The sequence below is a fragment of the Bufo gargarizans genome, chromosome 6 (assembly GCF_014858855.1).
Source record: "Bufo gargarizans isolate SCDJY-AF-19 chromosome 6, ASM1485885v1, whole genome shotgun sequence".
Lineage (NCBI taxonomy): Eukaryota > Metazoa > Chordata > Amphibia > Anura > Bufonidae > Bufo > Bufo gargarizans.
This window is the reverse complement of record NC_058085.1, coordinates 59,145,291-59,203,948: the sequence shown is the minus strand read 5'-3', so window position 1 is coordinate 59,203,948 and position 58,658 is coordinate 59,145,291. Positions and strand designations below refer to the sequence as shown.

At 43.5% G+C, this 58,658-nt stretch overlaps 2 protein-coding genes across 2 annotated transcripts; both read left to right on the top strand.

The window, feature by feature from the left end:
* Window positions 1-10,517: 10,517 nt before the first annotated feature.
* CBX2 (chromobox 2) lies at window positions 10,518-21,225 on the top strand. The gene is made up of 5 exons (XM_044298119.1): window positions 10,518-10,729; window positions 10,814-10,857; window positions 14,905-14,970; window positions 15,318-15,387; window positions 16,976-21,225. Exons 1-5 carry the CDS (start codon window positions 10,658-10,660, stop codon window positions 18,185-18,187), a joined length of 1,464 nt encoding a protein of 487 aa, XP_044154054.1. The 5' UTR covers window positions 10,518-10,657; the 3' UTR covers window positions 18,188-21,225.
* Window positions 21,226-28,869: 7,644 nt separating this feature from the next.
* LOC122940881 (interleukin-27 subunit beta-like) lies at window positions 28,870-53,071 on the top strand. Its single transcript, XM_044297759.1, has 6 exons — window positions 28,870-29,096; window positions 34,923-35,168; window positions 41,886-42,003; window positions 43,684-43,862; window positions 45,787-45,950; window positions 52,605-53,071. Exons 1-6 carry the CDS (start codon window positions 29,030-29,032, stop codon window positions 52,776-52,778), a joined length of 948 nt encoding a protein of 315 aa, XP_044153694.1. The 5' UTR covers window positions 28,870-29,029; the 3' UTR covers window positions 52,779-53,071.
* Window positions 53,072-58,658: the final 5,587 nt, after the last annotated feature.

Genomic DNA, 58,658 nt, shown 5'->3' with positions numbered 1-58,658 from the left:
AAGTGCCCTTTCCACCCCTAAAATGTTCGTACGGGTGCACTTTCCGAAATGGGGTCACTTCTTTGGGTTTTTTATTTCTGGGGACCTCAGGAAATATATTTAATGTGACATGGCTGTAGCTGGCCAGCTAAGACCTGTCCTAGGTTGCTAGTATAGCTTATATGTGTATACAGCTAGACCTGCCAATAGCCTTAATACAGTTTCTATGTTTATGTGTTAAAGACAAAAGCAGAGTTATTTACTGTGACTTCATGTTATGATGTCATATAACTGTTATATATTGTGTTCGCAGAAGCAGAAAAGATAATATGCCTTTAAGATTCATTTTGTAATGTAAGCTCAATGACACAGCAGAAACAGATAGCATAGTGTTAATCTGTTGTTGCTGGGCAGAAGTCTAGACCAATCACAGCCAGCTTCTCACAAAGCCTGTCTGGAAATTGCCCCAGCTCCTGCTGCTAAAATCATTATTCACCAGAGACAGGAGCTGAAGAGACATTCACTACCCTGAGAGCTGTGTTTTTATGGGAACAAGAGGCCAAAATAGGTATTTAAAACAGTTATATAATGCTCTTATTGTTAGTACTGTGTTTAGAACTGTATACTGAACTGGATATATATGTGTTTACTTACAGTTCAACTAATTGCAAACTACAAATAGCATGCAAATAGTAATCCATACAAATTGTATACAGATCAGTAGAACCATCAGTGAAATCTTAGATATACCGTACCTCTCAGAGAGATCATAAAGTGCTTAAATAACTTAAAGTGACAGTACAGATACTGAAGAGAGAAATAAATCCACCATTTTATGTTGAATGACAAGATTAAACAGTTGAATCATACCGCCATTTTGTGATAGCTTTTCAACACGTGTTTTTTACATGGACTATCTGCTGCGGAGGCAGCAGTGTTATATGAAGAAAAGTTGAAGTTAATAAAGAAGTTATTTGAAGCATATGGTGTGCTCTTTAAACCTGTTTCCATAGAACAGCGCTAGAGGAATTACAGAGTAACAGACAGACAGTCTGTTTAGACAAAGTCAGAGAGATATCAAAATTCTTCTAATGCCACAGTGCAAAAGGCACTTCATAGTGCTGAACCTACCACAGTGGCACCTAAAATCCATGTCTGTTTATTGAGGCCTGCAAAAAACTGTTTTTGCACTTTGCCTATAGAGACCTGCTGTGTGCCAATACAGCAGGCTACAAGCATACAATTGCAAGAAAAAGTATGTAAACCCTTTGGAATGATATGGATTTCTGCACAAATTGGTCATAAAATGTGATCTGATCATCTAAGTCACAACAATAGACAATCACAGTCTGCTTAAACTAATAACACACAAAGAATTAAATGTTACCATGTTTTTATTGAACACACCATGTAAACATTCACAGTGCAGGTGGAAAAAGTATGTGAACCCCTAGACTAATGACATCTCCAAGAGCTAATTGGAGTGAGGTGTCAGCCAACTGGAGTCCAATCAATGAGATGAGATTGGAGATTGTTTGTTACAGCTGCCCTGCCCTATAAAAAACACACACCAGTGCTGGGTTTGCTTTTCACAAGAAGCATTGCCTGATGTGAATGATGCCTCGCACAAAAGAGCTCTCAGAAGACCTAAGATTAACCCCTTAAGGACTCAGGGCGTACCGGTACGTCCCAAGTTCAAAACTAGATTGGGGCGCTGCGGTGATGGGAACAGGATGCCCGTTAAAATCATTCAGCGGGCATCCTGTCAATGCGGTGGGGGGGGGGGGGGTCGGAGGTGCCATCGGGTCCCCATGCAGCTGTAGTGGGGACCCAATGGCATGGAAGGCAGCGCGATGCCTTCCTTAGGCATCTGCGCTGCCTTCCGGTGACGAGCCTGTGAGATCCAGCCCCCTGGATCTCACAGGCCGGAAGCTGTATGAGTAATACTCACAGTATTACTCATACGGCCAATGCATTCCAATACAGAAGTATTGGAATGCATTGTAAAAGGGATTAGACCCCCAAAAGTTGAAGACCCAAAGTGGGACAAAAAAAAAAAAAGTAAAAAAAAAAAGTTTCAAGTAAAAATAAACAAAAACGTCATTTTCCCCAAATAAAGTTAAAAAAATGTGTAGACATATTAGGTATCGCCGCGTCCGTATCGACCGGCTCTATAAACATATAACATGACCTAACCCCTCAGATGAACACCATAAAAAATAAAAACTGTGCTAAACAAACAATTTTTTTTGTCACCTTACATCACAAAAAGTACAACAGCAAGCGATCAAAAAGGCGTTTGCCCACCAGAATAGTACCAATCTAACCGGGACCTCATCCCGCAAAAAATGAGCCCCTACCTGAGACAATCGCCCAAAAAATAAAAAAAAATATGGCTCAGAATATGGAGACACTAAAACATAATTTTTTGTTTCAAAAATGATATTATTGTGTAGAACTTACATAAAAAAAGTATACATATTAGGTATCGCAGCGTCCGTAATAACTTGCTGTATAAAAATATTACATGACCTAACCCCTCAGATAAATACCGTAAACAAAAAAAACTGTAAAAAAAGCCATTTTTGTCATCTTACATCACAAAAAGTGTAATAGCAAGCGATCAAAAAGTCACACGAACCCCAAAATAGTGCCAATAAAACAGTCATCTCATCCCGCAAAAATCATACCCTACCTAAGGTAATCTCCCAAAAACTGAAAAAATTATGGCTATGGAAACACTAAAAACATAATTTTTTTGTTAAAAAAAAAGAAATCATTGTGTAAAACTTACATAAACAAAAAAAAATGTATACATATTAGGTATCACCGCATCCATGACAACCTGGTCTGTAAAAATATCACATGATCAGATGAATGTTGTAAATAACAAAAAATAAAAACTGTGCCAAAACAGCTATTTCTTGTTACCTTGCCTCACAAAAAGTGTAATATAGAGCAACCAAAAATCATATGTACCCTAAACTAGTACCAACAATACTGCCACCCTATCCCGTAGTTTCTAAAATGGGGTCACTTTTTTGGAGTTTCTACTCTAGGGGTGCATCAGGGGGGCTTCAAATGGGACATGGTGTCAAAAAAAAACAAAAAAACAGTCCAGCAAAATCTGCCTTCCAAAAACCGTATGGCACTCCTTTCCTTCTGCGCCCTGCCGTGTGCCCGTACTGCAGTTTACGACCACATATGGGGTGTTTCTGTATACTACAGAATCAGGGCCATAAATATTGGAGTTTTGTTTGGCTGGTAACCCTTGCTTTGTAACTGGAAAAAAATTATTAAAATGGAAAATCTGCCAAAAAAGTGAAATTTTGAAATTGTATCTCTATTTTCCATAAATTCTTGTGGAACACCTAAAGGGTTAACGACGTTTGTAAAAATCAGTTTTGAATACCTTGAGGGGTGTCGTTTCTTAGATGGGGACACTTTTGGGTGGTTTCTATTATGTAAGCCTCGCAAAGTGACTTCAGACCTGAACTAGTCCCTAAAAAGTGGGTTTTTGAAAATTTATGAAAAATTTCAAAGATTTGCTTCTAAACTTCTAAGCCTCGTACCATCCCCAAAAAATAAAATATCATTCCCAAAATGATCCAAACATGAAGTAGACATATGGGGAATGTAAAGTAATAACTATTTTTGGAGGTATTACTATGTATTATAGAAGTAGAGAAATTGAAACTTGGAAATTTGCAATTTTTTTCCCAAATGTTTTGTACATTTTGCATTTTTTTATATATAAAAATGATTTTTTTTGTCTTCATTTTCCCAGTGTCATGAAGTACAATATGTGACGAAAAAACAATCTCAGAATGGCCTGAATAAGGCAAAGTGTTTTAAAGTTATCAGCACTTAAACTGACACTGGTCAGATTTGCAAAAAATGGCCAAGTCCTTAAGGTGAAATAGGGGTCCTTAAGGGGTTAAGAATTATTGACTTGCATAAAGCTGGAAAGGGTTATAAAAGTATCTCCAAAAGCCTTGCTGTTCATCAGTCCACTGTAAGACAAATTGTCTATAAATGGAGAAAGTTCAGCACTGCTGCCACTCTCCCTAGGAGTGGCCATCCTGTAAAGAGGACTGCAAGAGCACAGCGCAGACTGCTCAATGAGGTGAAGAAGAATCCTAGATTGTCAGCTAAAGACTTACAAAAGTCTCTGGCATATGCTAACATCCCTGTTAACGAATCTACGATACGTAAAACACTAAAGAATGGATTTCATGGGAGGATACCACAGAGGAAGCCACTGCTGTCCAAAAAAACATTGCTGCACATTTACAGTTTGTACAAGAGTACCTGAATTTTCCACAGCAGTACTGGCAAAATATTCCGTGGACAGATGAAACCAAAGTTGGAGTTGTTTGGAAGAAACACACAACACTATGTTTGGAGAAAAAGAGGCACAGCACACCAACGTCAAAACATTATCCCAACTGTAAAGTATGATGGTGGGGGCATCATGGTTTGGGTCTGCTTTGCTGCGTCAGGTCCTGGACTGATTGCTATCATAGAAGGAAAAATGAATTCCCAAGTTTATCAAGACATTTTGCAGGAGAACTTAAGGCCATCTGTCCACCAGCTGAAGCTCAACAGAAGATGGGTGTTGCAACAGGACAACAACCCAAAGTATAGAAGTAAATCAACAGAATGGCTTAAACAGAAGAAAATACGCCTTCTGGAGTGGCCCAGTCAAAGTCCTGACCTCAACCAGATTGAGATGCTGTGGCATGACCTCAAGAAAGCGATTCACTCCAGACATCCCAAGAATATTGCTGAACTGAAACAGTTACTGTTACAGTTCACAATTACTCCTGACAGTTATGCACGTCTGATCTGCAACTACAAAACGTTTGGTTGAAGTTATTGCTGCCAAAAGGAGGTTCAACCAGTTATTAAATCCAAGGGTTCACATACTTTTTCCACCAGCACAGTGAATGTTTACATGGTGTGTTCAATAAAAACATGGTAACATTTAATTCTGTGTGTTATTAGTTTAAGCAGACTGTGATTGTCTATTGTTGCGACTTAGATGAAGATCAGATCACATTTTATGACCAATTTGTGCAGAAATCCATATCATTCCAAAGGGCTCACATACTTTTTCTTGCAACTGTATATGTGGTGTTTGCAAAAAGGGGAGAAAATGGCGAACATATACTGGGGTGCATTTTCTACTTTAACCCCTTGTAAAAGTGAAAAATTGGGGTCTGCTAGTAATATTTAGTTTTTTTACAAATGTGCGCTTTGAAATCCTTTCTCTAGTATTTCTGCCTTCTGTGAGACACCTGTTTGCTGAAAAGTACCCTTTCCACCACTTAAAATGTTCGTAGGGGGGTGCCCTTTCTAGGGATCTCAGGAATTTATTTAATACAACATAGCACCTACAATCCACATTCATGTCAGCAAAATCCATATTTAGCAGTTTCACTCTAGAGCCTTGCCATGCGCCCATACATCAGTTTTTGAGCACATATGGGGTGTTGGCATATTCGGAGGGAAATGGGGAACAAAATGTGGGGTGCATTTTGTCCCGTTACCCCTTGTGGAAGTGAAAAATGTGGGTGTAAAGGAACTTTTTCTGGCAAAAAATTTAATTTTTCATTTTCACAGCCAAGCGTTTTCTAATTCTGTGAAACATCCGATGGGTCAAAGTGCTCACTACACACCTTGAAATATTCCTTAAGGTGTGTAGTTTCCGGAATGGGGTCACTTTTTGGGGGTTTCCACTGTAGGGGCACCTTAGGGTGTCTTCACATGCAACATAGCTCCCAATTACCATTCCAGCTAAATCCGCTCTCCAAAAGCCATATGGTGCTTCTTCCACTATGAAGCATGCTGTGCGCCCATACATCAGTTTTTGAGCACACATGGGGTGTTTCTGTAAACTCCTGATTCACAGTAATAGATTTTGAGTTTTGTTTGGCTGTTAACCCTTGATGGGTGGTTTCTAATATGTAAGCCCCAGAAAGTGACTTCATAACTGAACTGGTCCTGAAAAAAATAGGGGTTTGGAAATGTTCTTAAAAATTCAAGATTTGCTTCTAAACTTCTAAGCCTTCTAACGTCCCCAAAAAATAAAAGGGCATTCACAAAATAATCCAAATATGAAGTGGACATATGAGGAATGTAAAGTAATAAACTATTTTTGGAAGTATTACTATCTATTATAAAAGTAGAAAAATTGAAATTTGCTAACTTTTCCAATTTTTTTTTATAAATAAAAATTACATTTTTTCACTCAATTTTACCACTGTCATGAAGTACAATATGTGACGAGAAAACAATCTCAGAATGGCCTGGATAAGTAAAAGCGAATGGCCTGGATAAGTAAAAGCGTATTGCCACATAAAGCGACACGTCTGATTTGCTAAAAATGGTCTGGTCCTTAAGGTGAAAAATGGCAGGGTCCTTAAGGGGTTAGGCCTCCTTCACACAACCGTATGGCTTTTTCAGTATTTTGCGGTCCGTAATGACATCGGATGACATCAGTGTGCAATCCATTTTTTGCAGAATGGAACATCTGGCCCCTAATAGAACTGTAATATCCTTTTCCATTATGCGGACAATAATAGGACATGTTCTATCTTTGAACGGAACAGAAATACGGAAACGGAAGGCATACGGAGTACCTTCCGTTTATTTTACGGATTCATTGAAATGAATGGTTCCGTATATGTATTGCAAAAAACAGAACGTAAACGGGGGAAATTTTTTTTAAAGTTTGTGTGCAGGAAGCCTTAAAGGGAACCTGTCACCGGGATTTTGGGTATAGAGCTGAGGACATGGGTTGCTAGATCACCGCTAGCACATCGCAATACCCAGTCCCCATAGCTCTGTGTGCTTTTATTGTGTAAAAAACCCGATTTGATACATATGCAAATTAATCTGAGATGAGTCCTGTATGTGAGATGAGTCAGGGACAGGACTCATCTCAGGTTAATTTGCATATGTATCAAATCGTTTTTTTTACACAATAAAAGCACACAGAGCTATGGGGACTGGGTATTGCGGATGTGCTAGCGGCCATCTAGCAACCCATGTCCTCAGCTCTATACACAAAATCCTGGTGACAGGTTCCCTTTAATAACATGCAATTACAAAAGTATTCAGAGCCAGGTGCTGTTTTGAAAACTAGAATATTTTTTGTGGGACAACCCTTTTAATTGCAATTTAGCGAATGACTCTTTATAACAATCGAGATGTAACAAACTGCCTCAATGAAACCTGAAGCAACAAACTTCATAAAAACCAAAATTTGTGTCTCAAAATAATTTTTGCCCACGACTATTGTATTGGTGGACTACTAACTGGACTATTCACCAGTGGCGTAGCTAGAACTGACGGCTCCACAGAAAATTTTTGAACAGGTCCCCCACACAATCGCAGACAAGAATAGTCATTTCTGTCATAGGGTCAGCCATGTGCAGTCCACAAAATGCGGACCGCAAAACACTACGGTTGTCTACATGAGCCTAAGGGCCACTTCACACAGTTTTTTGTGCTAATTATTATTATTATTTAAGCGCCATTCATTCCATAGCGCTGTACATATGATAAGGGGTGCACATACATAATACAGAAAATTGCACTAATCATAAACAAGATGAGTTACAAACTGGTACTGAAGGAGAGAGGGCCCTGCCCGTGAGGGCTTACAATCTACATGGTATGGGAGAAGGACACAGTAGGTGCAGGTTAAGTTGGTCATGGCGGTATAGTGGCAGCAGGGTCACTGGTTGTAGGCTTGTCTGAAGAGGTGGGTTTTCAGGTTTCTTTTGAAGGATTCCACTGTAGGTGAGAGTCTGATATGTTGGGGTAGCGAGTTCCAAGTATGGGGGATGCACGGGGGAAATCGATTGTGGGAAGAGGCAATAAGAGGAGAGGAGAGAAGGAGGTCTTGTGAGGATCGGAGAGTGCGTGTGGGGGTGTATCAGGAAAGTAGCTCAGAGATGTAGGGAGGGGACAGGTTATGGTCGGCCTTGTATGTATTTGTTAGTAATTGTGGAGTGCTTCTGCCAAAAAAAAAAAAAAAAAAAACACCTCAAAACAACCTCCCATTCATTTCAAAAGGAAGCAAGGTGTAAAAAAAGAAGCAACGCACCCTATTTTGGGGCAGAATCAGCACCGATTCTCCTATTGAAATGAATAGGAAGCAGAGAAAAAAAACCAGCTCCATGAAAGTCCATGTGTACTTTGTGCGTTTTTTGCACAGATTTGCCGTGGGCGACGCTCGTCCCTGTTGCGGCCTGCTATTGGCTGCCCTCCCACACATATTTTGATCCATGCGACGGGGAGATGCAGTGGCAGCCATGCGGGCAACAGGTACGCCGCGGGCGCCAGCTAAGTAAGTATAACTTGTATGAGGTGCCAAGGCATTTTAGGGGATGGATAAGGCTACTTTCACACTTGCGTTCGGGGTTCTGCTTGCGAGTTCCGTTTGAAGGCTCTCACAAGCGGCCCCGAACGGATCCGTATAGCATCCTAATGCATTCTGAGTGGATGCGGATCCGCTCAGAATGCATCAGTATGGCACCGTTTGGCCTCCGTTCCGCTCAGCAGGCGGACACCCGAACGCAGCTTGCAGCATTCGGGTGTCCGCCTGGCCATGCGGAGCCAAACGGATCCGTCCAGACTTACAATGTAAGTCAATGGGGACGGATCCGTTTGAAGTTGACACAATATGGTGCAATTTCAAACGGATCCGTCCCCCATTGACTTTCAATGTAAAGTCTGGACGGATCCGTCTGACTAACTTTCAGACTTAGAATTTTTTCTGAAATATAATGCAGACGGATCCGTTCTGAACGGATCCCATTGTCTGCATTATAGGAGCGGATCCGTCTGTGCAAACACCAGACAGATCCGCTCCGAACACAAGTGTGAAAGTAGCCTAACCCTTTTAAAAAAAAAAACTCAAGCTGAAAAGTCAGCTTTGTATTGAACACTTTTTTGCGATGAGAAAAAAAAAAAAAAGACACGTGTATTAGGCACTGATTTTTTACGTATGAACTGGTCCTTATACTGTTGAGAGGGCCCTAAATATTAGGGATCGACAGATATTGTTTTTTTAGAGCTGATACCGATAATCTGTGAACTTTCAGGCCGATAATTTATACCGATATTTTATATAATATATATTATATTAGTTGGTCACTGAGGTAGTGGAAATTAGCATTTGGCACTAGTACATAATAAATGAATAAAGCCCTTAGACGGTAGTCATAATTTACATTTATAATATACTAGTGCCAAATGCCAATTTCCACACCATCCCCCCCTCCTCACTGACTTAAAGGGGTTCTGCACTTTCATTTAACTGATGATCTATCCTCTGGCTGCCTTCTCAAACAGCTGATCGGCGGGGCTCCCGGGTGTCGGACCCCCGCCGATCAGCTGTTTGAGAAGGCAGCGGCGCTCCAGCAGCACCGCGGCCTTCTCACTGTTTACCGCCGGGCCGCCCGCCCACTGTCGTCACGACTTGTATCAACTAGAGTGGGCGCGGCTAAGCTCTGTTCACTTGAACAGAGTCGTGACGTCAGTGGGCAGGCGGCCCGGCGGTAAACAGTGAGAAGGCCGCGGCGCTGCTGGAGCGCCGCTGCCTTCTCAGCTGATCGGCGGGGATCCCGGGTGTCGGACCCCTGCCGATCAGAAGCTGATGATCTATCCAGAGGATAGATCATCAGTTAAATGAAAGAGCAGAACCTCTTTAATTAACCCCTATCAGACCTCAGATAAGCCCTTTATTAACCCCTATCAGACCTCAGATGTATAAAATAAAAAAACTCCTCACCCCTCCTGCGCCGTGGCTCCTCTTCCTCTCCGGCGTCTTGATCCCCTGTGTTCTCTGGCCCCAGCGTGCAGAGTCACAAGACAGTGCAGCGTGGGCCCCATCAAAGAAGACCAGGGATGGTGTGTATTGGAAGCGCTTCTCCGCTCCCGGCACCTGATGTATACTAGTGCGCGCTTCAATAATGGAAGCGCTCACTAGTACTCGCTATATACGCATTATCAGTATATCGGCAAGGTTAGAATCCGATAATGTACAAAATCCTGAATATCGGCCAATAATATCGGTACTTCCGATATTCGTCTCGATCCCTACTAAAAATAAAATCTTTCAGTCTTTCTCCGAGCCCCCACTTCACCTATAGCTACGTTCACTTTTCAATAGAGTTTCGCCTAAATTCTGCCATTTCGCTTGACTTTTACCTCAGCTTTTGTATAGGATGAACAGTGCCAAATAACTGACACAAAACGAAGCCCCTGTCAACAACCTGCACCCGCCCATAACTCGTCTGTGGAGACTGACGCCGAGTACGCCGCTCTCTGAGGAGACGCTTCTCCTCACCATCCCATCCCGCCATCGCTCGCTCCCCAAGCCCTCACAGCTCGGAGACCGCTACTACTTTCTGGAATGTGGGCGGGTTTATGTAAATGAGGCGCTCAGTCAGCTGCCCTCTCACAAGCAGCGCTGGGCTGCCTCGCTGTATCGCGCTCTCCTATTGGTCGCCGGGGAAGAAGAGGCGCGCGCCTCCGCTCGCTCCCGCACTGGCTTTGTGTCCGTGTGTGTTGTTCGTCGTCAGTCGTGTGGAGAAAGACTAATTAAAAAAAAACAACACACGCAACGAAATCCCGGGGTACGCCGCGCCCACCCGCGGGAGCCATGGAGGAGCTGAGCGCTGTCGGGGAGCAGGTTTTCGCGGCGGAGTGCATCCTGAGCAAGAGGCTGCGGAAGGTAACGTCGTCCACTGTTGTTACCCCCAGTCTGATGCCCCGCCCAATATCAACTAGTGACCCTCAACTTGTGTTTCCCCCGCAGGGCACCTCCGAATACCTGGTGAAGTGGAGGGGCTGGTCCTCCAAGTGAGTACCCACTGCTTTTGTTTGGCACCCATGTTGTTTACCCGCCCAGATATGACTTCTGACCCCGCTTATCGGTCACAGTCGGTGCAATCAGATCGGCACTGAGTTGTCTTTCACTATCAGAGGCCGATCACACCCCCTCTATAGGTGTCTATTCGCCCTGTATACGTAATGTAAATGCATAGACCCTGAGTACACAGGAGCAAAGAGTATGCATGCTGGGAGTTGTAGTTTCGCAACAGCTGATGTACAGCGAGTGAATACAAGGCACTTACTAATGTACTGTGATTGTCCATATAGCCTTCTTTGCTGCCTGGATTCATTTTTTTTTTCCGTCATGACACTTTGCTCGTTTCCATGGTTACGGCCACCGCTGTAGCGCAGATATGAGGTGGCAGTACAGAAGCTGCTGCGCTTGCATGCCTGTGTTTGCGGTCACCACTTTTTCCTATACTGTGCAAGCACGACCACCACTGATGGTTTACATGGTGGTCGTAACGCATGAAAACAAGCAATGTATAATGTGATGGAAAAATGAATGAAGTCAGCAAAGGACCATTTGCTGAAGTTCAACCCCTGGAGACCTCCAGCGTGGCTGGAAACGTTGTAATCTGAGGCTACTTTCACACTTGCGTTCGGAGCGGATCCGTCTGGATTATATTTCAGAAAAAATTCTAAGTGTGAAAGTTGCTCAGACGGAACCGTCCAGACTTTACATTGAAAGTCAATGGGGGACGGATCCGTTTGAAATTGAGCCATATTGTGTCAACTTCAAACGGATCCGTCCCCACTTGACTTACATTGTAAGTCTGGACGGATCCGTTTGGCTCCGCACGGCCAGGTGTCTGCCTGCTGAGCCAAGGCCAAGCGGTGCCAGACTGATGCATTCTGAGCGAATCCGCATCCACTCAGAATGCATTGGGGCCGTACGGATGCGTTCGGGGCCGCTTGTGAGAGCCTTCAAACGGAACTCACAAGCGGAGCCCCGAACGCTAGTGTGAAAGTAGCCTAACTTACCTGATTATCTCAGCTGACTTCTGACTTAGTCAGCTCTGTAGGTCCCGGACTCTCCGCATCAACATCCAGTTTGGTGCAGGTCACATGACCACTGCATCCATTGACTGGCCGCAGTGGTCATGTGCCCCCATTGTCATGTCACTGGGTCATGTGAGTGACTCCTCAACTCTGCAATCAAGTGACCCGGCGTCAAACCGAATGTTGACATGGGGGGGATCTGAGGAACTGGTGAGGATCAGGTAAGTATAATTACTAGGGATGAGCGAATCGATTAGCATAAAACTTTGTTCTAATACTGTACGGAGCAGGTTCCATGAACCGAACCAGAGTTTGGGAAATGTTTTTTACAGTACAAATGATCTTATCTCACGAGACTTCGCAAAGCAATAACTTCAGCTCATCGGAGCCAATACATCCTGTACAGTATTAGAACTGAAGCTTTATGCGAATCGACTTTGGACGTTTCATCCGAAGTCGATTCGCTCATCCCTGATAATTACCCCTGGGGGGGCTATAGAAGAGGTTCCCAGGGGTGAACAATCCCTTCAAATTCCATGTGGATTTCACTCTATGCATTGCGAAGGCTGCAACCTGTATCATTAAATTGGCATGTCGGTGGGTTTTTTAGGCAGCGTGTAGAAGTGATCTGTTTAAATCTCATCCAGGTTATTGGTGCTGTAAAATGCTACAGATCTTTTTGTTTGGAGCAGAAAATCTGCCACCTGGGGGCGTACACTAAACGTCTTAATTGTCGGGTCTGATAGGCTGTGACCCTCGGGAACGCCCCTTTGCCATTCGCTCTCGTTTCCCCCGGTGGAGACTGTGGCAGCTGTTGCATGCATGAGGCCAAAACAGAAAGTAAAGTTGCTGCCAGGTAGCACAGGGCCCGCCATCGTCACGTGTGTGTTTTTCCCCTCCTTGCTGACAAACGAATGGCAGGAGTATTGCAAAAATGAACCCTTTAAGTACCTGGGCGATTTACACTTCAGGACCCTGCTGTGTTTTTTTTCAGTTTTATAGTTTAGGTTTTTAGTCCCCGTGTTCTGAGGGCCAAAGCCTTTTATGTTATTTTTTCTTGACGTTTCTGCTGCATGGTGGCAGTTTATTTTGCAGAACGAGTTACATTTTTCTGTAGTATCATTATTTGGGCACCTGTAACTCCAACTGTGATATCCTCATTTAAGGGTATCCACGCCCCCACACCCAATAGCAGGTATTGGGGAAGCAAAGATCAGAATGACAACATTCATGATCAATGGTTTTCTCAGAATATAGGCCCAGGCCTTAACTTGCATATGTATAGGGGTGTCGGGAGGAATGGCTGACGGCTGTGGAGAGTGTATGGCCAGCTCTTGGCCCCCGGCTGCCATGACAACCCATCAGCACTGGTGGGGTAACGGTGCCCACTGTTTGTGAAAGTCCTTTGATGCCGCAGTCGCTATTGGACAAGGAATCTAAGGGCCTAAAAGTACTGGAATTGTAGATGGTGCTGATATCATTTTCAGCTTTATGTTACAGCTGACACCTCCTGCAGATGGGGGGAGGGGGGCCCAGCCCAGGCAGAAGCATATCTTTACATCGAGGTGTGCAAAGTCAGCCAAAACCTCAGCCTATGGGTACATTGTGGTGTGCGAACATCTATAATAACTGGCAGACAGTACAGCTGGGGTTTTCTGATGATACTATGATCCACACCATCAGAAAACCTGAATGTGGAGACCCAGCCTAAGGCCTCATGCACACGAACGTTGTTTGGGTCCGCATCTGAGCTGCATTTTCTGTGCCTCGAATAGGACCCATTTGCTTCAATGGCTCCGCAAAAGATGCGGACAGGACTCTGTGTGCTGTTCGCATCCGTTGCTCTGTTCCCACAAAAAGAATAGAACATTTTTCGGACAAGAATAGACATTTCTATTATGGGTGGCCCATTCCGCAAATTGTGTAACGCACACACTGACGGCATTCGTATTTTGTGAACCACTAAACACAGTGTGGTCGTGTGCATGAGACCTAAGGGTGTATTAACCAACATGTCCTTTTTCACAGCCCGATAGCCCCCATACAAGTCAAGGGGCCGTTTTATTGTCCATGAAAGTAGCCTTAAACACTTGCGTTCGGAGCGGATTCTATAATGCAAACGATGGTATACGTTTAGACGGAACCGTCTGCATTATATTTTACTAAAAAAGTCTAAGTACAATTTATATTCAGACGGATCCGTCCAGACTTTACATTGAAAGTCAATGGGGAGCAGATCCGTTTGAAAAATGCACCATATTGTGTCACCTTCGAACGGATCCGCCCCCATTGACTTCCATTGTAACTCTGAGCGGAAGCCAAGCAGAGCCATACTGATGCATTCTGAGCGGATCCGCATCCACCCAGAATGCCTTAGGGCTGGACGGATCCGTTTGCCTCCGCACGGCCAGGCGGACCCCTGAACGCTGAAAGCAGCATTCGGGTGTCTGCCTGCTGAGCGGAGCACAGACGGTGCCAGACTGATGCATTGTAAGCGGATCCGCATCCACTCAGAATGCATTAGGGCTGGACGGATCCGTTCGGGGCCGCTTGTGAGAGCCTTCAAACGGAACTCACAAGCGGAGCCCCGAACGCTAGTGTGAAAGTAGCCTCAGAAAGGCATCCATGAACCATGAGAATGGAATGCTTTACAGTTCTTAACGGCCATTTTTCAGCACTGTCATGTGAATATAGCCTGGTCAGTATTTGGCATCCATGTTTGTACTCCAAAACCAGGGGTGGAAAACACATAGAAAATGTATAATGGAAAGGTTTGTAGTTCTGTGTTTTGGACTCTCTCTTGGCTTTGGCTCCGTCTGTGTAAGAGGACCCATGGTCAGTCTTTATGAAAAGACATAAACTTCGGACTGTCTAGATTTATCAAAATTATGTGTAGGCCTCAGTTGTAATGTGACATTTGTGTGGGTTTTAGGCTTGGTATAAGCAGGGTTAACCCCTGAATCTGGTAATCTGGGTTGTATGTAAGCCGTTACATTTGCTTGTTTTGCGCAGACACAATAGTTGGGAACCAGAGGAAAACATTCTTGATCCACGACTTCTTTTGGCATTCCAGAAGAGGTAAGAGACTTTTTTTCAAATTTTTGTACATATTCTGTTACGGCCTTGACAGCTGTAATGCGACCAAAGATCGCAGTGTATCGGTACTGCTATAGAAATGGATAGGGTAGCAGTGATTTTCACGTTTACTGTGATACTTGAATCACAAAAAATCCAACACTACTGGATTTTTTGCAGTTTGTGTGTCACAGTCGCTGCAGAGGTGCTGGTGGCGATGCATCCGCATTCATTCCTATGGTAGCCGCACTACACTGTGATCTTTGGTCACGCAATAGCTGTAGTGGCCAAAATTGCAATGTAGACATACCCTGTTTTTATAACGTCCTTGCAATTTTTCTATTTTCCAGGGAACAGGAAAAAGAGCTGCGAAACCGAAGAAGAGGAAAAAGACCACGGGGGAGACCACGTAAAAATGTTGTGAGTGTCTTTTACAGTATTCATTTTGATATAGAAATGGGACTTAGAAGTTGCTGGCTGTCTAATGTGTATGGGGGTCTCAAGACCCTCCATGTGGGGGGAGGGGGGGGGGAGATTGGACCTGTTGGATTTTTCAATAGGTACAAATATGGGTATCCCACCCATAAAGTTTATTGGGGTCATTTATCAAACTGGTGTAAAGTAGAAATGGCTTAGTTGCCCATAGCAACCAATCAGATTCCACCTTTCATTTTCCAAAGGCGCAGTCAAAAATGAAAGGTGGAATCTGATTGGTTGCTTTGGGAAACTGAACCAGTTCTACTTTACACCAGTTTGATAAATAACCCCAAATGTGCGTATTTGTGGGTCCCAGAGGTTGGTGTACCATAAACCTCTATGGTGGAAATTCCATTTTAACTTCCCTCCACCCTCACCAATTCTCTTTTTATTGTTGGGTCTGGCGGTTCATTCTGTGTGGCCCAGGATGAATATAAGCATTCAGTAGCAGTCTTAGGGTTCCTGCATGCATTGCAGATTTTCGTGTGGAAAAACCTCAGCGTAATACAGTACCAGCAAAGTGTATGAGACTAGACAAATCTCAGGTACACTTTGCTTTTTTTATATTCATGCAGAAATTGACCTGTCGTGTGGATTTAGAAATCCACAGCATATCAACTGTTTGTGCGCATTTCACCCTTTGAGATCTGCAGCAGAACAGCATCAAATCCGCAACAAAAAAAAGTAACACATGCCGAGATTCGGTGCGGAATTTGTTTGTAAACCTACACCCATGTGCAGGTACCCTTAGGTAAGTTCACACAGAGGTTTTTGGGAGGAGGTTTTGAGGCATATTTTCCTGCAAGTTTTTCAGCCGAAATCAGAAGTGGATTTGAAAGCAATCGGAGATATAAAGGAAGGACTTTCTTCCTACTAAATCCACTTCTGGCTTTAGCTGAAAGATCACCTTCAAATAAAGCCTTATTCACACGTCCGTGTTTGGTCAGTGATTTTCCATCCGTGATTTTGAGCCAAAACCAGGATTGGAGCCTACATTGACATAAGGTAGAAGGGAAAGATCTGCATCTGTTCTGTATTTAGAGAAGCACCTAGTATTTGCTCACAATCACTGATGGAAATCACTGACCAACATTGTGTGAATAAGGCCTAGCTCTTTGTGAACCTACCCTTTTCATGTGATTGCATGCAGATTTGCCCCATTGTCTACAGCCTTATAGCTTATATACAGTGCTACTTTTTAACTGCCTATAAGCTATCAAGGGACTGACTGAAAGTTCATTAGTGTATAAAAAACAAAGTATACATCTCCTACTCAATTTTAGTCTTTATAGGCACCATATTGCAGCATACTTGAGTGCCTTTAACTCCGTAATACTACCTTGTGCGGACTACATTTGCCGTCCTCTTGCATTTGTCTTTTCAAATAATAAAATGAATAGGTAAGAAGTAGCCAATAGTTAAGATGTATGTGAAAACGAAGCCCCCATTTAGTAGTAATGTGTCATTCTAAAACTTTTTTTGTTTGTATTTAGCTCATTTTTTAATTACATTTTGAATTTGTTTTCAATAGGAGTCAGAAGTGCCACCCAAACCCAAGTCGAGCAGCTCTTCTTCCTCATCCTCCTCTTCTAATTCATCTTCCTCCTCCTCGTCTTCATCTTCATCTTCCTCCTCCTCAGATGACAGTGATGCAGAAACTCCACACTGTCCGAGACCACGAGATTCCCACCCCGTTCCACAGAAGAAAGCACAAGCCGTGGTAGTAAGGCCAGATTTAAAAGAGCAACTTCGCAAGAAGAGGGGAAGAAAACCATTGCTTCCTGATCAGAAGATCCCTAGAAGGACCAAGGGAGCGAAGCCAGGACCTAAAAGTGCAGCTGAAAAATTACAGGCTGGTCTTAATGCACAAGCATTCTCCACTCTAAAATCCCATTCCAAAGACCTATCTGCTTCCAGCTATAACAGACAGGGTAACTTATCTGCAGAATTGCTTTCCAACATTGCTAAAAATTCTCCTATCCATCCCAATGGGAATTCTTCCAGAAACCTAAGCTGGCAGAGCTCAATTGTGCATTATATGAACCGAATAGCCCAAAACAACCCTCAGGCAGGCAGGAGGCCGATGAATTCTGCATTGCTTTCCAAACGAAGCTGTCAGACTCAAGAATCCAAAAGTGCCTCCAAAATGCAAATTGATCTTGGCCCATCTGCTCTTAAAACTGTAAAACTTAATGATACCGAGGAGCACACAAATCCACCGATCAACCAGTCTGCACCGAGGGCTGGAATATCTAACCGAGAAAGCGCCCAGACTTTGAATCTTCAGAACAAAACTCAAGGTGGACAAAGTGCAGGAGCGCTAAATGTGCACGCGTCTCAGAAAAATAACACTCTTCCACAAAAAAGCCCTAATCCTCCTTCACATGGAATGTCTACAGATAATAAGACAGATAAAATAAGTAGAAAAAGCGGAGGGATAAGTCAAGTAAGGACCGGACTTCCAGTATCCACAAGAGAGGTCTCTACTGTCGAGAGAGGACAGCAGGCAGAGCCTCGCAAGGATCTAGCTGAGCTAAGCACCGGAGATGATAGCAGCCTGGACTCTGACCATGATTCATCACTTTCCAGCCAAGATATGTCTGTCCAAGCTAGCCAAGACTGGAAGCCAGCTCGTAGTCTGCTTGAGCATGTTTTTGTGACCGACGTCACTGCCAATCTCATCACAGTCACCGTAAAGGAGTCTCCCACCAGTGTTGGCTTCTTTAACATGCGGCCTTACTGAAAGGAGAACATGTTTGGCAATATGCAACCAAAAATGTATGAGGTCTGGCTATGAGAGAGGTTTCATCTAGCAGACAGTTTAAAGGTTAATGCTGTCTGTCCCTCGGCAATGCTTAGTATCTTTGTCAATTTTAGTATCTCCGGATCTAAGTTGTAATCTGTAGCTTCTGTAAGGATTATCCTATACTTGACCTCTGAGCTCTGTATGGTGTGTGTTTATGGAGTTAGGGTTGTGGAAAGTGGATGGTGTCTTCAGGAACTAAATGAAAGAGTTGTGACTTGGTTTAAAAAGAGTAGGAGATTGTATACTCAACTATTAGTCGCTTGAGTACTTTTCCTTAGGGTTATATTTCCCAACCCTTTAGATTGCTAGAAGAGTTGTGCAAACCTTATTTGCTGTAATAAGAAGCTGTCGTTCTATCCAGCCCTGCCTTATTCCTTCAGCACTTTTTGTGCCTAAAATGCAAACCAGAGCAATAGACAAAGTACTAGATATTAAGAGGTCTAGCCTTAAAATGATATATCATAGAAAAATACGTTTTTTTTCTTTATTTTTGGACGTTCTAAAGCAGAAGGATTTTTGCCAAAAATCTATGTAATCATCACTTGTAATAGCAGCGTTTGTGGATAGGTAAAACTGGAATATGTGTCGTTGTAATGTTAGTTTAGTTGTCTTAGTGTTAAAGACGCGTGTGGAGTACTTGATGTATTTACTAACTTTTAGTAATCCACCTATTAAAGTGGCGGTTTACGGAAGAGTCACTGAGAGCAATCTGTCAAAGATCATATTCCTTTTTAAAGGAGTATTTGCTTTTTCTTCCACAGCGATACAGGCTCCGTTCTATACAAAATCTTATTTAAGTCACTCTTAAGGCTGCGTTCACATCTCTGACACTGATGGGGCATAAATGGCACAAAGCAACCGATGGACCCCAGTACAGTCAATGGGAATCCGGTAGTAAACTAGAGAATCCTGTAATGCCATATCCGGAGATGCGAGCGCAGCCTAAAAGCCACTTACTTCTAATCTGCACAGTAAAGGTATATCATAGAGGAATGTGGGCTGAGACAATTTCCTCGGGACTTGCCGAGCGTCTATTGTGGATTTCCAATTGCAGACATCAGTAGAAAGAAGAGTCGGCAAGTTGGATTTCATCCCTTCTGTTCCGACAGGCAATAAGCCGTCGCCACCAAGTTCCGTTTTGAAGGTGGTGTTTGATCGAGGGCTGTCCATCTAGATTACAGCATTTTCGGTAGTTTCTGTACATTTAGCGTTTGACTTTTGAAGTGATCTTACGTTTACATAAAATACCACTGGCCTTAACAGTGTTTAATTTCCGTGGCATCGAAACTAGAAAGAAACAATCACAAATATAGTTTAATTTAGAAGATATTGCAGCACATAACCATTTTCTAAATCTTGAATGTGCCTTTATGTTGTGGCCAGATCCAAGGTGTCGTGTTGCTTATTAGAACATGTTGAGAGTTTTGTGCTTGGTGAATGGCAGGGTTATATCGGAAATACATTTGCTAGATGTGAGTGAGTGTGTGTAACTGCTTACCGTGTAATTATAGGTTAAAACGGTGTAAGAAGAGACTTTTATTTTCAGTTCCCTTTTAATTTATTTAATTTTTTTTCAAAAGTGTGACCAGTTGAATTGAGAAGTTGAGTCTTTTCATGTGACCCTATTTCAGCCCGTCAACAAGCGTATCATGTGGCGATCAAGGCTCGTTTAACGGCGTCGTCAAACTTCATATATTTTTGAAATACCTCCCAACCAGTGGAACATGTCGATGGGAAATTGGGGACATGTCACCCCTGCAGCACCGTATGTGTTCTTCCAGAAGTTAGCGGTGCATGAACAGTCCCTGCTCCGGTATTGGAAGTAGAGCCTCTGTGCTTGCGCCGCTACTCGGACCGGGCACTTGATTGTCAGGCGCCAGGCAAGATGTCTGGTACTGTCAATCAAGCGGCAGGGTGGAGCTTCTTCAGCAGTGGGGACAGTCCCTTACAACAAAAGAACTCTCTTTGATTTGCTCATCCTTAGTGAGGACCACAGTGAATACAGTGGTGGACCCAGGAAGTCAGAACAGAGTTTCAGGTAGAAGGTAAGTGAACTTCCCTGGACAGGTCCTGGTGGATGTGTGGGGGTTTGTATAAAAAGAAATGCGTTAAGATGGACCACCCCTTTAAGGACCTTTTAGATAACTGCCAAAACCAATGGCCATATGAGCGATCGAATTGTTTCTGGTTTTGTTCTGGAATTGTTTTTATTTTTGTCAGCAGCTCTTCCCTTGATTACACAGGGTGATGTGCCCTCTACAAAGGATAATTTTTATACTGGCATAAAATATCCAGTTAGCCGACAAATGAGTGTTTGCTTATTGTTGGCTGATTGGCGGGCCTTTAACATGGGCCAGTGATGCGTTCCTTTTGGGGGATCATTAGCCTGTGTAAAAGGCCTCTTACACTGTGTATGTTCATAGCTAGTGAAGCAATGAGTAGACACCCGGGCAAGTTATCAAACCAGGAGATAGCAACTAGTGTTGCGCAAAGCGAGCTTTGGATGCTTCATCCGAAGTTGCTTTGTTCAAAACATCGGAATAATACTGTACAGGGTTCCGTCTCTGCACAGTATTAGAATGTATTGGCTCTGATGAGCCGAAGTAAGTTATTTGCGAAGTCGTGAGTGACTTCATTGAATAAATTCTGTATTTGATTTTTTAAGTGGGAAACCACTTTCAAACTTGAAACCAAACTCTGCTTCAGTTCTGACTAGTACCTCCGAACCAAAGCAGAGTTCAGTTACTTCGGCTCATCGGAGCCAATACATTCTAATATTCGAGTATTATTCTTGAACGAAGCCCTTTGGACGAAGCATCAAAAGCTTGCTTCGCTCAACACTAATAGCAACACAACACACCACACCAACTGGATAGTAAGGGCTAGTTCACACAACTGTGACCGGCCCGGGAAACGCGGTCTGTGTGTCAGTTGCATTTTCCGGGCTAACCACGACTCCCCTGACCCAAACTGACTGCATCACAGTGTTTCATGATAGTTCATATGTGATCACAGATCTGTCGTACTGTGTTCATACCGTCAGCACAGTACAATAGCTCTGCGATCACATATGAACGATCATGAAACACTGTGATGCAGCCACTTCGGGTCAGGGGAGCCGCGGTTGGACCTGAAGATGCAACCGGCACATGGAATGTGTTTCCCGGGCTGACCACATCATGTGAATCAGTCCTAAGTAGAATAATTGACACCACAGTGCAGTGGCAGAAATATTGATTCAACCAACTCCATTTACATGGCTAAGAATTTGCAGAAATACTCCCTGATTTTGGAAAATGCAATTTTTGGGGGGTAAAAGCTTACTAATAACCATACATATTTTAGCTGATGTTTATGGAGACTAACCAGAATGCAGCATATAATTTGGATTTCTGCCATAGTTTATCCATAATCATATCTGACACAGACGATCCAGGCTCCCAGAAAAATTGAGGATGACCAAGCATGGTGTGTGACGTGCTTGCTTTCCGAACATCACCATTGCTGGCCATTCGGTGGCCTAAGCAGTGACGTGTGCAGGCACGGCATGTGACTGCGGAGGGGTTCTTCACATACCATACCCAGGAACCAGACAACCACTTTTAAGAGCAAGATAGATCTTTAATATCCGATCAGCAATGGTCTGACACCTTGCAGCCTCCGGCACCTGAACTAGCACTGTGACTGGAACAGGAAGCACAGCCACTACACTTTTTCACTGTGCTTCCTGCCTTATTCAAGGAGGCTGCAAGGTGTTGGACCCTCCGCGATCGGATATCAATGACCTGTCCCGAGGATAGGTCATTCATTTTGGGAGCCTGGAAAACAGTGTTAGGCTACATACACACGACCGTATGTGTTTTGCGGTCCGCAAATTGCGGATCTGCAAAAAAACAAACCGGATGCCATCCGTTTTTGTGGCTACGTTCCGACATACTGATGCAGACAGCACACACTGTGCTGTCCACATTTTTTGCGGACCCGTTGAAATGAGTCTGCATCCTTTCCGCAAAAAAAACCCGGAACGGACACAGAAACAAACAACGTTCGTGTGCATGTAGCCTTAAGCTGTAATCCAAAGGTCACAGCATCACATCAGTAACTCTGGGAACTGTCGCGTACAGTGCTTCTGAAAAGTACTCGCACGTGGCTTCCATTCATTTACGTTTGATTTTACATTCACATAGAAGCTGTTGTCAGCATCCCGCTTGGTTAGTGCATTTTCTTAGGTGAGAAGTGCCTTTTAGTCTCAGCAGATTTCTTGGAATGATTTTTAGGCGCACGGTGAACCCCCCCCCCCCCCCCCCCTTATGATTCGTTTGTTTCGTACGTTTGTGAGGGAGAAAGCATTACCAAAAAGTTGCAGTGCTTGCAATCGTAACGACTTCCTGCCTTCATTTTGTAGTAATCGAGTATCTAAGGTCTTTTCCATTATTATTTTTTTTTTTGTCTGAGCGCGCTAGAGAAGTAATTCACTTTAGATGTATGTCTCAGCAGCTTGCAGACTGCAATTTGTATAGCCATCTATATTCCCCAATTTTAGTAAACAATCTGCTTCTGGCGTACAGAGAAGCCTCCAGGAAGGAGTTTATTCTATTTTGCCGCTGATTCCGCTCAGAACGGCAGCAGTTGTAATAATGGGAATATATTGGGGAGTTGTCGTGTATGCAATTCCCTGTATGTAGGAACGTACAGCAACTTTCCTTTGAACATAGCCTTTTAAGAAGGCAACAATCACGCCTACAGGATTCTCCTATTCCTTATTTTGGCAAAATATTGCTACCTGCACGTTCAGGTGATCAAGTCTTTACTGTAGGTTAATACAGTCTTTTGGAAACAGGGTTACACAGGTATGGCTTTAATCTCATTTCATACTTTCATATTTTAATGAATCGTGTAAAAATAAAAAAATAATAAAAAAATAAAAAAACTTTATGCAACGGTGAACTTACCATTTAATAAATTTAATAGTTTATAATAAATTGACCGCATTGTAAGGGGGTTGAGTTTCACCTACCTACTCACTACTACCCATGCATTTTCCATGAATAATCATAGGAAAATGTGCCTTTTCATTCATTATCTCACATTTTTATTTGTCTACTGTGCAAAAATAGACGTTTTGACTCGAGTTGTGTTCTGTTTTCACCTTTGCCTTCAAATAGACCTCGTGCAAGTAATATTTTTGAAAATCAATACTTTTCCTAATTTGCAAGTGTTAGAGATAGACTTATATCTCAGTTGCATAGAAATAATCTATTTTTTTAACTGTACTTTTGTAAAATAATGCTCCTGTGCTGACCTTATAAAGATAGACAAACTGTCTATAATGTTAATATTTTTTTTTTTTTTCTTTTCATTGTTTAATACTATTATTTTCTAACGTTTTTACCCTTTTGCTTTTTAGTTGTTTAGGCGCCTGTTTTAATTTATTTCCTGAAATCACTAGAACAGTGGCAGGTAAACAGTTTTGTACACAGGTTTGCATTTTATATTGTGTTGCATATCATTAAAATATTTTTGTAATCTTTTACTAGCAGTTTGTCATTTTATGTATCTGCTATACCGTAAATACTTTCTAAAGCTTTATATTACCATTTACAGTAGTACACTGGTGGTTCAATTTCTCCTTATAGAGCGCGCCTAGTAGGCGTAAGGAGTCCTACAAGCCAGGCAATACTCCGCTGGGAAAAATATATGTAAACTAGCTCTCTTTCTGGGGGGGGGGGGGGGGGGGGGAAATGTTGAATAGTACCTCTGAATCCAGACAGAGGCTTCTCACTTGAAACCGCTGTCTGCAGATAAGGCACCGGCTTAGTGATTATACATGTTAAGCCTCAAGGTCTGTTTAAAAGGTTGAGCATTGCTTTAGATGTCAGATAGCTATCTTACATCTGGTGGCATAGAAGGCTCAGCTTTTTTTTATTTTTTTTTATTTTTTATTAAATAGCTAATTTGCAGAACATACACTCCTAAACCATGAGGGTTAAAGACCTGTCACCAATCCAAAAAAGTGAGCATGGCATATTTTCACTTATGAATTTGCACCCCCCGTTTTTCAGTCCTTGACATTTCTGGCACCACACATGTCAATCTGTGGCCGGCTAGTCACTTCTCTTTTATACCAGGGGAGGTTTCTCCACGCTATGACGTTCTTCATCACACAGCCTCCTGATGCAGCGTGATCGTCCGAGACCACTCTGTACCATAGCTTCCGACGAGACAGCATCAACCAGACCAGTGAGAGATACGAAGAACCCTCTCTGCAGTGGTTGGACTTTTCTCTGCGGCTGAGATGCAGTCCTGTTGGAAGCTGTGGTACTGCGTGCTATCGCGAAACGTCCCAATTCTCGTGAGATAACTTTGCATCAGGAGGCTGTGTGACGGAGATCGTCTGAGAGAAGTGTCCCCTAGCAAAGAAGAGAAGTGACTTAGTACACCTCTGTGGCTAGTCACTTTAAATTAACATGCGGTGCCCAAAAACTTGGTGAAACTTACTGCATAACAGGGGGGTGCATATTCATAAAGTGACTCAGGGAAGCATGGCCAAATGTCCTAAATTTTAATATTTTTTTTTTGGATTGGTGACAGGTCCTGCCCCCTTTTCTGTGGATATAATCTCTCCTTTTCTAGAAAGTGTGTCCTTAGGAATTTGATCCTATTTAGCTAAATGAGCATTTGTGGTTGATTAAGTTCTCTGCAGGCCACCTAAGCTCCTCCACTCCAAACTTACCAAACATTTGGGGGGATTTATTACGCTGGCATCCCATGTGCCAAAATTAAAGGTTTCCTGTTTTCCCCATATTGATGACCTATCCACAGGACAGGTCATCAATATCAGAATCCGTGCATTCTCTGTAATTAAAGCTCCTTCATCTCGTCAACAGCGAGCAGGTAAACTGTAAAGAGAATGCGGCACTCACACAAGTTCTGCGTTCTCTTCATACAGCTGATCAGCAGGGGTGTCGGGAGTCAGGTCCCTGCTGATCTGATATTGATGACCTATCCTTATATGGGGGAAGTGGAAAACCCATTTAAGAGGCAAAGACATCTTCAGGAGCTCTGTGAGCCAGAAAGTGACATCTATGCTAACAACGTTGATGAAATAGGGAAATAGGGGTGTTCCATGAGATCAGTGGCCAGACTGGGGCTGTATTATACAAATCTGCTCCTGCCACAACTACTGGAATTGGAGTTATCAATAACGACTGCAGTATGTACATGGCTTGACAGAGGACATTGGCTCCCCCTGTCACTCCATGTGGTGCAGGAGACCCTGTATCAATGTTATGTGCAGAGCTTTTAGCAGAGCGAGTGGATCTGCATAGCACATAGCTGTTCCCGCCTCTGCCTGTTCCGCTCAAGCCCAGTATAGCGCACTAGATGTGCTATGTCACACTTGAGCAGCGCTTGTATCTGCAGGAGCAACGTTGTGTGCTCCTGCCACTACAGCACTCACTGTGGCTCCTATGCCTGAAGTACAATGGAATCCGTATACCTGTGCAATGCTGACACGTCGGCACATACTTATCCATCATGGAATACGTCTAGCTCCAGATTTAATTCTGCAGCAGAACATCAACCCTAACCAAACAGCCAATATTATTTAGAAGTATCTTTAGCATTAAAAAAAAAAAAGTACAGAGTCCTGGAAGTGGAGATGATATGGCCTCCACAGAGCGCTGGTCTCAACATTGAGTCTGTCTGGGATTACTTGAAGAAAGAGAAGGATCTGAGCAAGCTTACGTCCACAGAAGATCTGTGGCTAGTTCTCCAAGATGTTTGGAAAAGCTCCCTGCCGTGTTCCTTTAAAAACTGTACAAGTGCACCTAGAAGAACAGATGCTGAAGGCAAAGGCTGGTCACACCAAATATTGATAGGATTTCTCTTTTGTTCGTTGACTACATTTTGGTAATTGAAAAAAATAAACTATTAGCACTTCCATTTTTGGAAGCATTCTAACTTTGCAGCGTTTTTTCCACACCTAAAACTTTTGCACAGAACTTTATTCCCAAGGTAAGCCATACACAAACAAGTGTTTATTGCACTGAATTTACTGAAATAATAACTTGAGACAGTTCTGGGCGAGCAGCATGCTATTGCTTTACTTCCTTGTGGCTTTCCTATGTGACTGTACATTACGTAACCACTGAGCAACCGTTCTGGAAAATAACCTGTTCTCTGACCATGACATATCTTAACTTGCAAGTAAATAGCCACTTTGTGGGGAATTTTTGCGCAAGTGGGATTTTGCTAAAAACAAACAAAAACAAAACACTTTTTGGGATTTTCTGACACTCACCACTTGAAATTTCCCAGCACTCTTAACTGGTCAGTATCTTTAGTTATTGCTCTGGTCATCTGGAAAGTGGCTTCTTTACATTGGGCAATGTACAGTAATCTGATGAACATTTTAAATGGTCCCACAACATTATAGAGTCTCAGCTAAACTGTTTAATCCTTGAACAGGATAGGCCATGCATATCTGATCGGTGGGAGTCTAATGCCCCGCAACCTCGCTAATCATTTGTTTCCCCAGAGTTACATAGCTCAGCCTATTGTGTGTAGTGGACTGAGCTGGTTACTGGTCCTAATCACTTCAGTGGGAGTGGGGTTGCAATAACCAGCTCCATCTACGACTTGGGGTCCATTCAAACGTCCACAACTCGGGTCCGGATCTGTTCTGCAATTTTGTGGAACGGGTGCAGACCCATTCATTTTTAACGGGGCCGGAAGAGGTGCGGACAGCACACTGTGCTGCCCGCATGCCCGGATCCTCAATCCCGTTCCAGAAAAAAATAGAACATGTCCTATTGTCCGCAACTGCTGATAAGAAGCATTTTCTATAATAGTGCTGGCTGGAACGCACATTGCCGGTGTCCGTGTTTTGCAGATCTGCAATTTGCGGATCTGCAAAACACCTACGGATGTCTGAATGGACCCTTAATGGATGGAGATACTGCAAAAGAGATGATGAGTGGAGTTGAAGGGAGTCAGACCCCCACCGATCAGATATTGATGGCCTATCCTGAGGCTAGACCATCAACAGTAAAATCCTTGGTTAATATTAATGATCTATAGTCAGGATGGATCATCAGTATCAGATCGGTGGGGATCTGACCTCTGGCACCCCCGACGATCATCTGTTTGAAAAGGTAGCCGGTGCTTGTACAAGCACAACTTCCTTTTCAAAATTACCTGCGCATCATCTCCTTTGTAGAGGCTGCTCAATGTATCCTGATCCTGCTGATGTAATATTGATGACCTGAGGATAGGTCATCTAATAACCCACTACACAACCTCTTTAATACCATAACATATATGTCATTACATTGACCTTATTACACAATGGATACTGTATATACATCAATGGAACACAGCTGTAATGCTACTGCCACCGGTAGGATTGAAGATGTCCTCGTCATGTGAATGGCCGCCATGTAGAAGTACATTTGTCACATTAATGCCTGGCCAGATGTGACTTCCCATGTTGATAATAGCTGATCACCAGGGCTTTGAGAAACTGGACGAATCAGCCGACCATCTGGCTGGTTTTTGTTTTAAAAAAGGGATGTTTTCATGAGACAACCCTCTAAGGCTGTACTGTACCAACAAATCAGTGGATGGTTTTCAGTATTACCATCTCTGGACTGTATAATACAGGCTGTTAAAATCAGTGCTCAGTAATAGTTTATATCTACAGTAGGTAAACTAAACATAAAATTGTGCTCGTAGGTGAACATATGCTTTCAGGTTTAGTAGAACAGGGCTCCAGATGGCGACCAAAATGGTCGCCAATGCGACTTAGAATTTACAAATGGCGACAAGACTTTTTATTCTTGTCACCATTTGCGACTAGACCCGGCGCTGCAGCTCTGCAGTTGAATACAGCGGCGGGGCACAGAAGATGATAGTTCTCTGCCCCGCCGCCGATGTTCTTCTCAGCAGCGATGTTCTCCCTCCCCCCTGTGCTGCTGCCGCCGCCAATACGGAGCGAGAGATAGAGAGACATAAAATATATAAACAATAAATAAACCTATTACATAGCGCTGCGTCTGAAAAGTCCAAACTATTAAAATATCTCCTATGCGGTGAGCGCCGTAACAGACATAAATAAATTTTGTCACCTTGTCACCCCAAAAAATAGGATAGGACTGTTCTATTATGGGCCGAACGTTTCATAAAATGCGAAATGCACGCAGCTTTTTTGGGTGTTTTTTTTTGTTTGTTTTTTTTTAGTATCGCAATACTTTTTTATGGTGACGAAAGCGAATCAAAATTTTGGTATCGAAACAACCCTACGCCGATCTGATTGGCGTAGAGTTGTCACAATACCAAAATTTTGATTCGGTTTCGATTTGGCAACTAAAAATTTAATTTAGCTCCTAAATTTTTCAGTTCAGGAGCCAATGGCTACTAGGTATTTTCTTTAGTCTGGAGCACAGTAGAAAACGGTAGTATTTAGTACTAGCATGGAAGCCTATACGGGATTTCCATGTCAACTAAGTGTCACTAAAGCACATGATTGTAACTGGAACTTCTACAGTAGTTTGAGGTCGTTTTGTTTTGCAATGCTAAAGTTTTGTTCCCCTTTTGAGTTTTATTTTAGCTGTCCTGACTAGTAGGAGGATCTGATGTAGGTCCTCTCAGGCTCCACACATAAAACATTGCTTTTCAACTGGAGTACTCTTACACTTCAGTTTTTAGACTGACATCACATTTTATGTATTCTCATTGAGCTTACATGGTAATTGTTGTCGCTTTGTTCAAGACTCAAGAATGATCTGGATAATCACTTTCACAGCAATACTTCTGCCTCTTTCTTATGAATTTTCGGAGGATAAAGGTAAGACAAAGTTCATCCCTTGGTTGAACTTGATGGACTTATGTTTTTATTCATCTGTATTAATTATGTTACTCTATAGGATGTGTTTATATTTGATTAAACAAAAAAAAAATCCATAAGTCAAATTGTATACGCTGTTTCTTGAATGCTTTCATGCCCAAGATCTTCAGTGTCCAAATATCGATGGGTTCTTGTTGCGGTTAAAACATTACTATATTATATATAGTATATTTATATGAATAAAGATTTTTTAAATACTTGCAATTAGTTCATCACAGGTAGACTTTCAAATATATAAAAAGGTGCCTATGGAAAATATAAAACAATTTTTGGATAATAGAAAAGAAAAAGGGAGTATTTCAAGAAGATATAGACTACTGTTGAAAATAAAAACCGGGTAAGATCAAAATACTGGCTAAAGAGAAATGGAAGAAAGATATTGAAGGGTTATCGGAGGAACAGTGGGAAGATGTATTGAAGAACAGATCTCTGGTCTCAATTAGGGACTCTCATGGGGTCCCAATTCTTCTTCATAGATTGTATCGCTCTCCAATGTTGCTTAAAAGGATGGTTTGAAATCCTCAGATGAATGTCCTAGATGTGGTATGGAACAAGTAGGGCCTTATCATTTAGTCTGGAGATGTCCCAAATTGTTTTGTTATTGGTCAGGGATAGCGGATATTATAAAAAAAAAAAAATGATGGGAGTGCAAATAGAAGGCGATCCAGTGGCTTGTATTTAAGGAGGCACAGTACAATTTTGGGTTTCAAAAATGGACGAGGGTACTTTGTAAACTCCTATTTCAGGCAAGACTTATTATAACAAAAAAATGGATTGAAAAGGACCCACCCTTGTTAACAGATTGGTGGAGAATATGCAGTACGCCGCCCTGCAGGGTGAGGCGAATAGTGAGGTCACAGGGGTAGTTACTAACCAAGGGTGGTTGCAGTACTCAGTCTTTTGTATACCCTGGGCAGACGTACAGCAGTGATGGAGAGGCTGGCACAGGGGACCTCTGGGACACTCTCTGTGTATAGGGACCAGGCCTGATGGTAGATGAGGTGCCCTGGATGTTGCAGGTGTTTGATGTGCCGGGGGCAAGGTCCCTTTAAGATTCGTGGCGCCAGTGCCGGTGGCACACCGATTTATGATAGGAATAATTGAGGAACACGATGTTATGGTGAACCAAAACTTCCTTTACTGGAAACTGTTAACTTTGTACAGTCTTTTGGTTAAAGTTCCATAGGTCAGTAGCAGTCACAAGCAGGCTTATACAAATGGCAGGTACACTGTTCTTGCAAGATACTCAGAGGGTTAAACACTTACAGATCAGGTTGCACTTTTCCTCAGAATCCTGTCTGTCTTTATCCCAAAGCCCGTATGCCCTAATGCTGCCTTTATCCTTGGTAGGGGGAACTTCCTCAGGTGTATATATATCCTTGCTTTCAGTAAAATCCTTCTGCCCTTCAGCCCTCAGGTTGGCTGGAAACACTTTAGCTCTGCTCTGGTTATGGGAACTTCAGGTTTTCTCAGGAGGCAACTTCTTCTGGTGGCTGAAGTGCACACTCTCTTCTGTCTCTACACAGACTCCTGACTCTACACAGACTCCTTTCCCTGAACAGGACCTGACTATATATATTAGGGGTTCCCTAGCTCCCTCTACTGTCTAGGAGGAGGAACTACACCCTAACAGGCCTCACACCCAAAATACAGGAAAATATACATAAAAACATAGCAATATACATTAAAATGGACTGTAAAATACAATGCCACTGTTCTGCAGGAGTGGGAGAACAACGTGGCCCAATTGACCCTTTTGTAGTGCCCACATTTACCTAGTAATAACGGAAAGAAGGATTATTTTGATAAATTTGGGAAATGTTTGTTGAATAATAATGTATAATATAATAGATTATGAGGGGGAAAACGATTAGGATGGTTGCTGGTTTTTTTTTTTTTTTTTCCTCAGGGTTAAGTTGGATGAGGGGAGATAGAGTAGAAACAGAAGAAAGGTAACTGGCTGTTTTATATAAGTATGTATTTTGTGTTTTTTGTATATGAATAAAGATTAAATAAATAAAAATAGATAAAACATAGTCATAGGGGTTAAGGTTTCAGTGAATGTGGAATTGGGAACAGAAACAGTCAGTGAGGTAACTAAGCAATCGAGGAACTTTTAGCATTGACTCAGCAAGTCCATAGTTGAGGTAGCATATAGCTTGTAGTTGTGGAGTAGCAAGACCAAACATGGACCAGATGTGGAGCACTGGCAGGAACATGGACACCAGGAGCTGGAGGGTAAACATGGTCTAGAACAGCGGTCCCCAACCGCCGGGCCGCGGCGATCATGGCAGTCTTTAACTCTGTACTAATGAAGCGCTTCCATTATGGAAGCGCTTCATTAGTACAGAAGGACCAGGAAGCGGTGAAGGATCTGTACTCACCACTTCCTGGTCCACGGTTCGGCTATTGGCTGTGCAGGGCTGCGCACACCGTGAGGTCTCTCTGTGACCTCACGCTGTGCGCCGCTATACACAGCCGACAGCAGAATGAAGAGAATCGCGATGGTGACCAGGAGCAGGAGAGGTAAGAGGTTTTTTTATTTTATTTGCGCTAGGGGCTGACATGAGGGACATGGGGCTGACATGAGGGACATGGGGCTGACATGAGGGACATGGGACTGACATGAGGGGCTAATGGGGGCTGATGGCTGACCTGGGGGACATGGGGCTGACATAAGGGGCTAATGTGGGGCTAATGGCTGACATGAGGGGCTAATGGGGGGCTTATGGCTGACATGAGGGGCTAATGGGGGGCTTATGGCTGACATGAGGGGCTAATGGGGGGCTTATGGCTGACATGAGGGGCTAATGGGGGGCTTATGGCTGACATGAGGGGCTAATGGGGGGCTTATGGCTGACATGAGGGGCTAATGGGGGGCTTATGGCTGACATGAGGGGCTAATGGGGGGCTTATGGCTGACATGAGGGGCTAATGGGGGGCTTATGGCTGACATGAGGGGCTAATGGGGGGCTTATGGCTGACATGAGGGGCTAATGGGGGGCTTATGGCTGACATGAGGGGGCAATGGGGAGCTTATGGCTGACGAGGGGCTAATGGGGGGCTTATGGCTGACATTGGGGGGCTTATGGCTGACATTGGGGGGGTTTATGGCTGACATTGGGGGGGTTTATGGCTGACATTGGGGGATGATAGATAGCTAAAGGTTTAGGGGTTGATCTGAGCCATTGGGGGTCTGATCTGAGGTGTATTGATTTTTTTTTTCTTATTGTTCTCCTCTAAAACTAGGTGCATCTTATAGGGTGAAAAATATGGTACAGTGCAGCAGAGACCAGTGCAGCAGAGACCAGTGCAGCAGAGACCATAGTCAGTTTATATAGTCATTATATAGTGTTATATATTTTAATATGCACCTTGTGTTTTGTTATGTGCGTGAATCAGTCAGCCCCGCCCACCCCCTAAGCCCCGCCCCAGAACCCCGCCCCCTTTCTCCCCCGACCCGGTCCCTGGGAAAATTGTCTCGCATGAAACCGGTCCTTGGTGCAAAAAAGGTTGGGGACCACTGGTCTAGAATACAGACAGGGGTTATCACCAGGACAAGGCAGTAGCATAATCACAGATAGCCAGTAGTCAGGTACTACCACAAATAGCAGGAATACTTTGGAACTAGAATGAAACTTGGAAGGTGGCCTGATGCAAAATTTAACAAAGAAACAAAGGACCAGACTGGCCCTTTTTGGAAAACACTGTGGGGCACATTTACTACGAATGGCTTTTACTTTGGTCTTAGTTCCCCCTTGCACTGCAGTAAGAAATGTCTAATTTATGACAAGGCGTGCGCCTCATCATAAAATGGGGCACATCTATGGCAGTCCTTGCGCCAATTTTAGGGCCCAATCAATAAATAAAACCAACATTGTGTGTCCTACTTTGAGTTGCATGTTTCTAGTGAAGTGAGGTCTGTTCACATTAAGTAATGTCCTAAAGAGAAAACTGCGCTGCTCCTAATTATTCTGAGCGAGTCTTCACAGGGTGGATGCCACATATACTTCAAGATTTTCACGTTAGCATGCAGATTTATTATACTTACAAAATTGGTTAAAAGGTACAAGCATATCAAGATAAAAGACATCAGTTTCCCATCAATCGCCTAACCCGGGTTTCACCATTTGCTTCATCAGGGGCGTGTTGAAGCAGATGGTGAAACCCAGGTTGGGCGATTGACGGGAAACTGATGTCTTTTATATTGATATGCTAGTACATTTTAACATTTCTTAATGTTAGGGCCCCTGACATGTCCTCAATCTGCCCCCTTCCTGCACAACTGCCGAACACGACGTGAAAGAAAAAGAAATGGTATGAAATGAAAAGCTATACATTACTCACCTGTTAAATTGCCTTGTGGACCAGCAGTCACCACTGATCTTGCAGAGATGATGTAATGTACAGTACATGATTCACGTGACTGCTGCATCGAATCACTGGTCTTAGTGATCATGTGCCATGGAGGCAAGAATCACCAGTGATTGGCTGCAGCGGTCAGGTTACTGTTGTACATGACATCATTGCTCTGTGACCAGCAGGGACCATAAGAGCTCAAGTGCTGGACCAACAGTGAATTTAACTGGTAAATAATGGTCTTGGGTGGTATTTCTTTAGGTTGGGGGCTCATTGGAGCTATGGTAGTCAGAGAGTTCTCACAGCTCTGACGGGCTGATGGAACAGGTTTAAAAAAGCACCAGTGGTTGCATGACCCTGAGGGAATACTCTCGATTACTTGGCACTCATTGGCCTTGCCTCTGTCTCTCTCTTAAACACAGCAGCCGGTTCCTTCTTCTGCATTCTATATTTGATTGTTTTGCTACTTGTACTTTATTATTTTGAGAACTGTAATATTATCTTATCATTACTGCTCTTTGGCAAGGCTCCCAGAAGTAGCAAGATAAACAGGTTGAGCGTCTTTATTCCTTAGGCAATGCCCTCCCATGTGAGATTCTCACTGTATTTTAAGCCAAGATCTTCTCACATGTTGCCCTGTCTAGGCCTTTCATGGTTGAGATAGGAAAAACCACTGTAAGAGCCAGAATGGGGTGGTCAAAATTACAGAAACATCCTAACCGCTGATGGAGTGCCGGTCCATCGGCCATTTCTATAACTCCACCTCCCCTGGTTGGCATATACTGTGGGTATTCTCATCTGTGCCATGAAAGGCCAAGACAGAGCAACCCCTTTTAATATGAGTTTTTGCACAAAAAGTGTTACTGAAACCACAGCTTCAGTATATGCTGGTGTCTTCGAAATAGCAGGAATTGAAAGCTGCAATTCACAGCACCTAATTCACACAAGGTCTGCTGACCTCCTCTTTTGCATTGGTACAAATGTCAAACAAAGACCTCAGGGGCCAAGAATGCAGTAATGGCTCCTTTGCACTGGGGCCTTGAGACTCTAAATACATGGATCTATGCGGCTGTGCTTTTAGCATGTAATAATAATGCGACATACAAGCTGGAATATGGGGGGTGGGAGGGGGCACAGAGCTGAACTCCTTCTCTTGCTGACATGAAAAACACAGCATTTTTTAATTTTCATGCAGTTGCTCCTAGGGGAGCTTAGTGCAAAGAGCTTCCATTGCAGTCAATAGTAACGGTATGAATTCCTATGCACTAAACTCCCTCTAGTGGTGGCTGCAGGCAGACAGTTTTGTAATATATTAACTGAAAGGAAGCAGTTTGTTTGACTGAGATCTGTGTATGCCCCTGAAGTGCTGATCAATTTTTTTTTGATGCCTACCTCTCTTCTTTACAGAGGCTATTCCAATTATTCAGCAGTTTGGGCAACTAGGAAAGGAGGTCATACTGCACTGTCATACTTCTTTCCCTTATGTTGAATGGAGATTTACTGGAAGAAAAATTGAGAACAGTGATTACGTAAACTTTAATGGAAGCCGCCATCTAACTCTAACACACCCAAAGAAACACCACAGCGGTAATTACAGTTGTCATTGCCCTCGCAGCAACAAGACTTTATCCCTAACCGAACTGCAACTTGGACGTAAGTCTCATCTTACTATTTCAAATGTTATTAAAAAAAGTAGAAGCTATATGTAAAAAAAACTTTGAAGTCTGGACATTTGCCTCTGTTTCCCTTATGCAAAATCATCAAATCCTTACTTTATTTCACTTTAAATGGTTAACTTGCATTGATGTATACTGTTTAATACTGGGTAAATGCATTTTATATGTATGTAAAATATCATTTACACTGTATTTGCACAGCACTGTGGAAATGGTTAATGAAAACTGAGAGACTTTTGGGACTTTGTAGTTAATAGCAAGAAGCTGGTAATTTCCCACTGCTACCATAAGGTTTAAAGAAAAGCATGTTTTGGAAGGAAAAAGCCAGACTTGTTTACCACCAAAACCAGACAGACTGGCCTTTTGGATGTCTGTTTTAGCTATGTTGTTATGTCTGAAGACTTGTTTTTGTCTGGAAAAATTGCTGTGTCATTGACATTGAGTATCATTAAAGCTGTAATGCAAGTCTATGAGAGACGGGAGTTGTAACATTGTATTTGTTTGTGCTGAGTTTCTCCACTCCCCCCCCCCCCCCCCACTAGAAGGTTCTAGTTTAGCCAGAAACTGTATATAAAGGAGAGCAGTCAGAGAACAGTTAGGTAACAATGCTTAGAAGAGTGAGCAGAAGATGATGCTGAGAAGGGGATACTCTGCTACAGATCACCAGCCTTTGTCCAGGGTACCAGCCTTCTGACAGAGAGAGGGACAGTTAGCTGAGGCTTTTCCTCAGCATCAAACCCTTTTTCTGCCAGGGAGGAGACTGGAGAAGTTAGCCCAATGCCTCACCTGTATTGTTTTGTACCTGAATTCCTGCAGTAAAGAAGCACACTGGTTAATTGCAGACCCTGACTCTGGACTTATTTCCCATTGGGGTGCAACATGTGGTGACACCTCAATGGTGTCTGGGGGACCTAGTGTAGCGTTTGGGCCACCCCACATCCAGCCACTGCACACTCCCTACAGCTACACCCCTGCTCTCCTCTACTATTTTTACCTCCTTACAATCCTGCATACAAGATACTGTTTCTCATTCTCCCTCCTGTGTAATTTCATTAGATGGATCATTTAAATTACTATCAAGAGAATGCCAAGAGTGTGCAAAGCAGTAATCAAAGCAAAAGCTGGCTACTTTGAAGAACCTAGAATATAACATCTTTTCAGTTGTTTCACACTTTTTTGTTATGTATGTAATTCCACATGTGTTAATTCATAGTTTTGATGCCTTCAGTGTGATTCTACAATTTTCATAGTCATGAAAATAAAGAAAACTCATTAAATGAAAAGGTGTGTCCAAACTTTTGGTCTGTACTGTATATATTTATGAGTAGTTTGTGATGCCAATTGCAGCTTGCGCAGGTACTGTAGCAGGGCCCTTTAAGATGTTATAGCTCACGTACCAGGTGAGGAATGCCAGAGGGTGATAATGTCTCTGCATAGCAGATAGGGTAGTGTTAACGGTGTCTCCTACCTTGGTACAGCTGGCAAGACAGGATCGAGCTTCGGCTCCTGGATCCTGGATCCTGGCTCACTTGCAATAAAATGAGTGTTGTTAATAGGCGTAATTGAGGAATTTTGGTAGCAGTAAATGAGATCCAAACAGGTAATATGATCCAACTTGTCTTTACTGAATGGCAGCTTTAAATCCATATAAGTTACAGCAATAGTCTTGGGTCCCAGCAGGTATAGGCAATGTATGGCAGGGATCAGTATCTCTTCTGCTTCTATACTATGTGCCTGGAGAATCTGGCAGGTATTTATCTCCTGCTCTGTCTGTCTTCTGCTTGGTTTGGGCCTGACTAGCTGAGGAGGAATTTGGCTTCTCCTGGACTCTGGATATGTACTCACAGCTTGGCTCACAGGGGATGCTTCTTCCTGGAGGCTGGAGGTGGCTGCTTTTCTTGTCAACCAGCTGAGGCTGATGGCTCAGGCTGGGAAGAGTGATCTTGGCCTCAGCCGAAGCTCGATCCTGTCTTGGGATCCCTGTTTCTGGGAGCTCCTACTAACGCAGCCTACCCCAAGCGGGGGTAGCTGGTACACTAAGGGTCCATTCACACGTCCGTTGTTTCTTTCCTGATCTAAGACATTGTGCTGTCCGATTTTTTTTCAGGACCCATTGAAAATGAACGGGGTCCAGATCTGTTCCGCAAAAAAAGGAACAGATCAGGAAAGAAACAACGGACGTGTGAATGGACCCTTACTGTAACTTTCTTTCCTCCCCATGAGGCAGGATGTGGGAACATTCCACACATCCTGAAAGAGGGGGGAGCTAACTGGAATGAACTATTCCAGTCTAGCAATACTAAACTGGCTATGGGTCCTGCTAAATACATTGCTGCCACCTGCTGGGGTACAGGGAAATTACAGCATAATATATGAAACAGGCCTAGAAATACATAAAACTACGTTAATAACAGAATAATCACACAAGATGACCATTGACATACACCTAACATGTTGTAGCAGGGAAAGAGAGTTTAGTAACATACTCCGGGGTGTTACATTCCCCTTTACTTTAAGTTAAGCCGTCCTCGGCTTACGTTTAGGAGGGTGAAGGAATCAGCTCTGGGTACCCAATAAATACAAAGTGCTGCGTGAATTACATATAATGACATACATAGACAAAACATATAACGGCTTTCCCCAGGTTCCTGCCCGCTAGAGTAAGGTGTCCAACACACAGTTTCCTTCTCTTGGTATAACCAGGTAACCTAAATACTGCACAAAGCAAACATCACTGACTGACTTTGTATGTTCTGGCCCTAAAACATCAAAGAAAGCATGGGGGTGTCTTTACTCCGTAATCCCCCATTGTGAAATGCAATGCCCGCAAATGGAAGGGTGGCTTTATCCTGTATTCCCTTCCCTGCACCATAGCCTGAAGAAATTTGGCTTGTAGCACGATCACTATGATGACTAAGGGGTAGCTAAGTAGGGCTCTAAGGCTTGAGGCGCCTTACCTTAGGCAAAAGGCTCAGAAGGGAAGGTATTTATCGTCTCCATGTCTTCTGGCAATGTCACAGGAGGGGAGGGTAGCTTAATCCCGTCGCTCTCCTGGAAATGAGACACCTCAGGATGGGAACAATCCTGAACATTTAACAAGCGGGAAGAAGCAGCCTAGGGCTTCTAACGATTCCCGAAGCAGCAGGGGTACCTCTGTAGTTACTGGATCTGCCTGGACTTACCACTTGGTCCTACCCATGGTACCTATGGGTATACATCACCGGGTGTAGGCCATTAGTATACAACATCCCTATGATGACAGTCCGTATAAGGAGGGGAGAGAACAAGAGCTGTAAAAAAAAGGCACACAAAAGTAAGTTACTACAATTCTTGTTAAGTGCAATGGTTAAGTTTAATTGTTACAATTAGTGAATAAATTCACATTGTGGCACCTAGAAGGAGAATACACACAATGGGCATGTGATCTTGAACGTTGCATAACAGGTAAACTGGTAAAATTAGTGGAAAAACATTATGCAAATATCAGTGCAAGCAATATTATTATTATAGTCAATTGTAATCCAATGGAACAATAAAGTTAATTGTAATCCACACAAGGTAGTGGGTTATTGCTATAGTGGGTAGTTTTCCTCACAGGAAAGTCTGGAAATCTTCCTCCTGGATCCCATGTTTGAGGATGCCAAAGTTTTTCCTTAAACTGTCTGGTGCTCTCAGCAGCTGTAATAGTACGCCACTGCCCTCTTGTGGTGTCTTTTGGGATTGGCTGAGCAGTAAGCCTGGTGAATGCAGCTGAGACATGCTGCAAGCCGGGATCCCTAGCCGGTGCAGAGGTGGACAAAACCTCCGGCTGAAGGGGCTCTGGTAGGCAAACTGAGGGTGCCTGTGGCAGCTTCCAGGGCAGAATGTAGGGTTGTACTCTGGGATTGAAAGTCAGGACAGAGTTATTTATTTGCCCCACCTGTAGAGTTGGAGCCGCAGGGATTTCAGGGCTCACTATGGGGACCTCAGGATTGAGGCGTCCCGCTCTAGCGGTATTGGCTCTGGGGGCGGCGGAGTGAAAGTTCCGTCCGCCTCCACCGCACCAGTATGTGTGCATGGCGGAGCAGGCTTGGGCCTATCAGGGGTATCAGAGTTCCTTTGGGCATGATACAGGGGCAACTTCGGACCGGGCCTGGGCCTCAGGGAGCGCGTCTGCTCCTACCTGATGTCGCGGCCGGTTCCGGTGCCTCCTGGTGGTGCGCGGGAGCCTCCATGGTAGGTGACGTCATCTTGGCTGTCTCCGAAGCTGCAGATGCCGTCAGTGATGCAGGTATGTTCGGGGCCTGGGCAGCTTGGCTGGTGGTGGTATCCGCAGGAGCAGGCTTAACGCTGGCGGCCATCTTGGGGGACATCTTGTCTTCGGCGCTGGCAGCGGTCTGGTCTCCTGAATCGGCAGCCACAGAGGGATCCACTGCCTCCGGGGTTGCGGCAAAGACGGAAGGACCGCTTCTCTTCGCCAGTTGAGAGACTTGAATCTCGGGCGGGTGGTCTTCATAAACGGGCTCTCCTCCGATAACCATTTGGTTCAATTTTGGTGAAGGGAGCGCCATCTTCCTTGGCTCTTCTGTCACAATCAGTGCAGGAAATGCAGGAAGTGAGGGTGGAGCCCAAAGGGAGGAGTCTGCACTCCCTTAGTTCACAATACAAAGTACATGGTGGGCAGTCTTTAGTTTTCCCGCTTCTAGGGGGGCGTATTCGATAATTTTGCGCTCTTGAAAGTCATAAAGATGCTGCACCTTGAGGGAAACATGGCTGATTAACCCTTGCAGTGCTGACTCTCACAATGGAGCGTTTTCAGGTCCAGCAATAAAAGTAATAAAGTCCATTTTCAACGTTTTTGCACAATCTGCAGCTCTTGCAATACTGTGAAACATGCGATTAGATCCGTTTTTACACAGAATTGGATCCGGTTCTGTTCGACAGGGATAGGCACACAATTCAATCTGTATACTGTTCGTGACGCCACTTATGCAATGAGCAGGACCGTGGTACAATGGCCAATGATGCAGTGGGTCAGGATATGTATATATATATATTTATGAGTAGTTTGTGACGCCAATTGCAGCTTGCGCAGGTACTGTAGCATGGCCCTTTAAGATGTTATAGCTCACGTACCAGGTGAGGAATGCCAGAGGGGGATAATGTCTCTGTATAGCAGATAGGGTAGTGTCAACGGTGTCTCCTACCTTGGTACGGCTGGACTCCTGGATCCTGGCTCATTTGCAATAAAATGAGTGTTGTTAATAGGAGTAATTGAGGAATTTTGGTAGCAGTAAATGAGATCCAAACAGGTAATATGATCCAACTTGTCTTTACTGAATGGCAGCTTTAAATCCATACAAGTTACAGCAATAGTCTAGGTCCCAGCGGGTATAGGCAATGTATGGCAGGGATCAATATCTCCTCTGCTTCTATACTATGTGCCTGGAGAATCTGGCAGGTATTTATCTTCTGCTATGTCTGTCTTCTGCTTGGTTTGGGCCTGACTAGCTGAGGAGGAATTTGGCTTCTCCTGGACTCTGGATATGTACTCACAGCTTGGCTCACAGGGGATGCTTCTTCCTGGAGGCTGGAGGTGGCTGCTTTTTTTGTCAACCAGCTGAGGCTGATGGCTCAGGCTGGGAAGAGTGATCTTGGCCTCAGCTGAGGCTCGATCCTGTCTTGGGATCCCTGTTTCTGGGAGCTCCTACTAACACAGCCTACCCCAAGCGGGGGTAGCTGGTACACTAACTGTAACTTCCTTTCCTCCCCATGAGGCAGGATGTGGGAACATTCCACACCTCCTCAAAGAGGGGGGAGCTAACTGGAATGAACTATTCCAGTCTAGCAATACTAAACTGGCTATGGTCCTGCTAAATACATTGCTGCCACCTGCTGGGGTACAGGGAAATTACAGCATAATATATGAAACAGGCCTAGAAATACATAAAATGACGTTAATAACAGAATAATCACACAAGATGACCATTTACATACACCTAACATGTTGTAGCAGGGAAAGAGAGTTTAGTAACATACTCCGGGGTGTTACAAGTGCGCAGCAGTTGCATAGAGAGCAGAGCCTCTAGGTGTAATGGAACGCCCCGTTGCTGCTAGAGGCTCATTTGCATATATTTGCAAAATATAATTTTTCTCAGCAATGTGGCCGCATATGAACATGGGACCAACACAGATGTCTTCAGCTGCCAAGTGCACATGTAACAGGTCAGCCAGTGTCATAGGTACAAATCTGCTGATGGATGCCCTTTAACTATGGTGTCATTAAAGCTATATTCGCATGTGGCAGTAATTTTACAGGCGTTGTGGCAAAAAAAAAATTTGTAATATGACTGTGGACATAACCTTATTGTTACAAGGGGATGTCCAACCCCATAAAAATGTTATTGATAACAAATAATACTCTCTCAACACTGAGGTCACTATTGCAGCCAGTGATTGGCTGCAGTGTTGACATATTGTGTTGGTACCACTGGAGCCACAACAACAGAGACCAGTGGGGGAAGAGTAGTTTTGTTATTTGTTATTCATAGAGTTGGACAACCCCTTTAACCCCAATTTAAAACACACTGTTAAATTATTAGAGGAGGTCCAGCCTGTCACATCTATCCACTATACAAACGATGGCCTTACAGTCTTTTTATATAGAATACACTTTATTTCATTGACTTGACAAACAATGTTCTGGTCTACCTAGTTCCTCCAGAAAAGCTCCATATCCAATGTTGGTCTTCTAGTTACCCAAAGAACGTCAATTGTACCTGGGACCTCCAGCCTGATACCAACCTACATACCACTTTCCTTACAACCTACAGGTAATATTTATTTTTCTAATATGGTGAACTAGAGTTATGTTTAAAGTATTTTTGACGCACCAATACTGTACAAATCATTTTTTTCTTCCCCACCCAACCATAACTTTTTAAAACAAAAGAGAGGCCCAATGGGTGGGATGTAGAGAGGATAAGGTGCACATTTACCTGGATTTGTTGTGCAGGGGGCACAACTTCCATAATGTAAAGCTCCCAACGTGGCTGTGGCTTGCTTTAGGTCAGGTCCCCAAAAATGTTGTAGTATCACAGTAGCATAGAAGGAACGGGTGGTGCCGCCCAGTGCAGGAACGATAGAAGAAGTTCTCGTATTGGAAGTAAGTGACCCTTTATTGTACAGTGCTATGAATAACGCGTTTTGAATCCGGATTGAACCTGACAAAGGGGCCATTTCAGCACAAAAACGCTTTGTTCATAGCATTGTACAATAAAGCTTCACTTTATTCTAATACAAGGACTTCTATTATTCCTGCATTGGGCAGCACCACCCTTTTCTCCTATGGTCTCACCATAACTTTTTGCATTTCCTCACCATCGCTTTTTCATGCTTTGAATTTTATATTAGAAGGGTTATCCCATGAAAAATATTCCCATACTATGTTGGGAAACACTGGCATATAAGTAGGGGAATGGGCATATGAAGGGAGAGAATGGGCATATGAAGGGAGAGAATGGGCATATGCCAGTGTTTCCCAACCAGCGTGCCTCCAGCTATTGCAAAACTACAACTGGAGGCACACTGGTTGGGAAACACTGTTATATGAAATTAGACAGTCTAGCACCTGCTCCAGGGTGGAATGAGACTGAGAGCTTATTCCTAACCATTGTGGCTAGGGTATTTTTGGCTGCCCCATAGAAGTGAATGGAGAGAGCTGTGCAAGTCTGGCCACCTCTCCATTCCCTGAAGTGAGACGGAGCCCCATTCTTGAGACAGGATCAGGTCCTACTTAAAGAATGACAACTTATCACCTACCCGCTGGGACCCTGACAATCATAGGTGTGGGGTCCTGTGTCCCCTGTTTTCTTGGAACAATAGTCAAGCAGTGCCACTCCATTAAAACTCTATGAGACTGCCAGAAGTAGTCAAATACTGTACTTGGCTATCACCGGCAGTCCCATAGACTTTGAATGGAGCGTGCTGGTAGATGAACTGAGGAGGTTGCAGCTCTCATTCAACTGCCACGACCCTGGCATTTAAACCAGCACCTGGATCTAAATACTTTTGTAATTTCATGTAATAAAAAATTGTATTATAGCCACTGAGTTATTCAATGAAATCTATCTGTATAGCGCCACCTGCTGTTTGTTGTTTTTCTTATTTCTCTGTCCACCTCCCTGATGTGGATACACATGCTCAGTTCCATCTTTCAAATGCCTCCTGATCTGTGATAGGGATAGATCCCTGAGGTGCCATAGAAAGGACCCCCTCCAAATCCGTACATTGTATACTGTAGTTTCTGGCACATTGGCAGCCCAAAACAGTTACTCGATGGGGGTGCCAGCTGTCAGACCCCCACCGGTGGATAGGTCATCAATATCTGCAACCCCTTTAATGCAATTCATCAATGTATTGTGGGACAGTTTTGATGAACAATAAAAAGCTAATTTTGATGATTTTACCCGATCAAACACAATTCATCTAAAAAATAATTATTTTCTTTCTAGGTTGGGGTTGATGGGTCCAAAGCCACCTGAAAAGTGTATGCAGCTTGAAAAGAATCCAAACAGCTGCCTGATGAGTAACTTTCAGATGTTTGAAGAGTTTCCGTATCTTCTTAATGTGACAGCCCTCAACCAGCTGGGATCGATAACGCAACTGCACTATTTCTTCATGGAGAACATCAGTGAGAATAACTGTGCACTTGTGATTGTGTATAGAACTTTCTGCAGTATGTCAGTATATTCACACCGGGTAGGAATGCTGAGGCTGAGGACTATAAAAAATAAGAAAAAACACTGCAAAATACTTTTATATAGGGCAAATCACAATAGACAATGTCACTTATCACCACTCTTATTTTAAGGCCTCATGCACATACAAACAGCATTTACTTGAATGGGTCTGCAATCCGGAAGGTCTGGTGCGGAACGGAGGCACGGAACACCACGGAGCGCTTCCATGAAGTTTCTGTCCGTTCCTCCACACCACCAAAAAAAGTAGTGTATGCACTACTTTTTTGCGGTGCGGACAGACCAATTCAAGTTGAATGGGTCTGGATCAATCTGCGGAATCTGCACGGATGTTGCCCATGCATTGGGGACCGCAAATTGCTGTCCCCAATGCACGGAATGGCCGAGCAACGGCCGTGTGCATGAGACTTAAAGGGAACCCATCACTGCATTTTCTGCCCCTAAACCCCCACCATGGCGGTGCACCCAAATGGGTTTGTAATTAGGCCTCTATTTAAACTGTGCATTTTAGCATAAGAAAGTAGAACATTCATTTTTACAACAATGCTTTTATGTTAAATGGGTTTTCTGGGAGTACAATGTTGATGACTTATCCCCCCGACCCGAGGCGCCGCCAACACGATCATCTGTTTGAAGAGCATACAAAGCACTGCGCCGTACAATGAATAGTGGCTGTGTTTGGTATTACAGTCCAGTCCTATTTACTTGAATAGGAACGAGCTGCACATAGGCCATGTGACTCCTGAACATGACATCACTGGCCTACGACAAAGCCGCATCTTGCACCGTGGCTTCTTCAAACAGCTGATGGAGAGTGGGCTGGAGTGGGACCCCTACCAATCAGATATTGATGACCTTTCCTGAAGGTCTTCAATTTGGTACTCCTGGAAAACCCCATTAATAACCCATTGGCGGTCCTGATTGCCCAACTTAACGTCCGATAGGCCCCAATGGCATCTGGCACATGCACAGTTAAGCAAGGCTTACTGACTACAGCTCCATCTGTGCACTGTGCATGTACTGGATACCACCAGAGCTGGATTGTAATGACCTATCCTGGTCTGTGGGATGTTATTCAAGCCAGGATGGCCTCACTCCTCTGGAGAAAGGGGATTGATCACATGACTCGTACAGGTCATTAACATAGGGCGCAGGCTACAAGAATTTTAAACAGTTAACAAGGGTGACCTGGAAATTACACAGGAAGACCACTATGTAGCTCCCTAGCATTTTGAAGAAACCTTGCAAACACAGCCAGACTCCTGAATCCTGGCCTGGTCATTTAAAGAATTATTCCCATCCTGGACATTTTGGACATATTCACAGGATGCTTAATCAGGCTACTCAATTAGAAATGAATGGCAAGAGAAGTGCATGTGTGGTCACCTCTCCATCCACAGCAACCACAAGACACGGGTCAGTGGACCACTATTCTCAATACAAGTGCAGGCCCCAGAGTGGGACCTGTATCTACTGGATATTTATGGCATATCCTGTGGGAGATGGGAATGCCCCTTTAGGCGGGTCTATTATCTTCCTGCCATGCATAAGTACACAGCAAATTGACTGAAGATGTCCAAAATGGTTGAGTGGCATTTCCACAAGGAGCATTTTCTTTTTAAGGACTGCCCTTGAATTCACAGGAGGTTGTCTGGCCAGAGATACACCCATGCCTGTTTAGAATGGAAATGCACTGCGTTATAAAATCACAGGACCGGTGGCAGAATCAGAGTCCAATCAATGATGTGACTGGAGGAGAAACCATGATCTGCACAACGGTCTACTGACCACTTGTGAGGATATATACTCATCATTACACATGGAATAGCTTATCATCGTTAGTGTTTTATTCCACAGTACGTCCTGATCCACCAGTCAATGTCAGCATATCCTCCATATGCCGAGAAAGCAAGAAATTATATGTACAATGGCAGCCTCCACCTTCTTGGCCATATCTGGAGATCTTTCCACTGAAGTACAAGGTCCGGTACAGAAAGGCGGGTTATAAATTCTTCACAATGGTAAGAAATTGAACTTGTTCCAGTTCATGATTCATGCTAATCTTTATATGCAAACATTACATAAAGTGTGTTATTTAACTTCAGTTGAGTTTATGCGTGAGTTTATTGATACACGATTGAAAAACAAAGGGGCATTCAAACATTGTGTGGGCACCAAGGACTGCTTTGTGCTGCAGGAATAAAAAAATGAAAATACTTAAATATTATTTTATAATAAATACATTCACAAATACTTGTGATTACTTAGAATGGCTTGTTTTATCTAGAGAGCAATCATTAGGAGAAATAAAATGTCCGCCGTCCTATCAGTACACACAACACCTGTCCTAATCACACAGGAGGACAAGTTACTTCACCTCAATGACCCATAGTGCTGCGTCATCCTCCTCTCTGCTCTGCTGGTCAGGAATCATGATCCTGAATACAGGTGAATCTCTGTGGGAATGGAGATTATAAGGAGACATGAGAGGAGGGTGAGGTGTGGCTAATGAGCAGCAGCTCTTGTATGCAGTCTACGTTACCACAGTCTGTCCGTCCTCTCTGTACCTCATGTCTCCTCATGAACTAAATTCCTCAGAGATTCAGCTATAGTTCTTATTATCTGTATTCAGGATCCTAATCCCTGACAAGTAGAGAGGAGGAGGAGGAGGCAGCTCTTTACCTCCGTGTTGTAAAATAACTTGTCCTCATGTGTGATCAGGACAGGTTTTGTGTGAACTATCGGAACGGCGGCCATTTTATTTCCCCTGATGATTGCTCCCCAGACAAAACAAGCCATTCTAAATAATAAAAGGTATTTGAGAATATATTTATAATAAAGTAATATTTAAGTATTTTCATTTTCCTAATTACTGAAGAACCCCTTTAATGTATCTTAAAGGGGGTTTCCCCACAAACAATGCATATCCCTAGGATAGGGGATAGGCAGGGGTGAACTGGCCATAGACCCTACAGGGAAACTTCCCGACGGGCCAATGCCCAAGGGGCCGATATCTATGAATTATTCTAGAGCATTGGTGTGAAACTTCACTTGGTTGCCTTTGGGCTTGTGAGGAGGGACCCTGAATAATCCACAGCTCTTCTCCTCCACAAGCAATACTACATTCGCACATAAGGAAGCAGCCATGATTGATTTAAAAATTAAAATCAGACATCATGTAGTACATTACAATCTTTTTCTAACAAAGCCAGAACCAGCCCTGTACCTCACATGGATCCAGAGATCTTCCCATTCATCGCTCTAGTTTCTCTGCTAGTTTTATTTTAGGCTGGCAGCTCAGGAGGTGTGTCCTTTCTGTTGCAACTCTCTCCCTATCAAAGCTGGGGGAGGGGTCCTTTCAGCTGTAGCTCTTTCCTTGTAACTGTCACAGATTCTAACAGTAGATATGGCTAGTGGCAGTTGAAGATTAAAACTGAGCACGTGCGACCACCTTAGTGAAGAACAAACAGCAGGTGGCGCTATCCAGATACATTTTATTGAATAGCTCACTGGCTATACTAAATGTTGAATTACATGCAATTGCAAAAGGACTCAGATCCAGGTGCTGGTTTGAAAAATTGTAGAATATCTTTCAGGGGACAATCCCTTTCAAGTTCCTTTTACACAGACTGATATGTCAGGCAATTATTGGGAACAAACTAAATGTTCCAGATAATTGCCGCCTTGTCAGCGGAGGGTGAGGGCGGCATTTAAAAGTGCATGGTTGCAGAATGCAGAGGACATACCATTTCAGTTGTGACTTTGCAGTTAAAAGGGGTTGTCCAGCTGTTAATATTGATGACCTATCATCAGAACAGGTCATCAATATCTGATCGGTGGTGTCAGACACCCGGCACCCCCACAGATCAACTGTTTGAAAAGGAGGCGCTCTCCATCTCGGAAGTGCATTGTAATACAAGTACTCGCTCCATTCAAGTGAGCCCTTGTAATTACACTACGCCACCGCTCAACAGGAGACGAGATATAGTGTGACGACCTCGTCTCACAGCTGATCAGTGGGGGTGCCTGGTGTCAGACCCTCAACGATCAGATATTGATGACTGGACAACCCCTTTAAGCCCCTAATCTATGGGATAAAATAGTGAGTGCTTTGCTATTTCTGATTCTCCACATTTTTGTTGAGTATGGGAGAACCTAAGAATCTACTAGCGCCCCTACTTTTCACAATCCTTTTAGGCCGCTTTCACACAGTCAGTCTTTGGTCAGTGAATGTGAGCCAAAACCAGAAGTGGCGGCTACACGTAGATAAGGAATAATTAAAAAAATTGCACTTGTTCTGCGTTTTGACCTGTACCTAGTTTTGGCTCACACTAACTGATGGAAATCACTGACTCTGTGAAAGCAGAATAACATGCACATTTTCTGTTTATGCTGCAAATGCAAGAAGATTTCTGCATGAAAACGATCTTGCTGATGAGCAAAGCAATCACTTTCATAAAGGAAGTCATCTTATCTCATCTTACCAGAAAAAATAAAATCCCTATACATCAAACTGTTATATGTTCTTAAGAAGTAAAGGTTTGCAGTTCACCTAAAGAATAAAGCTGCATTTACACGGGTTATTTACAGATTATTGGGAACTAGTGATGGCCTTGCGGTTCACCGGCGGTCAGTTCGTGGCGAACTTTGCACGTTCGTGATCCGCCGAACATGCGAACAAATGGCGAAGTCCGCGCGCGCCATATTCTTTTGCATTGTGCCGAACTTTGACCCGTGACACATTCATCAGGTGGGACAGGACAGCCAATTGAGACGTTTAAGCACATGGACATACCCCCTACCTTATAACAGAACCCGATCTGGCAGCCATTTTACATGATGTGTTTTGCCAGTGTAGGGAGAGGTTGCATTTTGGAGCAGGGACAGGCTGTTAGGAACTTAGGGACATTAAACGCTAGCTAATAGGGCCACAAAAGTCCTTTTAAGGACTGGTAACGTTGTGCTATCGATAGGTGTGATACACAGAGGGGTGTGATATACATACAATATACTTTCTAACATAGAAAGTATATTATAGTGGATTTGTATGCTTCCAGAAAATACTGATTGAGGGCTGCGATCTATCAGCTTCCACAAAATAGTGATTGAGGATTTCCATATACCTGCGTCCACAAAATTACTGCTTGAGGGTGATATACCTGCTTCAACTAACAACTGATTGAGGCCTTCCATATATCGGCTTCCACAAAATAGTGATTGAGGTTTTCCATATACCTGCGTCCACAAAATTACTGCTTGAGGGTGATATACCAGCTTCAACTAACAACTGATTGAGGCCTTCCATATATCGGCTTCCACAAAATAGTGATTGAGGTTTTCCATATACCTGCCTCCACAAATTTACTGCTTGAGGGTGATACACCAGCTTCAACTTATAACTGATTGAGGCCTGCCATATATCAGCTTCCACAAAACAGTGATAGAGGATTTCCCTACTGAATAAACATGCATGTTTATGGAGGAGTGAGGGTTGACGTTTGGATGAATGAGCAGATAGAGCTATATTATGTGTACGTCCCTCTTACATCTACTGTGCAGCATAGTTTTTTTTATAGAGCAGCAGTTTGAACTTCAGTGCTGCTCTTCCAACTATGTATCTTTATTCATAACCATAGCCAAAATGCAAAGATATATTATATACAGCGATCCCTCAATTTACAATATTAATTGGCTTCAGGACGACCATTGTATTTTGAAACTACTGTAATTTAAGTCCATAACTCTATGGAAAAAAATTGGGTCCAAAGTCGCAAAATGTCATCCAAAGATAAGAGAAAATAAAGATTTAAGATAAATAAGCAGATAACATAAAGATGAAACAAGTCCTTATATATAATAGTAAGGATTAAATGCTGCATTCTGTAAATCAATTTCTATGTAGTAGACAGGAGCTTCTTCAGGGTGCTGTGTAGCACACGTTGTACGGGTGCAGTTCATCCTGGTACAGGTAGAGGGCAGTACAGAACAGGTAGTACCATACTGTACTGTAAAGAGGAGGTGTTTTACCAGAGAAGTGGCCATGTTAATTGGTTGATTCTGAGTCTGAGGCATTGTACGTTGAGTCTAGTTCCAAGGTACAGTGGCCCTGGAAAGACCACCGTAAGTTGAAAATATTGTATCTTGAGACCAGGGGCTGGCTGGCTGGTGGGCCGATGCCTAGGGGGCTGCAGGGAAGAAAACCAAACAAACCAGCACCTCCATAATAAGTAAATTTGAGAATGCAGGTGCACGCTACCATGGCTGAAACACAATGGGATTAGTAGAACTACAGGTAACAGCACACTGCTAGTCAATTGCACAAAGATATACGTAAATATTGAAAAAATAGTGGCTTGGTGGCCATACTTACTGCAAAAGCAGCTAGAAGCTCTTTGCGCATATAATTGATCAAACATATGTCGAGCCCATCTACCAGACGACAAGGTGGCTTCTAATCAGATGGGGCCTACTCTAACATGCCTCTCCTGGGCTTACAGCCTACAATCTGGGCAAAGTAGCACCCAGCTATATCCTATACATGCCTCTCCCAGGCTCTCAGCCTGCAATACGGGCAAGGTAGGATACAGCTGTACAATCTATCTAATTAAAAGCACATGGTAAATGGGCAGGAGGTGCACGGTTCAAACTCACCACCAGGGGGCGCCACCCCCAAATGGCAGTGACAATATGGAAGAAAAACAAACGAACCAGCACCTCCATAATAAGTAAATTTGAGAATGCAGGTGCATGCTACCATGGCTGAAACACAATGGGATTAGTAGAACTACATGTAACAGTACACTGCTAGTCAATTGCACAAAGATATACGGAAATATATCACAGCCAGGTACATAACGCCTGTAAAACGGACGGTGAAGGTAAAGCCTCCGCCCAGCAGTGTGTTATTGTAAATAAAAAAGCCCTTGTCCTGAGTGATCCTGCGCAGGGCAAGACAGAGCATTGGAGCAGGAAATGCTCCGATGCTAATATCAGGGAGGCCGAAGGGGTGAAATTCTGGGTATGACCAGGTTCAGCTCTGAACCCTGATAACCCCTTTTTAAGTTTCTAGTCCGCCCCTGCCTGAGACCATTGTACAGTCCTGATCAAAAGTTTAAGACCACTTGAAAAATGGCAAAAAATGATATTTACCATGACTGGATCTTAACAAGGTTCCAAGTAGAGCTTCAACATGCAACAAGAAGAAATGGGAGTGAGACACACACAGTTTAGGACCACACCTCCAAAAAAAAAAAACTAAACCCCCACAAAACAGAAATCCAACTTCAAAACATGAACTCCGTAATGAGTAGCTCCGCCGTTATTGTTTATCACTTCAAAAATTCCTTTTCGGCATGCTTGATGCAAGCGTTTCCATTAGGTGAGTGGGAACATTTCTCCAAGTGGTGAAGACGGCCGCACGAAGGCCATCTACTGTCTGGAACTGTTGTCCATTTTTGTAAACTTCCCTTGCCATCCATCTCCAAAGGTTCTCAATTGGATTTAGATCAGGGGAAGACGCAGGATGGGCCAAAAGAGTGATGTTTATTCTCCTGGAAGAAGTCCCTTGTCCTGCGGGCATTGTGTACTGTAGCGTTGTCCTGTTGAAAAACGCAGTCGTTTACCACACAGACGAGGGCCTAAGTCATGAGGAATGCTCTCTGCAACATCTGGACATAGCCAACGGCCGTTTGACGCCCCTGCACTTCCTGAAGCTCCATTGTTCCACTGATGGAAAAAGCACCCCAGACCATTATAGCTCCCCCTCCACTGGGGCGCGTAGAAAATATCTCAGGTGGGATCTGCTTGTCATGCCAGTAACGTTGGAAACCATCAGGACCATCAAGGTTAAATTTTTTCTCATCAGAGAATAAAACTTTATAACACCTTTGAATGTCCCATGTTTGGTGCACTCTAGCAAAGTCCAAACAAGCAGTTCTGTGGCGTTCAAAGAGACGAGGTCTTTGAAGACGTTTTTTGTTTTTGAAGCCCTTCAGTCTCAGATGCCGTCTGATGGTTATGGGGCTGCAGTCAGCACCAGTAAGGGCCTTAATTTGGGCCAAGGATCGTCCAGTGTCTTGACGGACAGCCAATTGGATCCTCCGGCTCAGTGCTGATTACATTTTTTGGGATCTTCCACTTTGACTTTTTTGTTCCATAACCCTCAGGATCATTTAAGAAATTCCAAATGACTGTCTTACTGCGTCCCACCTCAGCAGCGATGGCGCGCTGTGAGAGACCCTGCTTATGCAGTTCAACAACCCGACCACGTTCAAAAAGGGAGAGTTTTTTTGCCTTTTCCATCACAACGTGTGACTACCTGACAGAAAATGACAATGAATCCACATCTTTGCACAGATTTGGCCTTTTAAAGGCATGTGGTCCTAAAATTTGGATCAGCTGAAAAACAGCCGGTTTCAGTTTAATCGTTATTTTCAATTAATTGAATGCTCAAATTTTTTGTTTGTCTCACTCTCATTTCTTCTTGTTGCATGTTGAAGCTCTACTTGGAACCTTGTTAAGATCCAACAATGTAAAATAAGATTTTTTTGCCATTTTTTTTAAAGTAGTCTTAAACTTTTGATCAGGACTGTATCTTGAGAGACCACTATATTTTTAGCATAGAAATGTGATTATATTCATCTTGCAGTTATATATTTTTTTTCTACACCTGACAGGTTGGACCTTATGAACAGACATCTTTAGTTCTCACTGGAATTCGACCAGGGTCCACTGTTTATGTCCAGGTGGCTGCCAAAGAATTTACTGACCTGGGGCACAGCAGTGATTGGAGTGAAGTAGTCACCGGTCATCCATGGAAACCATTTGATTTTACATGTTTCCCTAATTAACCAAGAGATGATTACACAATGGCTCCTTCTGCATCAAAAAATTCAAATTGATAAGATACACGGCACAAATGCATATCTTCTATATGCTGTATACTCTACAATTGACCGGGCATATCTCAATATATTTCCCACTTTCAAAACAAATTGAAAAAAATGATTTTCAGGGATCCATATGATCCGATTCATTCACTCATACTTCCCCACTTTGGAATAAAAGTAGCATAAAGGGAATGTGTCATCAAAAACTGACCTATTGTTTAAATCAAGTTTTTATATTAAACATTTTTAAAGAATTTTTGGTGGTTACTTGTAATTTTCTAAAGTCACTATCTGTATTTAAAAAAATGTCCTATAATCTTGTGTTTTTTGCACCGGCCACTAAGCCTAATAATACACACTACTTCTTCATCAGCTCACTTTCCAGCAGTCATCTCATTATCATCACCACAGGTAAGATTACAATGACAGGTAACACCTCTGAATAAATAACAGAGGATCCACCATTCACAGAACATGCCTAGAAAACTCTCTAATAGAAATCAATGAGTCCCCTCCAGTCCATTGCGTCCATGGTCTGTGGTTGTTGCTGTAAAGCATCTCTCTAAATGCTGTTAACAACAGTTCAGGCAGGATGGCTGCCCTCATAATAATGTTCAGAAAATTATTAGAAAAAATGTGTCGCTATTAGGTTCTCACTAGCAGGGAAAAAAACAATAGGTGACTCATTCCCTTTAAATATAGACTTGCCTTTTAAAATGGGCTTCATGATTTCTTGCAAAATCAATCCAGAGAAGCGAGATTTTCCTGAATCTTTCCACTGTGTTGCAACTAATAGCATCAATTTTTTCAGATTTGAAAACTTATTTGCGCATCTGATGACTTTTAACATGTGGGCTGTCTTCAATTAAGGGGTTGTTCGAGATTTTGATATCTTTACATTAGTGATGTCAGCTGAACATAACTATATTAGTGCCATTGTCACGACCATGGTCATGGTTGTGACTCCTGGACCCGCATGGAGTTGCCTGCGGTCTGGTCTTGTTGTCAATCACAGGTGAGGGCTGAAGTATGTTGCCTCATGTGTGGTTGCCACTGGCAACATGATGTATTTGGCAGTACAGCAGCCTGAGCTGTTGCTAGGCACCTGGCAACCTGTCTTTGTATGTGTGCACTTTCTCTGTTTGGTGTACACGGGGTTTTGTGTGTGTGCATTTCCCTTTTAGTGGCTTCACTACCCTGTCTGGTCTTGGAAGGGTTAATTCCCTTTCCAGTGTGTGTCTGTGTGGGTGTGGCTACTTGGGCTATTTAGCCTCTGATGAGACCTGAAGCTGAGGGGTACTCCAGCCTTGTTGTATGCTAGAGTCATCCTCCTGGTCTCTTATACCATCTTCCAGTGACGGCCACCCTTGTGGTCATAAATACTATGTCATGATGTTTATTTTATGTGTGTGTGGTGTCTAGCCTCACTGCAGCTATGGATCTGGTTTCCTGTATGTTTATGTGTGTGTGCTGTGTCCTTTCTATGTTTGGTGTGGACATTCAGCATTTGAGCACTGGTTCCAGTCAGTGTGTCTGTGGCATGTAGGTGTGGAAATCAGTTTCTCTCACCTGCCATATCAATAGGCTGTTTATGTTTCCCTTTCCTTACAGCTTGGTCAGGTTAGACTCCTGTTCGTCCGTGTCTTGGAGGAACAGGTCATCTTACCCTGCTCCTAGTCCAGGGATCTCTTGAGGGCTAGTAGGGACCTGAGGTTCCTGAGTATAAGCCCTCCTACCACCTGGGTTGGCTCATACGGTTAGGAGTCAGGGTCAGAGTTAGGGACGCTTTAGGAGGTGACCTGCTCTCTTATTCTGTTGTCCTGGCCAAGCAGCTTCCCTTACAAGCAGCTTCCCTTATCCTTTAACATCGCACGGATGAGGGTTTCCCCCACTCTCATCCGTGACAGCCATCTCACTGAGTGCCGCTGTTATTGAGAAAAAATAAGGTGGGAGAAAGGAGCCTCTAGGAGCAGGATCAACACCCCGCTCCTAGAGGCTCAATTTGCATATTATAAAAGTTATTTTTTCTCAATAATGGCGGCACGCAGTGAGATGGCACTAATATAGTTATGTTCAGCTGACATTAGTACATCAGCCAGGTTAATACTAGGGATCGACCGATATTGATTTTTTTAGAGCCGATACCGATAATCTGTGAACTTTCAGGCCGATAGCTGATAATGTATACTGATATTTTAGATCCCATAATATATATTATATTAGTTGGTCGTCACTGAGGTGGTGGAAATTTGCATTTGGCACTAGTATATTATAAATGTAAATTAATTAGTTGGTAGTCAATTTATAATTTAGCTCTTTATTAACCCCTATCAGACCTCAGATCAGACTTTATTAACACCTAGGCAAACACAGACGGCATGGGGTCAACTTCCCATACGCATACCAAGAGATAAGACCGCCACTCACTGAATAGAAATTATTCTTCTTTATTTGTCACATAGGGTACAATTGTGACACATTTCGGCTCTAATGATGAGCCTTTCTCAAACTGACAGAAAGATGAAGAATTGCTATTCAGTGAGTGCCGGTCTTATCTCTTGGTATCTTTATTAACCCCTATCAGACCTCAGATCAGACCTTTATTAACACCTATCAGACCTCAGATGAATAAAATAAAAAAACTCCTCACCTCCCCTGCGCCGCGGCTCCTCTTCATCTCCGGGTCCGGCGTCTCGCTCCCCTGTGTTCTCCGGCCCGCGCTGCACTGTCACCTCAAAGAAGGCCAGGGAGGGTGAGTATCGGAAGCGCTTGCTGTGCTTCTTCCCCGCTCCCGGCACCCGATGCATACTATTGCGCGCTTCCATAATGGAAGCGCTCACTAGTATTCGCTTTATACGCATTATTGGTATATCGGCAAGGTTAGATGCTGATACAGATAATGTACAAAATCCTGAATATCGTCCGATAATATCGGTACTTCCGATAAATGGTCGATCCATAGTTAATACCCATTTTTCCTGCTCACAGAAACCCTTTAAGGCATGCACACGACATGTGCCGGCCGGGCCTGTACTGCGGGCCGCAAATTGCACAGTATTGTACAGTATTCAAACTAAGTTTTATGCAAATTGACTTTGGATGTTTCATCCAAAGTCGATTTGCTTATCCCTACGTATAACGTCATGATTATTAGTCCCATTCAAGTAAATGAAGCTGATCTGCAATACCAAAAGGGAGACCCCTGCATCAGACCTGGCTCTCTCCCTTACTGCTCAGCCTATGCGATAATCCCAATGGTGGATGATCGCATATCCTCGTACCTCGACTATATAACACCTGAACACCCTACAATAGTGAAGGGACACGACCACAAATCCTGAACTCCACTCTCAGAGAAGACATCGGAAAATTCAGAGAGAAAAGGTGGTACAGTCTTAGTAGAAACCTCAGAAACAGATGTCATGAGGCAATTCTCTCTGCAATTCTCTCTGCAAAAGTCACTCCAACCATTTATTTGCCTCGCTTGCCAATCAATGGTGGGGTTATGTTTAGTGAGCCAGGGTAGCCCCAACACAAGAGGAGTAGGCAATCCGCTTAGGACGAAACATGACACATCCTCAACATGAGCATCACTCACAATTAAATGAATATTGTGAACTATGCCCTTTAATGATTTCTGAGAAAGTGGAGCGGAATCAATAGCAAAAACAGGAATATCCTTTCCCAAAGTGCATACCTGGAAACCATGAGTTATCGCAAAATGATTATCAATGAGATTGACAGCTGCTCCACTATCTACAAAAATCTCACAAAAAATGTCCTTGCTCTCTAGCACCACCATGGCAGGCAGGACGAAACGGGAACTACAAGCAAACGGAAAACCTTCAATTTCCGCCTCAACCCTGCCAATAGTAACAGATGGAACATTTTTAAAAGATTTTTTCCTTTTTGTTTCTTTATTACTCCCAGAAAACTGCCTGAATCTCCTAGAGGGGCAAATATTTGCCAAATGATTTATACCTCCACAACAAAAACAAACCTTCCCATGCGGGCTGAATCTTCTATTGTCAGAGGCAATCAACCCCAGCTGCATGGGCTCCTGCTCAGAAGGGCCTGACAGCGACTGAGACCCCTGCGCACAGAATGAGACCGCTGCACTGTCCTGGGACTGAGTATGACAGGAAGGAGAGATCTCCTCCTCTCTCTCTAAGACGCCTGTCAATACGAACGGCCTGAGACATAGCAGAGTCCAAGGAGATAGGCCTCATGAAAGGCAAATGCATCTTTCAATCCCTCTGAAAGACCATGGCAAAATTGACTTTGGAGTGCAGCATCATTCCAACCAGTATCAGCTGCCCATCTCCAAAATTCTGAGCAGTATATCTCTGCGGATTGTTTACCCTGGCATAACAGACGTAGTCTAGACTCAGCCAAAGAAACACGATCCGGATCATCATATATCTGACCCAGGGCTAAAAAGAATTCATCCACTGAACGGAGGGGCCGTGCCCCCACTGGCAGCGAAAAAGCCCACGACTGAGCGTTACCCCTGAGCGGCGATATAATGATCCCCACCCTCCATTCCTCATCACCAGAGGAATGGGGAAGAAGGCGAAAATGGAGTTTGCAAGCCTCTCTGAAACGCACAAAATTCTCACTACCCCCGGAGAACATATCCGGGAGCGAGATTTTAGGCTCAGAAAAAACTCCATGAACGCAAGCTGAACCGGTCACTAGAAACTGAGAAAGAGTCTTACGGAGATCAACTACCTCCAATGAAAGACCCTGGAAGCGTTCAGTCAAAAGTGAAACCGGATCCATGCTTGAGACGGTTTTGGCCGTTTATAATGTCACGGAAGGTGTACAGAAAACAAGACAATGCAAAATGAATATATGACTCACTGGATCCAAAACTAAGGAACAAAAAGGGAGACCCCTGCATCAGACCTCGCTCTCTCCATTACTGCTCAGCCTATGCGATAATCCCAATGGTGGATGATCGCATATCCTCGTACCTCGACTATATAACACCTGAACACCCTACAATAGTGAAGGGACACGACCACCGGCTCCCTACACTAGACACGGAGGGAGTCAGGGTCACCTGGGATCCAGCAAACAGAAAATCACAAATGAATGTACAACACTTAACTTGTAGAAGACTGGGAAATAGGATCAGCATGCACACACACTCCAGGAAGCTGTATAAACCGCACACTAATGCATTATGGGGAGGAATTTAAAGGGATGCAATCAGTCCAACTACATGACAGCTGAGAGAGGCTAACGAGATGAGGAACTGAAAACCAAAAACAAAGAAAACTCAAGGAGGAGGTTCTGAAAGGCTTCTGTCAGAGCTTCTCAGCTGTCTGGTTGTGACAGGTGATTGTTCTTTGCCAACATCCATCTGGTCGATAAAGCAGAAACATGACTCATAGAAGACAACCCTTTGCCAATCAGCAGAGGTCCAATTCTGATACTGCTACGGAAATGGAAGCTTTTCCTGCCTATGCAACTTTGTTAGCAGAGGTGTAGTGACCATCCATCTGCCTCAGAGCCCCATATGCCTAGGGTTCGCTGAACTGTTTTAGACACACGACTGGTGGCCCCTGGTTCATCCTGGTGGCAAGATGCTTTAATGTAGCATGTCATTCCGCCCTCAGGCACCTTCATAGCCAACGTTTACCTCTCACATCAATGACACTTGGTGCTCCACAGTTTCCACGTCTCTATTTCACAATGGTGCCATTTGGCACGATTGTCACAACAGATTTTCCCCAAAGCAGCATGCAAACAGTTCACAAACTGCACGTTTTCAGAAATACCTCCACCTTTGGCCCGAAAGCCAACAATCATCCCTTTTTGCAACTCTGATAAATC

Bases quoted from the DNA above. Each gene is read 5' to 3' on its own strand.
- CBX2 (XM_044298119.1), top strand. From the start codon at position 10,658: ATGGAGGAGCTGAGCGCTGTCGGGGAGCAGGTTTTCGCGGCGGAGTGC. The intron at 10,730-10,813 runs GTAACGTCGTCC...TTTCCCCCGCAG, and splicing joins TGAGCAAGAGGCTGCGGAAG to GGCACCTCCGAATACCTGGT. The intron at 10,858-14,904 runs GTGAGTACCCAC...TGTTTTGCGCAG, and splicing joins TGGAGGGGCTGGTCCTCCAA to ACACAATAGTTGGGAACCAG.
- LOC122940881 (XM_044297759.1), top strand. From the start codon at position 29,030: ATGATCTGGATAATCACTTTCACAGCAATACTTCTGCCTCTTTCTTAT. The intron at 29,097-34,922 runs GTAAGACAAAGT...TCTTCTTTACAG, and splicing joins TGAATTTTCGGAGGATAAAG to AGGCTATTCCAATTATTCAG. The intron at 42,004-43,683 runs GTAATATTTATT...TTTTCTTTCTAG, and splicing joins ACTTTCCTTACAACCTACAG to GTTGGGGTTGATGGGTCCAA.